The 71,089-nt window shown below is 38.2% G+C and overlaps 6 protein-coding genes across 8 annotated transcripts in view; 4 read left to right on the top strand and 2 right to left on the bottom strand.

The window, feature by feature from the left end:
- Positions 1-1,483, top strand: part of LOC107609675 (uncharacterized) — a 3,330-nt gene extending 1,847 nt beyond the window's left edge. Inside the window, exons 5-7 of the mRNA XM_016311689.3 lie at positions 272-493; positions 597-689; positions 1,031-1,483. Of these exons, the coding sequence (XP_016167175.3) occupies positions 272-493; positions 597-689; positions 1,031-1,192 (477 nt within the window). The 3' untranslated portion in view covers positions 1,193-1,483. The remainder of the gene's footprint in view (positions 1-271; positions 494-596; positions 690-1,030) is intronic.
- Positions 1,484-26,617: 25,134 nt separating this feature from the next.
- LOC107609671 (Pentatricopeptide repeat (PPR-like) superfamily protein) lies at positions 26,618-29,967 on the top strand. Of its 2 annotated transcripts, none has more exons than XM_016311685.3 (5): positions 26,618-28,470; positions 28,818-28,970; positions 29,068-29,139; positions 29,409-29,583; positions 29,698-29,967. In XM_016311685.3, the coding sequence occupies exons 1-4, from the start codon at positions 26,743-26,745 to the stop codon at positions 29,517-29,519; spliced, it is 2,064 nt and encodes a 687-aa protein (XP_016167171.1). In that variant the 5' UTR covers positions 26,618-26,742; the 3' UTR covers positions 29,520-29,583; positions 29,698-29,967. The 2 variants fall into 2 exon arrangements, with proteins under 2 accessions (XP_016167171.1, XP_016167170.1); XM_016311684.3 differs by having other exon boundaries at positions 26,619-28,470; positions 29,688-29,967.
- Positions 29,968-29,993: 26 nt separating this feature from the next.
- LOC107609672 (Zn-dependent exopeptidases superfamily protein) lies at positions 29,994-33,674 on the bottom strand. Of its 2 annotated transcripts, none has more exons than XM_016311686.3 (11): positions 33,180-33,674; positions 32,756-32,813; positions 32,545-32,655; positions 32,240-32,377; positions 31,996-32,065; positions 31,851-31,906; positions 31,557-31,682; positions 31,245-31,384; positions 30,796-30,868; positions 30,642-30,716; positions 29,994-30,545 (listed from the first exon to the last, which is right to left on the bottom strand). In XM_016311686.3, exons 1-11 carry the CDS (start codon positions 33,320-33,322, stop codon positions 30,234-30,236), a joined length of 1,302 nt encoding a protein of 433 aa, XP_016167172.1. In that variant the 5' UTR covers positions 33,323-33,674; the 3' UTR covers positions 29,994-30,233. The 2 variants fall into 2 exon arrangements, with proteins under 2 accessions (XP_016167172.1, XP_088349225.1); XM_088493099.1 differs by lacking the exon at positions 33,180-33,674 and adding an exon at positions 32,897-33,052.
- Positions 33,675-37,001: 3,327 nt separating this feature from the next.
- On the top strand, positions 37,002-38,714 carry LOC107607477 (uncharacterized). Its single transcript, XM_016309426.1, has one exon. The coding sequence runs from the start codon at positions 37,002-37,004 to the stop codon at positions 38,712-38,714; it is 1,713 nt and encodes a 570-aa protein (XP_016164912.1).
- Positions 38,715-60,768: 22,054 nt separating this feature from the next.
- On the top strand, positions 60,769-61,837 carry LOC107609669 (uncharacterized). The gene is made up of 2 exons (XM_016311682.3): positions 60,769-60,977; positions 61,072-61,837. Exons 1-2 carry the CDS (start codon positions 60,851-60,853, stop codon positions 61,614-61,616), a joined length of 672 nt encoding a protein of 223 aa, XP_016167168.1. The 5' UTR covers positions 60,769-60,850; the 3' UTR covers positions 61,617-61,837.
- LOC107609668 (1,4-alpha-glucan-branching enzyme 1, chloroplastic/amyloplastic) lies at positions 61,817-67,261 on the bottom strand. Its single transcript, XM_016311681.3, has 14 exons — positions 66,908-67,261; positions 66,707-66,826; positions 66,403-66,613; positions 66,257-66,326; positions 65,896-66,165; positions 64,905-65,811; positions 64,627-64,743; positions 64,414-64,476; positions 64,179-64,286; positions 63,527-63,628; positions 63,313-63,380; positions 63,113-63,194; positions 62,514-62,630; positions 61,817-62,287 (listed from the first exon to the last, which is right to left on the bottom strand). The coding sequence occupies exons 1-14, from the start codon at positions 66,956-66,958 to the stop codon at positions 62,042-62,044; spliced, it is 2,532 nt and encodes an 843-aa protein (XP_016167167.1). The 5' UTR covers positions 66,959-67,261; the 3' UTR covers positions 61,817-62,041.
- Positions 67,262-71,089: the final 3,828 nt, after the last annotated feature.

The raw sequence follows: 71,089 nt of genomic DNA, 5'->3' as shown, positions 1-71,089 counted from the left end.
CCGTTGTATTGTGTTCTATGCTACCCTTCCCTGCTTATATGATTCCAGTCGGAGTTGCTTAGAAGGAAAGAAAAAATTACGGGGGACTTTAATGTTTGGTTGGCTTTGAGCACAAGAACGAAGAGGATTAAGTCTTGGGAATCTGATGTTTAAGAAATTTCTATGATGCCTTCTACTTTAGTTTTCCTTTAATGACTATATCATTATGGTATAAACTCAGATTAAGCATGCTTATGTACATGCTTTGGATTATACTCTTGAAATGTTGCAGGATGTGCCAGACTATGCACCTGGTACACAGAAGAAGCATGTTTCAGGTGAAGTCATTCGTTGGAACAATGTATCTGGGGCTGAGAGAATAGATGCTAAAAAGTATATTGAGTTACTTGAAGCAGAGATAGAGGAGCTGAATCGTCAAGTTGGGCGGCAATCTAACAATGCACAAAATGAGTTGTTGGAATATCTAAAATCTCTCGAGCCTCGCAATCTGAAGGTTAATTAATTCTACATCTGTTGTCGATCCCTAATATAGCTTTTATTGTAAAGTTTTTTATTGTCAATAATATGCCATAATAGCCATTCATTTTAATGTGTAGGATTTGACTAGTAGTGCTGGGGAGGATGTTGTGTTTGCGATGAATACTTTTATAAAGCGCCTACTGGCTGTTTCAGATCCTAGCCAGATGAAGGTTTGTCTCTGCAGTTATCACAATCTCCTTTTCTTCTTAACCCATTTGATGTATACATCAGATCATTGAATATTATACCCAAACCTGGTCATCTATCGAAGTTGTCTCGGTATAATTGTGAATTTTTTTCTTCCCACTTTTAAGGTTGTACGTGTCTCAAAGATACTAAGGTGGAACTCATTTTTGGCAAAATAAGTTCATACTCTTTTTTTAATTTGACTGGGATGCTGCTCATGTGAATCCTACTTCTATTTGGTCATGTGATGCTAGGTAACTTGGGAATGATTCTATTTGTATCATTTGAGCCTTGTGTGTAACCTACTTCAATTATCATTTTACAGACTAGTGTGACTGAGACGAGTGCACCAGAACTCGCCAAACTTCTTTATTGGTTGATGGTGGTTGGGTACAGCATTCGCAATATTGAAGTTCGTTATGACATGGAAAGAGTACTTGGCACTCCTCCAAAGCTTGCCGAGTTGCCTCCAGGTGAAAATGTTTAAGCAGTCTTGATAATGTCCCAAGTTGCAGCTCAATAGATTTTCCACTTCTTATCTGATTTGCTGATGTTCCAGTCATGAACTAAAGGTAAAGGAGGCTACATTTTTCAGAGCCCCTAAGTACGCTAGGAAGATATATCTTTATTTATTGTAATAGTTGACATATCCGGTTAAACTTTCTATCGATAGTTATACTGAAGAGATAAGATGTCAAGGTTGATTGATATTCATTCCTGAAGTTGTTCTATGAATCCTTGATTTTCATTCATAATATTTGGCAGTCTCTACTCTCAACTGTGAACAAATATTTCAAATGCAGCTATTTCATTTTGTTATATAATATAGCCCGTTCATATGATACTACCACTTATACCCATGTCCAAAATAGATTCCATTGCAAAAAAGTTGATACGCAATGAATATAACGTGACGACTATGATCCTCCATGTATTATAGATTTATCGTACACAAAATTTGAAACGTATGGGACAAAGTGGCAACTATTTGAAGATGAAGACATTAAATATTTGAAGAATTTCTGAGAGATTAATATCTAATAAATTCCCGCGGAAATAAGTAAAAAAGCTCTACTGGCCATTAAAACAGATAAGAAAGAATAGAGAAAAGTACATACGAATTTTTTATATGGTAGATAGATGTACATTTTAATTTTTTAATGAGTCATTTATACGTATTAATATCAAATTCTGTTATCATTTCTACCTTTTTGTCGCCTAAGTAATTTTCTTGGCGGTAATAGCTGCCAAGTGGTTGTGTGCATTGTCTGACGTGTCCCTTTTGATGACACAATGAAAAATAAGGATTGTATTATTGAATTTGTTAAATTTAAATTAAAAAAATTAACAAGTGACCACTGTTTATTCTCTTACTTCTTCAAAATTACTTTGAACACAACTCTAACAGAGGATGAAAAAAAAAAAAGTCTTCCTTCGTTTTCTTCATTCTCTTCCTTTTTAGTCTTCATTCTATAAGATTAAAAAGAAATCTCTTCCGTATATCTTCTTCGCATCTCTCGTAATAGGGATTTGTAAATCCTAAGGTATCAAAATGTCACAATCTCAACGAAGGAAGAACATACCTCATACTTGTGTGAGTGGTTGTGGTGGCTCGTCTTCTGCGCCAAAGAATAAGAAGAATAAGTTCGACTACAACAACGACAAGTATCTGCAAGGGAAGTATGTGAATTCTCATTTTGTTTATGATAATAAATATTATGAATCTTATGTAAAAAGGCTAAAATTGTCCTCGGATTCATGATGCAGAAGGTTGAATTGAGGTATGATTATTTCATTTAGGCTGATGAAGTTATTGATGCTGAAAAAGATTGTGGGATTCAAAAGCAGAGTGAAGAAAGCAAATGAAAGTCTCTAGAAGAAAGCAACTGACAATTGATGAGATTAATCAAGAATTGAAGAATATTAGAAAATGGGTACAATATGTATGCTTAGGAATAATTATATATATTCTGTGGTTGTTTATTAACACATTTCATCAATAATTGTAATTCTCTGTAAGTAGAAGGGAAAACATGTGATAAAGGTTGTTTTGTAGCTTTCATTTCTATCAATATTTGAATACAAATGTTTGTTTGAATTTTATTTCTAATACAAATCCATTTTAATAAACAACTAAAGAGCTAATTCATAATAATCAACACTTGATCAACATGAGGATGAACAATAAGTAAGCATAACTAGAAACTGTCATTAAAAACAAACTAAAAGACAAGTCATGAAGCCAGAGGCCTAAACACCAAACTACAATTCACATTACAAAATAACAAACAACAAGTCTATGCCTATAGACATCAAAACAGAGGTCTAAATCAAAACAACTATTGCCAAAATCTAAACCACAAAGGTGCAGGTCTAAATTACAATACCAAAATCGTAAGCCTAAATGAAAAGAACAATTGCCTAAATCCAAACCACAAAGTTGCAGGTCTAAATCAAAACAATACAGCAATTCGTCTAAATCATAACACTAACGCAACAATTATCCTTTACCAACACAAAGAGTAACACCAAAGCAACTATTTCTGAGTTGCAGCCCTTGATCCACTTCCACTTTTTGATTTTATCCCACCTACTATTTTTATACTTGATCCACTTTTTGCATTTGTTCCACCTTTCGCAGTTGAGCCACCCTTAACCACTAGAATAGTTTTTACAACTGAACCAGCTTTATCACCAGAAGTTTTTTTTTTTTTTTTTTTTTGGGTTTGCAGTTGGACAACCTTTTGCACTTGGACCACCTGCAACTAGGCCACTCATACTAGGGGCTAATTGTGAGGGTCTTGGGCCACTGATGGGTTGATGGATCAGGCCTGGGGTGGGCATAAATTTAGGAACCTTTCTCTCATTGAAGGATTTGCAGCATTTATTGTCTCAAGACTAACAACTGGCTGAATCCTAACACTTGAACCAGAATTGTTAGATGGAGGTGGGGTTTCGTTGACCTGTGGTGCTGCCTTTCCAGTGTTCTGAAAAAAAAAATAGCATACTCAAGTGGTGAGATAACATGTGATTTAGTGCATTTTCATATGAACATCCTATACCATGTCACCTGGAGTTGTTGGTTTTGTGGATTTGCTGTAGCAGTTGCTGCTATAACTACTTCCTTATCCAGGATATCATCCTTCTTTTGTTGACATGCCCTACTATTATGACCAGACTATAAAAACAAGTTCAAGTGAGTAGAACTAGTTTTAAACATACTATTTAAGCAATATAAGCTTTTCAATAATAATTTTGGCTAATAGTCATACCTCTCCAAATCTGCCAGAATCTGCAAGTGCACTTCTAGTTCCCCAAATCAATAGTAACTTTAGTTGGATGCTTTTCAACCTCATATATATTTTTGACATTGTCTCCTGTAAACCCCGTAAAATTAGCGAATAATTAACCAATAAATTAAATTTTAATAAAAAAAAATTAGAAATATAAATTTATAGTAAAATAAGATAGAGCTAATTTAAACAAGAATTTTGACACTAATTTTAAAGAATTTGGCCCAAGATTAGGCCAAACGGGCTGAACCAGTTGAACTGGATCCAAAATGGGCCCAAGGGCCCAACCAAACCCATGAATAAAATGAGCTTCAGCTTATTTCCCTTCTTCATCATCATTTCCATGCTGGAAAAACTCAAGGAAAGAGGGAGGAACACTCTTCGAAAATACAAACCCTTGATTAAATTCAAATCTAAATAACTTTTGATCTGGAGCTCCGATCGCAACACTGTTTGCGGCCATGCGACCAGCGCGATGAGCTCTGCAAAGCCCATTCAATAATTAGGTAAAGAAACCACTTCTGTGTTCCAATTTTTTCCTTCCCAATTTCGAAAATTATGAACAATTATGTTAAAAATTGTTAAATTTTGGTGTTTAGGTTCAAATTAGCTTGAGAAAAATGCTTAATCTTGCTTCATTGGTGCTTGAGTAAGGTGAGAATCCTAGAACCCTAGTTAACTCATTGATTTTGTATTTTGGGTATTAGGTTTTGGGTAGACATATGTAAAAATGTGTATTAGGTGCATGTATATATGTGATATGAAGCAATTGGGTATGAAGGAAGCTTAATTGGAAGCTTGGAATTGGGATGGTTGCTGAAATTTGGTGTTGAGGGCTTGCTTCTTGTCTAAGTGGGTTGCCTTTGGGTTATACGAGAAAATTGGCCAAAGTATGATTTTGGTTTCTCGTATTTAATATATAATGTCTTGTGAAAACTTAGGTTAGATGACAATAGGATAGGTTGGAATGATAGAATATATAAATGCTTAGTATTTTTTATGATAATTATAGATATAGATTGAGTATTTGTCGGTGATTATTATTTATGATGGAAGTAGAATGCTAATTGATTATTGAATGATGATGGATTGTTGATGATCTTGTTGGTTAATTGAGAAATTTAGGTGTAAAATTGTGCAATATTGAGGTATGAATATTTGTGGTGGGTTGAGAACGTTTATGTATTGATGGTGATTTGTAATAACATTGAGTGTTGATGATTGTAATAAGTATGAATGCAAAATGTTGTGAATGAACCTATTCAAAATGAAATGTGATTGGATATGGAAGAGTGTGGGGCTGTGTGGTTGTGATATAGTTTGTGGTAGTGCAGGACATGGCTGTGTGAATATGAATAATGAGTTATATTTTGTGAAATGGAAGATTTTGTGAAAATCTAATTTTTTGTCCGAACTTCGGCGAGCCATAACTTGCCTTCCGAACCCAAATTATTTCAAACTTATTTCAAATGAAAATTAGGTCCGTGAAGTTCACACTGTTCAAAGAACGGATGAAAAATGTTTTAAAACAAAAAAGTTATGCCCGTCGGAAGTTTAGAGGGCAAAATTGAAAATTCTGCAGCATTCAGCATCTTAACTGTTCTGCATAGCTTGTGTACGCGACCACTGCACGCGACGCGACCAACCCTTACGGGTTTGGCATCTTGTGTACGAAAGCATTGGTTTTGAAGGGTTGCGTACGCGACCACCTGCACGCGACGCGACCAACCCTTTCGGGTTGGCCGTCTCGCGTACGCGAGCAGAGTGCTAGCATACGCGAGCATGATAAAATGAGCCCTTGCGTGCACGAGCAAGGTGCTTGCGTACGCGATGACCCTGTTTCCAGCAAATGAACTTTCGTGTTTTAAAACTTAATTTCATATTTCAAAACCTAATTTTGAACTTCTAAACCTCTATTTTTACTCTTTTAACCCCTATATCTTAGTGGTATGTCTAGTAATAAGATGAAGCTAGGAAAATGTGGTAATTTGGGGGTGAAGTAAGATTTGAAATGATGGATTATGTATGAAAATGCAATGATTATGAACAAATGTAAAGAGGTAATAATGACGAATTTGAGAATGAATGAACATGATGATGGTATAGATGTGTTGGATGTGGGAAGGCGGTAGGGCGCTAATCCCTCGATTCATTTTTCCCGCATTCCTTATGATTGTGTTTTGTGGGATATGAGGAAGGTGGTAGGGCACTAATCCCTCGACGTATTCCCTCACATTCTTTCTCTCTCTGTCTGCAAGGTGGTAGGGCACTAATCCCCCGACCAGTATGGCACGGCCTCACTAGGGGAAGGTGGTAGGGCATTAATCCCCCAATTTATTTTCCCCTAGTGAATGCCTCAAGGAGAAGGTGGTAAGGCACTATTCTCCCAATTTTATGCCTTCTGGAGATGCACAGTCGAGAGACGGCATCCGGTTAGCTACCGGGTGTGTCGGGTTTTGGCAATTAATCGATGCGTGAGCTCACGGCCAGTAGGAAAGGCATGCATCGTGTGCATTTGTATATTTTTGTTTGAGTGTGCATTGTTTTGGCTTGCTTAATTGTTTATTCATGTTAATTGCTAATTGCCTACTTGTTATATATGCTTTCTGTATGTGCCTGACTTGTCTGTTTTGCTTGTCTGTGCCCCGTAGTTGGAGGATTGGAGGAAAGGCGGAGGATTTGAGAGTTTTAGTTCGGATTTTGTTAAGTTATAGCCTTGGAGAACCACCCGTTTATGGTTTTTGTTTTAGCTCTCTAAGTTTTATAATTTGAGTGTCGGCATTTTAGGATTGCTTCTGGCATTTCGAGGACCTTATATCTTATATACGTGACACCTTTACCATGCTGAGAATCCCCGGTTCTCATCCCATACAATGTTGTTGTTTTTCAGATGCAGGTCGAGGAGCACCTCGCTAGGCGTCTGGAGTTTCTACAGCGAAGTGGACATTTTGGGACTTTACTTTGATCTTTTGTTATATATGTATAGACTCTCCTCATGTATGTATATGTTTTACTGTTGCACCTCTTAGAGGTTTACGGAGAATTAGGGTTTCATACTTATATTTTGGGCTATGGGTTATATATTTATGTATGTAAATATTCTCTGGCCAGTCTTGGATTCGCAGGTTGAGTTAGGAGCTTGTTATTTTGTACTCTTGACCCTCTGTTCTTACCTTCTTTATATTTATGTTTACGAACTCTATCTTTCTTCGTACGCGAGTTATGTTGTTTCTGAGCGTTGCGCTTTTAATTTTGCGATTTTGTTTTGCCCATTCTTCAAGGCTCCTAGTATACGATGTTCTTTCAATTATTATTATTATTATTATTATTATTATTATTATTATTATTATTATTATTATTATTATTATTATTATTATTATTATTATTATTATTATTATTATTATTATTATTATTATTATTATTATTATTATTATTATTATTATTATTATTATTATTATTATTATTATTATTATTATTATTATTATTATTATTATTATTATTATTATTATTATTATTATTATTATTATTATTATTATTATTATTATTATTATTATTATTATTATTATTATTATTATTATTATTATTATTATTATTATTATTATTATTATTATTATTATTATTATTATTATTATCATTATTATTATTTTAGAGGTCATAGCACCTCGCCACTTCTGTTTTACATCCTAGGTGTAAAGCTCTGTGTGGTAGGGTGTTACATTATGGTATTAGAGTAGTTCGTTCTTATAGAGCCTGAGGGACGGATTGACTATGCTTCTGGGCATACTCTGAGTGTCTATACATGCTAAATTAGGTTATTTGATTGATATATGTGGCATGAATGTCCATGAGCATGCATTTGGGACTTTGAAGCGCTAGACTTGCAATATTGAGACTGATCACTTTGATATCACTTGTTTGGTGTGAACAAGAACCAGACGTTGACTCACGGACGCGGTCGCGGTCTAGGGAGAGGTAGGAATCGAAATGAGGAACCTAAGATGAATGTGAACAACCTCATAAACTTCATAGCTACATTGGGCAACATGGCTGCGGCTATGCAGGCTACAGTTGTGGCCCTAGGGAATCAAGGTAACAATGGGAATGGCGAAAATGGGGACGACGGACCGATGACACTTCCTACTTTTTCTAAAGGTGCATCCTCCGACCTTCAGAGGAGCCACGAACCCCACTGAGGCCGACAAGGGTTAGGATCATATGAGGGTGTTTGGTAGTAGGGGGCTTGTGAGTATGGTGGTTCAAGGCTATATTGAGGATGGGGTTCATAGGCATATGGTGGGGCTTGTTGATAACTACAAGGGGTCCTCCATATCCATTGTCTTGGTACGTACCTTGGAATGGCTCTTGCTCATAGTAAATTGGTGGAGGTTGGTTGTCACGAAAAGGTCCACCATAACCATAGTCTTGAGATGCATCATAGAATGGTTGTTGCTCATGGCACATTGGAGGATGTTGTTGCCGAAAGGGTTGATCAAATCCTTGTGGCTCCTCTCATCTTTGATTGTTCCAACCTTGATGCATGTTCTCATTATAGATTCCATTCCCTACAACATAATTGTGACCAAACTCATAGCCAAAGGGGTGAGAATTCATAGTAACAAAAGAAAGTAAAAACCAAAACTAATAAGAGAATAATGAGAATAAACTCCTAAAAATAGAAACAACTAACAAAGAAATGAAAAAGCAAAATTATTCACAATATTCACAATAACCAATAATAAGGCACACATTTGCAATTCCCCGGCAACGGCGCCAAAAATTGATAGAAAAAAATCATCGGTAAAGAATTTCACAAAACTAATTGCGTTGTAAGTATAGATCTAAACCGACAATTAAACCTCAATCAAATTTAATTTGTTTGTCACTAAAGCAAACCCAATAAAAATAACCGAAGTATTAAACCTCGGGTCGTCTCTCAAGGAATTACAGGAAAGTGCACTTATAATTGGTTATGGGACTATATCTTTTTGGATTTTTAAATGTTGAACAAGGAATTTAAATGACACAGAAATAAACTAACAATTAAGAAAAGTCCTAGCAAGGATTGATAATTGGAATTCCTATCCTCATTATCAATGTCAATTGTGATGGTAATTGTAAATTGTACTCACTTAGTTAACCTCTAACAAATGAAGGAAAGTCAAGTGAGAAAATCAACTTGAATTCACAAGTCCTAATCAAAGGCTAGAGTTAGTGAAGTTCAAGCCAACTAGCTAGTTTCAATTACCAACCAACAAGAGACTTTGATGATTCAAGAGTCTCCAATTAATCAATTCAAGCTAAGAATATAAAAATCTAACTTAAAACCCTCCCAAGCATTTTATCAAACACTTGGAAGGCAAAACATAAAAACATAGAAAACTAGCAAGGAATATTAAATATAAATAACCAATTGCAAACATCAATAATAACAAACAAAGAAAGGAACAATAAATATGAAATACCTCAAATTGCATTAAAAGGGAAATCAAATCTAACATAAGAATTCATAAACTAAAATAGCAACATAAAGTAATCAACAAGGGAAATAAATAAACTAGAAAGCTAGAACAATTAAAAGTAGAAGAGAAACTAAATTAAACTAAGATAGAATTCAGAAATTGGAAAGGAATAAAACTAAGAATCCTAAAATCTAGAGAGAGGAGAGATCTTCTCTCCCTAGAAAACTACATCTAAAACCTAAAATTTGTGAATGAAAGTTGAATTAATGATTCCTCCACTCTGCAGCCTCTATTTTGTATTTTCGGGCTTGGAACTAGGCCAAAAAGGAGCCCAGAAATTGCCCCCGACGCTTTCTGCAGATTGTATCACGTGACACTTTGTCACGCATACGCGTCGTCCACGCGTATGCGTCGCTTAGAAAAAATCCTTGTCACCCGTACACGTCAGTCACGCGTACGCGTCGCTCACCTTCTGCGCCAGTCACGCGTACGTGTGGCCCACGCATGCGCATCGCTACCAGCTTTCCAAAACACCATTTTCTTGCGTTCCTTCCACTTTTGCATGCTTCCTTACCATCCTCTAAGCCATTCCTGCCCTATAAACCCTGAAAACACTCAGCAAACATATCACAACATTGAATGGTAATAAGAGGGGATTAAAATTAGCAAATTAAAGGTCAAAGAAGCATGTTTTCAACCATAGTACAGAATTAGGAAGGGAAATGTAAAACATGCAATTCATATGCATAAGTGTGAGAATAATGGATAAAATCTGCTTAATTCAATACAAAATAAATCGTAAAATAGCGGTTTATCAACCACTCACTAGAATGAGCCTTTGTCCACTATTTCGAATCAAGCTTGTTCAGATACTCCCACGCACTAGAATTGATCCTTTGCAGCCTCAACATCGAAATGTCAAACTCTTGAGTTGTGGTGGCTCTGCAACACTCCCACACTGCCTCTTTGAGTTGTTTGTCCTTCCATCTCTTTGTGAAATTATTCCAAATGTGCATATCACAAAAGCAATAATGAACTCTAGGCATAACTTGTTGCATTGTCGGAATAAGGCCCTATTCAAATAACATGTGAGTGATTAATATAATTGAAATTCATTTGAATTTAACAAAGATTAACTGCATACCTTATGTTGGTTACTAATAAAGTTCCAACCATGCACTTTGTAGTTGCCCAAGTCGTTGTGTAAATGCTCCAGGAACTATTTTCAGTTATCTCTGGTTTTTGAATCCACCACGGCGTAGGCAACTGGAAAAATCTTATTCTTCGCTTCTTGACCTATTTTAGTGAGTAGCTGTCCTCTATAGAAGCTCTTCAAGAATACGCCATGAAGGCTAATGAATGGTCTATACCCTAGGACAAAACCCTTCTTACATGCCTCAAGAGAAAGGCAAATTCTCTTGAACAAGGGCAGAGAGTCAGCCATTGGAGTGGTATCCAAATGCATAGTTGATCCTGGATTTGTAAGCAGTATTTGGTTAAGGTAATCCCTAAATTCAGCATGTTGTTCTCTCTCTGATCCTTCAATATTTTTCCCTGTCTTTTTCATGGCCTTCTAGATCTTCTTATAATTAATAGCCACATTGAACTCCTTCTTAAACCAAGTTTCAGCCTCAACACAAGTGATTTTTCATTGGTCTCTAATCTTTTCTTCTAGCATCTCAGTAACCTACACCCTATTTGCAGACTTGTTACTATGTTTTCTAACACAGATGTGCTGATCCATAAAAGTCTTCACTTGATAGCTCCTCGGCTCATTTGACCTAGAACAATATATGTTCCAGGGACAATTCTCGTCCCAACAAATTACCTTGCATCTTGTAGGCTCTACTCTACTGAACTTGATGCTTCTTTTTATTTGAATATTATACTTTCTCACAAACCTCATAAATTCATCCATGGTAGCAAAATGATAAACCATTATTTTATGATTTATATTGTGTTTAATTGAGTGATTTTATCAAGTCTTTCACCCACTTATTCATATGATTTGCATGTATTCACAATTCCTTCCTAAAATTGTTCTATGATTAAAAACTTGCTTCCTAAAGATATTTTAATTGAATATTTTTATTCTCCTTTATACCATTCGATGCCGTGATCTGTGTGTTAAGTGTTTCAGGCTTCATAGGGCAGGAATGGCTTAGAGAATGGAGAGGAAGCTTGCAAAGATGGAAGGAACACAAGAAATTGAGGAGATGACCAGCGAGAAGTGACGCGGGCGCATGGCTCACGCGACCGCGCGAAATGGAGGAAATTGCAGTGACACGTTCTAACCCTGTTTTCGGCCCAGAAATGTAGATTAGAGCCAGGGAACATGCAGAGACAAAACAACTCTCATTTCAGATAATTTTTAGTTTGGAGATCTAGAGGGAGAGTTCCACCTCTTTCTCTAGGTTTTTCTTTATACTCATAATTTAGGATTTGAAGATTTTGGCTTTGGTGATTGAGAAGAGTCTACCTCCGGAACTGGTCATTCTAGTTTGCTTACCTACTTTTTACTTATTCTTTCATATCCTTAATTTGTCCAGAGTACAATTGGATTATTTTTAGAGTTATTTAATACAAAGACTATTTTTATTTATTTTTATTAATCTTTTTTATTATTGTTTATCATGTCTCTTCTTATTTCTCCTCTTTATTTTGTGAAGTCTACATTTATGATAATAGAGTAGTTTCTCAACTTGATTGGGAGTTGATTAAAAGGAGAACCTTGAGTTGGAATACTCAAGAGTTTAATTGTAATTGGTTCGTTGTTGGTTGGCTTGTTAGTCACTAACTCTAATCCTTCCCAAGGGAAAGGATTAGGACTTGTGAATAGAAGTTGCCTTTTAACTTGACTTTCCTTCATTCGTTGAGGGTTAACTAAGTAGGAATAACTACTAATTATTAATTGATCTTGAGAAAATTCCAACAAGGATAGAACTTCCGATTAATCTTCTCCCGGTCAAGATTTTTATTTAAATTACATAAATTCTCTGATTTAATTTCCTGTTTATCAAACTCAAAACCATTTTGGAAAACCTCTGATTAATAAAATAGCACATCTTTTCGCAACTCGTTGGATACTCCCAGTATTCTAATTCTAATTTTGTGACAACTCTTTTCTAAATTGACAAGCGGATTTTTGCTGGTTAAGAGCTGTACTTGCAATGCCATTTTTCTTAATAATTCTTAATCTGCCAATTTTTGCCATATCAATTTTTGGCGTCGTTGCCGGGGAGTTATAATAGAGTGCTAAGTTATTGATTGGAATTTATTTATTTGCATTTTATTTTATCTTGCTACTATGAGCTGCATGTTTCTTTCATTGAATGACACGTTCACTTCCTGATCCAAGCTTGCCAGTATTTGATCCTAAGATTGAAAGAACTATTTCACGTATAAGGCAAGCTCAGCGTCGATTAGTCCTCTTCGAGGACGAATCTAAAACGTCACTTAAGGAAGAAACAAGCTCCCTTTCTACTGATTCGGTTGATTTACATGCAGGTGACATGGCAGCACCTAGGAGAGTTACTATCCAGGAAGCTGGAGCCCCTGATTTTACACTGCAACTGTATCAAGCGCATCACCCAGTGGTGCCTGTGGATTTTGAAATAAAGACTGCACTACTCAACTTGATGCCCAAGTTTCATGGCTTACCTGCTCAAGAGCCTATCAAGCACCTTAGGAATTTCCAGGCAGCCTGTTCTACTATCAGGCGTGACGGTGTAGATGAAACTTCTATTTTGTTAAAAGCCTTCACATTCTCTCTTGAGGGAAAGGCAAGAGAGTGGTATTACACTCAACCTGGAGCAACTATTTCTAACTGGGATACGCTTAAAAGAGAATTTTTGGAAAAATTCTTTCCAGCTGAAGTTACTGATAAACTGAGGAAAGACATTTTCACGATTGTTCAGGACGAATCTGAGACTCTCTACGAATACTGGAGCGCTTCAACGATCTTCTGGAAGCATGTCCCCACCATATGATTGACAAGATAGTGTTACTCGGCTACGTCACACAGGGCATGAAGCCTCAAGATAAGACCACATTGGAAAGTGCTAGCAATGGGTCTATGAAAAAGTACAAGACCACTGATGAGGCATGGCAATTGATTAGCGACTTAGCTGAATCTACTCGAAATCACAGGCAGAAACAAAGCCGGTCAAAAGCTGTTGCAGAGGTATCTTCTAGCAAAGAGACTACTGCTCTAACTTAGAGTATATATGAAATGACCAACTTACTGAAGCAGATGCAGTTGAGTCAACAGCAAGCTCAGCCCTCTCCACCACAGCAAAGCCAACAGTTGGTTCCACAAAGAATATGTGGAATCTGTGCCGATTATAGTCATTATACTGATGAATGTCCGCAGCTCCAGCAGGAAGACAATACTGTGGCAGCCACTCATAACTTCTATGACCGCCCTAATCAAGGATACAATCAAGGTGGCAGCTACAACCATGGATGGCAGGACATTCCAACCAAGGTGGGAGAGATAATTCTAACCAGGGTTGGAGGGACAATCATAACAGAGGAGGCAGAGATAACAATGGAAACCAGAGGTGGAATAACAATAACAACATCAGACAGCAGAATCAGAATCAGGCCTACAGAGCACCTCATCTAAGGCAGCCTCAAGCATTTCAGCAGACCCCTCAGATCACTTATCCCTCTTCATCTTCTAATGATGAGTTACCACAATCTATTGATCGGAGACAGCAGGCCATGGAAAACAACCTTACTTCTACTCTAAATGGTCTGAACTCTACCTTGCAAGCTCTTGTCTCACAGATTGGATCACTAAATAACTCCAACAACCAGCCTTTGAGCTCTAGTGGAATCCCCTCTCAACCATTACCCAACCCCAAGGGTGGCATCAACGCCATTACCTTGAGGTCTGGAACCACACTACAAGGGAGGAATCCTGAGGAGCCAAGCCCGCTTGAACACGCCCCAGCTGAGGACATGGTTGAGGTAGAGGATGTTAAAGAAGAAGATGAAACACAAGGCATGGCTGAAGCTGTAAGAGACACCACTCCTATCCCATTTCCACAACTTGCTAGGAAAGCCAGAAAGCAGATGAAACTTGATCCCAAAATGGTAGAAATCTTCAAAAAGGTTGAGGTAACTGTTCCCTTTTTTTATGTTATTCAGCAAGTACCTAAATACGCAAAGTTTCTAAAAGAATTGTGCATACATAAAGATAAAATTAATGAATTAGAAACTATTCCTTTAGGTAGTTCAATATCTGCTTTAATGGGAAATATACCTGAAAAATATAGTGATTCAGGCCCATGTATGGTTAATTGTACCATTGGAGGTGTGATATTTTCTGATTGTATGTGTGATCTAGGAGCGTGCGTGAGTATTATGCCCTTGTCTATATATGATGCTTTAAGGCTCCCTCCCTTAAAAAGGTCGGCAGCTCGTTTTGTGTTAGCAGATAAAAGCATTATTACAGTGGTTGGGATTGCTGAAGATGTGTTAGTGAGCATTAAGGGGCTCACGTTTCCCATTGACTTCTATATCTTGGAGATGCCCCAAAATGACTCAGAAAAGCCTTCATCAATCCTGCTTGGAAGACTATTTTTGAAAACTTCGAAGTTCAAGCTGGATGCCTTTTCGAGAACCTATTCTTTTGAGGTAGATGGCAGAACAGTGAGCTTCAACCTGGATGAAGCTATGAAGCATCCTCCGGAAGATCACTCCATATTCCAATGCGATATCATTAATGATATTATAGCTGCAACTCACCAGGAAGAAATGGAAGAGAGTCACCTGGAGCAAGATCCAAGTATGGGGACACCCTCTGAACATACTAAAGATTCATTACCATTTTCACCAGCCCCAGATAATCCAGAGCCAAGCCAGAAGCAAAAAATAGAATTAAAGCCCCTTCCTCCACACCTCAAGTATGCTTACCTTGAGGACAAGCAGAAGTTCCCAGTTATCATTGCGAGGGAGCTCACTTCCCAACAAGAAGAACAACTGCTTAGTGTATTGAGAACGCATAAGAAAGCAATTGGATGGAGCTTGGCGGATATAGTAGGCATCAGCCCTCAAGTTTGTGAACACAGAATATTCTTAGAAGAAGGAGCAAAGCCTGTCCGACAACCTCAGCGAAGATTGAATCCAACCATCTTAGAAGTTGTCAAGAAGGAAGCAACCAGACTACTTGAAGCAGATATCATTTACCCCATTTCAGATAGCAAATGGGTCAGCCCAGTGCAAGTGGTGCCCAAGAAGTCTGGAGTAACAACAATAAGGAATGAGCAGGGAGAACTTCTGACAACCAGAATACAGAACTCATGGAGAGTTTGCATTGACTACAGGCGTCTCAACCAAGCCACTCGCAAGGATCATTACCCCTTGCCATTCATTGATAAGATGCTTGATCGCCTATCAGGTAAATCTCATTACTGTTTTTTAGACGGTTATACAGGTTACTTTCAAATTCATATAGCTCCTGAAGATCAGAAAAAGACTACTTTTACATGTCCTTTTGGGACTTATGCTTATAAGAGAATGCCCTTTGGCTTATGCAATGCACCAGCCACTTTTCAAAGGTGCATGATGAGTCTTTTCTCTGATCTCATTAAGACCTGTATGGAAGTTTTTATGGATGACTTTAGCGTATATGGTGATTAGTTTAGCCTCTGCTTGGATAGTTTATCTAGAGTATTGGACAAGTGTGTTAGTTCAAACCTTGTTTTAAATTTTGAAAAGTGTCATTTTATAGTGAAACAAAGAATTGTTCTAAGACATGTTATTTCTGATACTGGTATCTCTGTAGACCCAGCAAAGGTGGATGTTATTTCTAGTTTACCTTACCCCTCCTCTGTGAGGGAAGTCTGTTCGTTCCTTGGCCATGTAGGTTTTTACAGGAGATTCATTAAGGACTTCAGTAAGGTAGCACTACCCTTATCCAAACTACTGCAAAAAGACATTGAGTTCAAGTTCAGTGAGGATTGCAAACAGGCATTTGATAAGCTGAAGACCGCCTTGACTCAAGCTCCGATTGTGAGGGGACCAGACTGGAGTCAACCATTTGAAATCATGTGTGATGCCTCCAATCATGCAGTAGGAGCAGCGTTGACTCAGCATGAAGGTAACGATCCTTTTGTAATTGCTTATGCATCTAAGACTTTAGATGCTGCTCAATCTAATTACACTACTACTGAAAAAGAGCTTCTAGCTATTGTTTTTGCTCTGGATAAATTCTGAGCCTATTTACTTGGTACTAAGGTAGTAGTGTACTCAGACCATGCAGCTCTAAAGTATTTATTGGCTAAAAAGGAGTCTAAACCAAGGCTAATATGTTGGATGCTACTACTGCAAGAATTTGATTTGAAAATTAAAGATAGGAGTGGTAACCAAAATTTAGTGGCAGACCACTTGAGTCGCCTTGAGCACATTACAGATGACTCCATTCCTATCAATGATACTTTCCCATTTGATAGCTTACAGGCAGTATCTGATGTAGTTCCTTGGTATGCACCTATAGCTAATTATCTCGTTAGCCACACTTTTCCTCCAAACTTTACTAAACATCAGAGAGACAAGCTGAAAAGCGAATCCAAAATATATGGGATGATCCATATCTATGGAGGTGTGGTGTTGACCAGGTAATTAGACGGTGTGTACCACAATCAAAATTCCAGTCCATTTTAGAGGCCTGCCACTCATCTGAGAGTGGAGGACATTTTGGCCCTCAATGATCAGCTAGAAAAGTTTTAGACTGTGGATTCTGGTGGCCTACTCTTTTTAAAGATGCTGCTGACCTTTGTAAATCTTGTTCTCCTTGCCAGAGATTTGGTAATATATCCAAGAGGGATGAAATGCCTCAACAAATTATGCTTTTCTGTGAACTTTTTTATATTTGGGGCATTGACTTCATGGGTCCATTCCCAAATTCTAATGGTCACCTTTATATATTATTAGCTGTAGATTATATTTCTAAATGGGTGGAAGCAATTTCAACCCGTACTGATGATGCTAAAACTATTGTTTCCTTTGTTAGAAACCATATTATTTGTCGCTTTGGATCACCACGAGCAATCGTGAGCGATCAAGGCACTCACTTTTGTAACAAGAGACTAACAGGATTACTGAAGAGGCATGGGATAATTCATAAAGTATCAACAGCCTATCACCCCCAGACTAATGGGCAAGCAGAGGTGTCTAACAGAGAGATAAAGCGCATACTGCAAAAGATAGTCAAGCCTCATAGAAAGAACTGGAGCACCAGGCTCCAAGATGCGCTTTGGGCATATCGGACAGCATACAAGACACCAATCGGGATGAGTCCTTTCCACTTAGTTTATGGAAAGGCCTGTCATCTCCTAGTTGAGTTAGAACACAAAGCTTTCTGGGCGGTAAAGGAATGCAACATGGACTATGAGAAAGCCGGAGCTAAACGGAAGTTGCAATTGCAAGAATTAGAGAACCTTCACCTAGACGCTTATGAAAACTCCAGGCTGTATAAAGAGAAGGTGAAAGTTGTGCATGATAAGAACATCAAGAGAAGAGAGTTCCAACCTGGGGACTTAGTCCTCCTTTACAACTCCAGAATACGGCTCATGCCAGGCAAGCTGAGATCCAGATGGGACGGTCCCTATCGAGTAAAGAGGGCGGAGCCATACGGAGTCTTTCACTTGAGCCATCTTTCAAGCCCTGAACTTATAAAGGTCAATGGACATTGCTTGAAGTTATTTCATGGCGAAAAGATGGTGAAAAACTAGGAGCTAGAGATCTTCCTCTTGGAGGATCCACCCACAGCAGAAGACTGAGCTAATGGAGCGTCCAACTTAAGGACGTTAAAGCAAAGTTTTAGGTGGGAGACAACCCACCATGGTATGATCGTTCCTCCCCTCTCCTTTATTTCCTATTTCAATAACTCTTCTCAGTACTAGTGCCTATAGTTGCATCTGCATTTGCATATCGCATATTAAAAAAAAAAAAAATTGGCATGCGATGCGACAGTGTCACCGACGCGTCCGCATCATATGTGCCTCAAGGAAGAAAAGAGATTTTACAGAGAGTCATGCGAGAGCGTGACTGGAGGCGTGCCTGTGGCACAATTTGACCCACGCGACCGCGTCGCTGACGCGTCCGCGTCATGTGGGAAAAATGCATCACACGCGTCCACGTCATGCACGCGACGCGTCCGCGTCATGTGGGAAAAATGCATCACACGCGTCCGCGTCATGCACGCGAACGCGTGCCCTGAAAATCAACGTAAGAAAGGGTATATGGCAGAATGTTATGCTGGACCAGGACTAGAATGGTGCTAGACGCATAAGCCCTACCACGCGAACGCGTTCCCCATGCGTCCGTGTCATTTTCCAATCTTGACTATTCACGCGATCGCGTCCACCACGCGAACGCGTCACCCTGACATTTGGCAACAATGAGTTTCGAACAGAGAGTTGTGCGAGCGCAAGGCTGCTCTCGCGCCACTAGCACAGATCATGTCACGCGTCCGCGTGACCGACGCGTCTGCGTCGGCTCATCTAAGCGCCATTCGCGCGAACGCGTACCCCACGCGTCCACGTCGCTTGCGCCGCACAACTTATCCAAATCTGCCAAAATATCTTATCTTTTTCTTCCTCAAATCCTACTTTTTCTTTTCCCTTCTTCTTTATTTCCCCCCTTTCTTCCTTCTTCCTTCTTTCTCACTTTCTACTTTCTCTCTTTTACCACCATTATCAAGGTTTTTCTTTTCTTCTTCCCTCCTTACTTTTCTATTCTTCTTCTTATTTTTATGTTTTCTTCTTCTTTTTTCTTTTTCTTTTAATTGGTGTTAGAAATTTATTTGGGTCATTGTTTCTTATGATTTGCTTGTGGATTGTTAAGGATTTGTTTGACAATTATATATTAATTTTATAGGGTTGCTTGCATGTTCAATTTAATACTTTCAATAGCTTATCTACCATGCATGCTATGTGTTTGTGAAAATGCCCGTATGGCATTGCGCACTATTTTTAGATTTCTTTTAATCTACTACTCTAAATGATTACTTTTCACAAAAGCCTTTTTATATTTTATTAATTAAATATAATTGTTATTACAAAGATATTGTTAGTTTGACAGACTTGGTAATCTAACTTGGACCTTGAATGCTTGATCTATGCTACTCATGCCTTTGCTGGCATGCTAATAAACACCTTGCATTTAACTATCTTCATATGCACTTGCTATATTTCCATTAATGATTTTTCACATGTAGTCATGACCATGTGTTAACATCATTCATTTTAATGTGCATTGATTACCACCTTTCCCGTTCTCTTCCTTGCTCTAACCCTTGAGTTCTTAACATCCTTATTCTTTCCCTTTCAGGATGGCCACCAAGAAAGGAAAAGAGAAAGCTACTCCCAAACCACCAGCAAGGAGAGGAACAAAAAGAGCATTAGTGGCAGAGTCATCTTCAACTGCAGTTAAGCCCTCAACAAAATGAATTAAGAGGATTATAAAGGTCGATGAAAAAGAGAAAGCCTTCCCAGCAAAGGACACTGCGTGATTTTCCAACCGCTACTGTGAGCAGATGTTTTCCATCCTGGCAGTAAGGAATTACAACAACGAATACCTGCTTATCCTCCCGACCCGTATTGCTGAATTTGTTGAGCCGCAAATCGAACAAAGACACTGGGGATTCCTACAAAGACAGCCACGACAGGTTAATCTCTCATGGGTAGTCGAGTTCTACTCTAATTTCCACTTGCCAACCCTGCAGTCTATCTATGTCCGTCAGAAGCAAATCCCCATTTAGAAGAGGCCATTCAACGAGCTTTGGATCTCCCCCCTGCTCCAGAAGGACTGGACGCCTTTCAAAAGGCCGCACTCAAGTGCCAGACGTACCAATTTGACTGGGACGCTGTTCTCAGAGTTATCGCACAACCTGGCAACAGATGGATTTATGGATACCATCGTTCCCGACCTAAGGGAATATCGGCTTCCGCACTTACCTTGGAGGCTCGCGTATGGGCACAGATTATGTCCCACTACGTCTTTCCGAGCACTCATGAGTCCTCCTTCACTGCAGACATGGCCGTTCTACTATGGTGCATCCTCACAGACCAGCCTCTAAACCTACCAAGACACATCCGGAATGCCATGGGACACGTACAAATTGCGGGCAACCTACCTTTTCCCGCCTTGGTCTCAGATCTTGTCGCAGCAGCCGGAGTCTCCTACAGAGCTGGGGACACCAAAGCCATGCTTCCACGGGATGATCAGTACGTCCCTAACGGGAAATATCTCAGGCCACCAACAGCCACTACCAGCCAATCCGCAGAATAAGCTGCAGACATTCCCCCTTCCACACCACAAGCACCTTCAACAAGTCAGCTGCTCCATCAAATACTGGAGAGGTTGGACCGGCAAGAACAGAAGCGAAGCTACGAGAGCGCCGCAACCAGCGCCGATTCAAATACCTCAAGGAGCTACTCACAGGCAACCACAGACCTGACAAGGACCCAAACACCCCGGACTCCACTTCATTTACCAGCACAGGAAGCGATGACGGTCCCGACTGTGGAGATACTGCTACCAGCCCCCCTTTGTTCTTGACAGATGGCACCGAGGACGGTGCAAAGCCTTAAGTGTGGGGAGGTCGGTCAGTGCCTGACTTCCAGAGGTAATTTCTCTTCCTTAACACCAATAAAATAGTTAGTTTTTCAATTTTTTTTAGAATAGGATAGATTGCATAGTAATAGGTTAGTTGCATGCATGTTCTACTTAATTGAAAAGATAATAAGTTCCTTTTAAGACCCTATTTTTGAAAAATTTTACTAATTTAAATCAAAACCTTTATGTTAAATTTGTTTGAAGTTGTAATTGGAACATGGTTTTTGAGCTAAAGAACACACAACCTGTGAGACTTTGAGCCTAAATACATGGTTACATTATTTAACCATAATTATTTTATTCTTGTGTGCTTATTTCTCTATGATTGTAATTTGAATTTTGTTTTATCCTATATGTCCAATGTTAATATGTTATATGCATGCATATGATTGAGGCTATTGTTTGTCTAGCTCACTTATCCCAAATAAGCCTACCCTTTAAATTACCTTCGTTAGCCACTTTGGGTCGTTTTAATCCCACTTGTTCTACATTTTACCACATTACTAGCCTTAAGCAGCAAAATAATTAAATATCCCAATTGAATCTTTGGTTAACTTAAGATAAAAATTGTGTGTTAATTGAGTATAGGAAGATTGTGGGAACAAAGGTTAATAAAGGAATGTGTCATGATAAGATAATGAGAATTTGGGTACCTGCTCATGTGAAACTATAAAAGAAAATTGAAAATCTATGTGCATTGATAAGCTATGTTTATTTTTATGTTCAAAAAAAATTTAGTAAATAAGGGGACAAAATTACCCCAATAATAAGTTAAAGTTCAACAATCGATGCACATGTGATAAAATTAAAATAAAGGTTGATACATGAGTGTGGAATGCGAAAAGGAAATTCTGGGTAGCTAGGTATGAAATTTGAGGCTATATAGAAAATACATATATGATTAGGTGAAAGCTTGGGTTAATTAAAGATTCAATTTATAAGCTCACTTAGCCATATATACCTTTACCCTTACCTTAACCCCATTACAACCTTGAAAAGACCTCATGATGTTTGCATTGGTACATTAAATGTTGTTGATTGGTTAGGTGAAGAACAAAAATTAGAAAGCATGATTAGAGAAGGATAGAGTGATTACCATATACACTAGAGAGATTAGAGTGCACACACACCATCAGTGAGGGTTCAATACTTGATTCTATGTTCCCTGCTTTCACGAGCTGTCTCCTTACAAATTTACTTGCTTTTACTGTATGATTTGAACTAGTGGAATCTGCTCCATGGTTGGTCTTAGAGAACTTATTTATTTTTAATCAGATAGACAAAATCATATAGTTGCATTCATGTATATAGGTTGCATTGCATTGCATGAGTCTTACATGCCCACATTCATTCATATTTATCTCCTTCAACTAAGCATGAGAACATGCTAATGTTTAAGTGTGGGGAGGTTGATAAACCATTATTTTATGATTTATATTGTGTTTAATTGAGTGGTTTTATCAAGTCTTTCACCCACTTATTCATATGATTTGCATGTATTCACAATTCCTTCCTAAAATTATTCTATGATTAAAAACTTGCTTCCTAAAGATCTTTTAATTGAATATTTTTATTCTCCTTTATACCATTTGATGCCGTGATCTGTGTGTTAAGTGTTTTAGGCTTCATAGGGCAGGAATGGCTTAGAGAATAGAGAGGAAGCTTGCAAAGATGGAAGGAACACAAGAAATTGAGGAGATGACCAGTGAGAAGTGACGCGGGCGCATGGCTCACGCGACCGCGCGAAATTGAGGAAATTGTAGTGACGCGCTCGTGTGCCTGACGCGAACGCGTGGATTGGAAACTACACGAGTGACACGAATGCATGGACGACACGCACGCATGGCACGGAAAATGCTGAGTGACGCGAACGCATGGACGACGCGGTCGCATGACGTGCGCGATCTGCAGAATTTACAGAAGTCACTGGCGTGAATTCTGGGCCGCGTTCTAACCCAGTTTTCGGCCCAGAAACGCAGATTAGAGCCAGAGAACATGCAGAGACAAAACAACTCTCATTCCAGATAATTTTTAGTTTTTAGTTTGGAGATCTAGAGGGAGAATTCCACCTCTTTCTCTAGGTTTTTCTTTATACTCATAATTTAAGATTTGAAGATTTTGGCTTTGGTGATTGAGAATAGTCTACCTCCGGAACTGGTCATTCTAGTTTGCTTACCTACTTTTTACTTATTCTTTCATATCATTAATTTGTCCAGAGTACAATTGGATTATTTTTAGAGTTATTTAATACAAAAACTATTTTTATTTATTTTTATTAATCTTTTTTATTATTGTTTATCATGTCTCTTCTTATTTCCCCTCTTTATTTTGTGAAGTCTACATTTATGATAATGGAGTAGTTCCTCAACTTGATTGGGAGTTGATTAAAAGGAGAACCTTGAGTTAGAATACTCAAGAGTTCAATTGTAATTAGTTCGTTGTTGGTTGGCTTGTTAGTCACTAACTCTAATCCTTCCCAAGGGAGAGGATTAGGACTTGTGAATAGAAGTTGACTTTTAACTTGACTTTCCTTCATTCGTTGAGGGTTAACTAAGTAGGAATAACTACTAATTATTAATTGATCTTGAGAAAATTCCAACAAGGATAGAACTTCCGATTAATCTTCTCCCGGTCAAGATTTTTATTTAAATTACATAAATTCTTTGATTTAATTTTCTGTTTATCAAACTCAAAACCATTTTGGAAAACCTCTGATTAATAAAATAGCACATCTTTCTGCAACTCGTTGGGAGATGACCTGGGACTCATACTCCCAGTATTCTAATTCTAATTTTGTGACAACTCTTTTCTAAATTGACAAGCGAATTTTTGCTGGTTAAGAGCTGTACTTGCAACGCCATTTTTCTTAATAATTCTTAATCTGTCAATTTTCGCCACGTCACAAACTCCATCCCAAACTCTAGATGAACTTGGCCAAAAGGTGCTGTTAGATTTTCTTGAGGCGACACATTGTGATCACTATCATAATCATCCTCACAATTAAATGACATTAGATTGTGTAAATCTTCAGATTCGTACTGATAGTAGTCATGGTCAAAATCACTGTTATCATCTGAATGAGAGGAATCAGGCTTCACACGAGGAACAAAGATCTTTGGTGCCTCATTCCTTCCTCCTTGCACAAACATTTGACTAATGGGTGTTGGCCTTTTATACGGTGCTCTTCTGTTCTTCTGATTACTTTTATATCGTTAGGTGGGCACTTCATTCTAACCTGTTTGTGAAGTTAGACCCATTGCATCATTAACTCCACATTCAGGTTGTGTTTGGGCTTCAATGTGGCATTTGGTGGGCTTTTGGGATACATTAGGATGTTGGACTTAGGCTTCACTTTGCTGCTAGGTGGTGTTTTGGTTGACGTTTGGAAATTGGAATTGTGGCATTAGTTGGTTTGTAGATACAGGCTTGGGAGATGCTGTTTTTTTGCTTTGATTGCAACTTTGGTTAGTTCTATTTTTTCTATTTTCATTCTTACTATCTATCTTTTTTTTTTTGGAGTTGAATTTCTATGGATTGCCATCTTACTTCTTTTTTTGGAGTTTCTTGTGGTATAGGTTGTTCAACAGAATCAAGAATTGGGTTTGGCTCATCATCTACAACATTTATCACTTCAACTTCAATTTCTCAGGTAAATCAACAATATGATCCCAATAAACATGGCATATTCTCTTATTTTCAATAACAAATTTATACATTTAAACTACATCATTGTCAAGGCTAATTAAATGCAAACAATTGGATATTTCATTCTCAGTCTAATAAAAATCCTTGAAAGAAATATACCCCAAATCCTTAAATAACCCCACCATGAAATATGTATTAAGAGTTTCGACATTCACTCTTGGAATCACAACAACCACCACTCTAAAATATTTTAGAACTCTATTGATGTTTCTCTCAAATCGTCCTTTATGATGATACACAAAAGTTATATGATTTGCTATTTATTTATTGAAAAATCCTCAATCAAAGTATAAAACAACCAAAACCTAATTAACATCAACCAATAATGAACAACATTTTTTCAGTAAACCATAAACCAAAGTCAACATTTAACAAGGGGGAAGCATTACCTTTGATCACGCCTACTGCTAAACTTTTCTCGTTCGCCTACTACCCTATGTATGGACTTCTACGCTTCTCACCCTATCATGTCTGCTTTTAAAATAGAATGAAAGCCACAAATTGCAACAAATTCGAATGGGAAGACTTCAAAAATTCACTCTTTAATTTTGTTTAATTAGAGAATTTAAAGAAAAAAAAATCTCTTTGAGTACTTCAAGTACTCAATAATATTTAGTACTTGTTTGTACATAGAATAAGTAAAGAATTATTTTGTTTGAGAGAGTAAATAATTTATTACTGTCATAGTTGACATTTATAAGTTTTTTTTATGTAGAATTCATCTGAAATAAATAACACATATTCTTTAATCTTAATTATTAGCGACAATTTTATAATGAAAAATTGTATATACTTATAGACTACAAAATCAGATAGAATGTTCTGATATACAATGTGCAGAGAAGTGGTGGTTGAAACAAAATATTTAAATTTGATAATTCATCTCTTACTATTTTAGAAATTTCTGAGAAAGAAATGTTGAAATGTCATGCTGACAAATGTAAATAATTAGTGAAATAAATTTTTATGTCTTGAATAAAAAATGATTCATATGATAATGTTATTTATTGATGCAAGTATTTTGTGTATAAATCGATGGATTTTCATATCAAAACACAGGTATATGTGAACACTACTTAAGATAGATAATAAAAAATGATTTGGCGACCTATTTTCTACATTTGATTTTTGATTCAACAGTAGAGTTTGGTAAATTTAATTCAATGCAACAAACACATTCAAGTGGAATAATATTTGTTATGAACAATATTTTTTAGTAAACCATAAAAGATAAAACAAAATCAACAATTAACAAGAGAAGGAAGCATTATCTTTAATCGCGTCTGATGCTAAGCTCTCCTCGTTCGCCTACGCCTGCGTGTGGATTTCGATGCTTCTCGTCCTTTCATGTTTGTCTTCAGAATAAAATGAAAGCGACGAACTACAACAAACTTAATTGCGAAGTGTTCAAAAATTCACTCTTATTATTTATTCTCTGTTAAGACATGTTTTTATTCAACGTAATTTATGAGAATGAAGAGAATGAAGAGATATACCTCGTAAAAAACTTTTTTCTAATTTAATAAATTTAATCATGTAATTTTTATTTTTTATTATGTCATCAAAAAACTCAAATCATACAATAAAGTGTCACCTAGTACTAGTAGTTATTACTGTTGTAAAAATTATTCAGACAATGAAAGAATAAAAATGACAACAAAATTAATATTAATGTGTACAAATAACTTATTAAAATATTATAATATACATCTATTCACGGTATAAAAATTTACTTTTGTCCATTCTTCCAAAGGAGAAAAACCCTCTATCATGCGCACAACACACTACTGGGACTATGCAAAACTGCAAAGATTCCACGCCTTTGTTTCGTTAACGAAGTAACGAACTTAACCCCCTTCAAACCAACAGTAACAACCAAATAATAATAATAATAAAAGTTGAAGGTTCTTGGTTTGTGCATCGAGTGAATTAGTGTGGGTCTTATCTTTAACATGTTCCTTTTGCCACCACATCTTACCACTCCATTCCCTTCTACCCGCTCCACCAACTACTTCCCCACCACCCGCCACCACCAACCACCACCTCCTTCCGCCGCCAACCCTTTGATCTCCTCCTCCGTCGCAACCGCTACCCCACTCATCGCCGATGAGGGCCCCAACGACATTCTCCCCCTCCAGAACCGCCGGTATGACTTCACTCCACTCCTCAACTTCCTCTCCTCCGATTCCAATTCTGAACCAGAAAACAACTCGTCTTCCCCAACTCAACTCGACCCAACTGAGTTCCAACTCGCCGAGTCATACCGAGCCGTGCCAGCACCACTCTGGCACGGTCTCTTGAAATCCCTCTGCTCCTCTTCTTCCTCCATAGGACTCGCATACGCCGTCGTTTCGTGGCTCCAAAAGCATAACCTCTGCTTCTCCTACGAGCTCCTCTACTCCATCCTCATCCACGCGCTCGGTCGCAACGAGAAGCTCTATGAGGCATTCTTGCTCTCCCAGCGTCAGGTCCTCACTCCCTTAACCTACAACGCGCTAATTGGCGCGTGTGCCAGAAACGGCGACCTCGAGAAAGCCCTTAACTTGATGTCTCGAATGCGCCGCGATGGGTTCCAACCTGATTTCGTGAACTACAGTTCCATCATTCAGTCGCTCTCGCGCTCTAACAGAATCGATTCTCCGATTCTGCAGAAGCTTTATAGGGAGATTGAGAGTGATAAGATTGAGGCCGATGCGCACCTTCTTAATGACATCATTTTAGGGTTTTCGAAAGCCGGTGATGCTACTCGCGCTTTGAAGTTTCTTGCTATGGCTCAGGGGAATGGGTTGAGTCCAAAGTCGGGGACTTTGGTTGCGGTTATTTTGGCTTTGGGGAATTCCGGTAGGACTGTTGAAGCCGAAGCACTTTTTGAGGAGATTAAGGATAATGGGTTGGAACCTAGGACCAAGGCTTATAATGCTTTGCTTGCAGGTTATGTAAAAATGGGGTCTTTGAAGGATGCGGAGTTCATTGTTTCTGAGATGGAGAGAAGTGGTGTTTTACCCGATGAGCAAACTTATAGTCTCTTGGTTGATGCTTATGCTCATGCTGGTAGGTGGGAGAGTGCTAGGATTGTGTTGAAGGAGATGGAGGCTTGCAATTTGCTGCCGAATTCTCATATTTACAGTAGGATCTTGGCGAGTTATCGCGACAAGGGCGAGTGGCAGAAATCATTTCAAGTGCTAAAGGAGATGAGGAACAGTGGGGTTCAGCCTGATAGGCAGTTTTATAATGTGATGATTGATACTTTTGGGAAGCATAACATTCTTGATCACGCGATGGCAACGTTTGAACGAATGCTGTCGGAGGGGATTATGCCAGATACTGTTACATGGAACACGCTGATCGATTGTCACTGTAAGTCGGGGCGCCATGATAGGGCAGAGGAGTTGTTCGACGAAATGCAGCAGAAAGGATACTCGCCTTGTGTCATGACATATAACATTATGATTAATTCTATGGGGGAACAGGAGAGATGGGATGAAGTTACTAAGTTGTTAACCAGGATGCAGAGCCAGGGAGTGCTGCCCAATGCAGTTACATACACTACCCTGGTTGATATTTACGGAAGATCAGGAAGATTTGGCGATGCAATAGAGTGCTTGGAGGTTTTGAAATCGACGGGGTTCAAGCCAACTCCAACCATGTATAATGCCTTGATCAATGCCTATGCACAAAGGGTATGTAAATATTGTCGACACCTTTTGTTATGCTGATTGTATTGTTTTTATTTATCAACTGATATAATAGTAACTAACATGTTGATAGGAAAATTTTCCAGTAAATAATTACTCGAAAGAGTACATTTCAGTTCAACCATGAAGTCTCAGAAACTTACTCGATATCGATTTGTTCTTCATTGGGATCAAGTACTATCAATCAGTATTTGCACAAACTTGTAGTTTTGTGACAGCATTCTTTGTTCTTCTTCGTTGAAAACTATAAAGCATAGGCTAGGTAAAAAATGCACCATATTGTGAACGAAATGTTAGCTTGAACTCGTATTTGATGAGTATAAATTCTGCAGGGTTTGTCTGAACAAGCAGTAAATGCGTTCAGGATGATGACGACTGAGGGTTTGACACCCAGTCTTCTAGCTCTAAATTCACTAGTTAATGCATTTGGTGAAGATAGAAGGGAAACTGAAGCCTTTGCTGTGCTGCAGTACATGAAAGAGAATGTATGACTTTTAGTTTCTCTCCTTTTCTCAAGAGAATGCTCTTTAAGCTGTCTTCCGTGATGCAATAATTAGTGTCCTTTGTTCATATCATCTGCAGGGCTTGGAACCTGACGTCGTTACTTATACTACACTTATGAAAGCCTTAATTCGTGTTGAAAAGTTTGACAAGGTAAATAACATTGTCATATTCCGCTTGTCTTTTATGTTATAATATTCAGTCTTGAGCGAAAATCATCATCGTTTTTTCCTGTACGTTTCCAAGGGTTGCATTTTTCTGCCACTTCTGTTTATTTCAAATCAAAGTTAAGGTGCCTCAAAATAAACAGATTAGTGAGAAATAACTAAGTTTCATCTTTGAATAAACTATGATCCTATTTCAGTGATAAGTTGTACACACTACACTTAGTACACTATGCTTATATTGTGTTTTGGTTTCAGGTTCCGGCTGTGTATGAAGAAATGGTTATGTCCGGGTGCACCCCAGATCGAAAAGCTAGAGCTATGCTGCGGTCTGCCCTTAGATACATGAAGCAAAGACTGAATTCATAATTAATTAATCAAGCACATTAAATTGCCAAAACAGTGTCAAATTTGCTCCCATGCTCTTTTGGAGGTTAGTTGCAACTTTCTGCTATATGCTTACAACTGTAACTAGTGCTGAACTGTTAGTTTTGATTCTTTGGTGGTTGTAACAATGTATCATGACTTACATTGTAGGCTAGTGTAGGTAATGGTTCGCAGATCAGTGTGCGTGGGATGTGATCATTAGCATATAATTCTTTCTTCTTCTACATTGCATGAATGAGAAATGAGATTGCACAAATTGGGACATGGTACTCTCCCCCCAAAGGAACTTCATTCAGAGGAATTCATGGAAAATAGTTGGTTTCCCATGACGCTGTATTTTATATGTATCAATTTTTGGGATGAATGTATTGTATATGTTCAATGTAAGTAAACCTTGTATGTTAATGGGAGTTTGTGTACATTAGCAAAATTAAAGAGAGTCCAAGTGTATAAGCATTTCATATAAGCCTTCGATGTTATTTCTGTACTCAGCTATTTCTTCATTGAAAATTTGATGAATAAATAGCTATCACAGACGACAAAGCCACACATCGTTTGTTGAGTACAATAAAGAATCAGATTATACCACCTGGGAAAAGTGGTGTGTTACGTAGTAATAGTACAGAGACAACAATATAAATTACAAGCTTTTCCCTCCCTCAAAATTGGATATACAATTTCACCCAGGGCCTAATTTTAGAGCGGCATAGCAGGAACTGGTCTACTGGACTTACTTTTTGAAATTCTAGAACAGAACATGAACATTAGCAACACTGAAGACAATAAGAAGAGCCTAAAATATGTTCTTATTTCTTGCATTCCAAGGTCAAGCACCTCCATCTTTTTCCCATACCTATTTCTTCTTTCCATTAAATAACCATCTAAATATTCATCTATTGATACGAATTTATCCAACTTGGCAGGCGCTTTTGAATTGATGTCACCAAGTCGGAGTGGCCCCAGTTTAAAAATTGTAAAGAATGTTGTAGACCATTCATCAAGAACTCTCTGAAATTGACCACGTAGAAACGTTAGAAAATTTTACTGAACGGGGAAAAGGGTTTCAAATAAAACTAATAATTTGGAAGTTTTTAAGTAACATACAACATAGCTAGTTTTGTCAGTAGGATTAAACATTTTAAAACAGTCTCTTGATGAAGCTGTTACATCTCCATATATCTGCCAGTAAAAACCCAAAGTGAGAACACTGCCAAATCAAGTTTTGTAATACAAGATGGAAGGATGGAAGCCTACAAACCTCAAAGGTGAATGACATCGGAACCCTCACGACATCATACATGAAATCGGTTGCTGTCCCATGTGCAAAATACCTGGAAAGCTAAATATGAGGACTCAAGCAGATCATGTATCTTGCTTGTAGTTTAAAATTTGAGAGTTTAAAACTGCTGGTTTCTAAAAAGTGATGGTGAGCTACCACTTACACCTTCACCTATCAAATACGTTAGAATATTTGAGGCCTTAAAATGTCATTTTATATATCAATTAAGATCCATTTGAGTACTCTAGTTAGACAAAAATTTAATGTCATTATAAATTAACTGTGTTAGGAGCAAGGGGATCCGTTCTTATGTGGCAATGAAGAACCGAAGATAAAAGAAGAAAAATGATATATTAATTAAACACAACATTTTGGCCCTAGTAAAACTTTTGCCAATTCTCATCAGATTCAAATGAAAATCAACTAACCCCACAGAACCGCCTCCCGACCCAACCACGCAACGCTTTTGAAAATGAAGATTGTTTACTTCTTCAAGCAATGAATTCATCCGCTTCAACAGCAATCCATCAAGTGTTGTATTTTTATGATCATAAGGCATAAAAAGAGCCTGCAGGGGGAAGGAAAATGGTTAATAAAAATTGTAGGAAGTGATATATGAAAGGCTGCATAGCATGTCTACCGAACTGCAAAAGTATTCCAACTTGCTATGAATGCAGAAACTATGGAGGAGAACATTCAATTTTCTTTCAAGGAATGGGTAAAAAATTAACTAAACTTGCCTCCATTCCAGAGTGCACATTGATCCACACATGTGGTTCGAACGAGATGGCAAGTTTCCGCATAATTTGAGCTTCAGGCTCACTAAATGGAGCAGTTCCAGGATTCTCCTCATAAGGATCATAGTCCTGTTGATTTGAACAGTAATACAAATAAAAATGAAGCAATTTGACATTCAATAAATACATAAATAAATAGAAGGCAAGAACTATTGTATAGATTGACAAGCAGAAAAGAAGAAAAAAGAAATCCACTTGGTGAAAGTTGATAATGAACAAGATCGGTGCATAACGAACCTTCTCCTTTTTCCCCCAATCTACACTCCAATTCCGGTTGAGATCAACTCCTCTGCCTGCAAAACATAATATAAACTCAGGTTTTTGATATATAATGGTAGCCAAATTCAACATCTGAAATATTGTAAAGGAGAGATTCAAGAACCATTTCTTCTCTCACAGAGATCTCCAGCTTCTACAAGTTTTCGGCCATTCAAGTTCTCCATCGGAATCACCTGATAAACAATTAGAGAGTAGCATTTTGATGATTTCTCCAGTTAAATCTGTTATATATAACATATAATTCAATAAAACTGATTATGACACTTCACTGAAATCCTGATTAGCAGAGCCTAGTTCCATATTAGATTCATTATTAAGACATAATTACAGCGACAATATGAACTTGCCTTTATCACAAGCTTGTCAAGTGTAGTGTTCAAAGAAGCTTGATCCATGTTAGGTAGTGACTGTTCTCCACTTAGAATAGACAAAATCCTTAAAGCAAGTTCAGTTGTAATAAGCTCCCTTCCATGCTGCCCAAAACTCTGGAAGACAAGGAATCATCTGTCAAAAACACAGAATAACCAATTTGAGATAGCTAAACACTACATCTCAAGTTATAGCTTTCTTTTCAAACAATGCCAAATCATAAATCAGATCAGCCCAATTTCTTCTTCTCCCCTTTGGGAGACCAATGATGGAGAAAACTTACAAGAAGTATGCGGAACTTTGATCTCTCGTCTGTCTCTCTCTTTCGCTCCGAATAAGTAACCACGGTAATCTCAGCACCATAGCCTTTGTTCCCGGCTTTAATGGTCTCCATCTATTTAGAACCATCATATATTGGAATAAGTTATAGCTTTATAAGTATCCTCGGATTAACTAACACACAACAGATATATAAACAATCTAGACAGACTCACAGCGAGCATATCCGAGTGACGATGAACCAAAGCCTTGATCTCTTCCAAAAACTTGCCACTGCAGAATCCCACAAAGAAGAGTTTCACTTTCATCTCACCAACAAATCAACAAATTTATGAAGAAAACAACTAAATACTCACACCACAACACACCAAAAGAACAGGCTTAAAAAACACTGCTTCATCTAGTCCAGTGCTTCAACAACAATAAACAAATAAATAAATCATACTGTAAGTCGCAAACAGTGAATCGCAGATGCAGAAGCAGCACGCACAATTAACGCATAATTAATTAATTAATTCCGACATAAGACTGTAAGATTTGGTCAACAAAATCCTAACCTCGATTTACAATCGCGATCTAGACAGTTACAGAAGAAAGTAGAAAAAGGAAATAATGATTGGAATGTAAGGAAGAAGAAACCTGGAATGGTAGAGATCATAGTTAATTGGGGTAACAGTGAGATTTTGTTCCTTGGCATCAACGAAGATCAGATCTCGCGAACAAGAGAGGAAGCAGATGCTGATGGAGAGTGCCAAAGGAACAACAACATCGCCCAAACCCATCTCGTAACTAACTAACTAAACTAACTTAACTGATACTACAGATTCTATCTATGTTTCTTCATCTTCTTCTTCTCTTGTTTCATCTCATTTTTTGTCTATTTTTCTTTAACTTTTTATTTGAGATGCTTGTTTGTTATTTTAATTTGATTTGATTGACTCCTGCTGCATCTACTAAGAGTTTCTCACCCAATGATATAAAATTGATGAAGTGATATGGTAGTGGGTCGTTGAAAAATAATAGAAGCATTTTCGAAGAAGCGGTGGACAACAAACATGTTGTCGCCTTTTTTCACGTTCAACGGTCTCGATCCAACCTTGTTAACTTGTCGTAACATGTCAATTCATATATACCATTACTATCTGCAATTAAGCCATACTTTATATGAATTTAAACGCTTATGTAACCATTATTATCTTTTTATGGTGGTAAAACCAAAAAATATCTTCGTAACATAATGTTTATTAGCGTCAAGTCACCAAAAAAAAATATTTATTAGCGTCAGCTGGTGGAATGTGGATATTTTTATTTTAAAGGAATTTGCTGCTTCATTTTTAAGTGAACTCATTTTTATTTTAAAGGAATTTTTCAGAGTAAAATATCTTATATTTTTTTACTGATTTCACATGATAATTTTCTTGTTTCAGAATTTATATTGTTTATAAACGTGTAGATACAATGATATGCTAAATTTTTCTCATGCTTTTTTATTACATACTTGATATGCAATATTTTTTTCTCACACACAAATATTTTCCCTTGTTTGGCACCACCTTATTATTTGGTTTTTCGTTTGTAACAATCTCGGGGACAAGACGACAAATGAGGAGTTAAAACTCAAAGTGATTTCTTAGATTTTTGGATTGCATTAATTTAGTCTCTGATTTATCGATTTTACGGTTTGTATTTTCGAATTTATAAAAAAATGCATCTAATTGGTCCCTCACTTTATTTTCAGCCAATTAATCTGTCGCTGACCAATGACATAGCAAATGAATGTCACGTTGTACACCATAAAATGATATTCAATGATTTTTTGCGCTAAGACACATTGGAACGATGTCGTTTGACAAATTTAGAGAATTAAACCCCAACATTGCTGATCACTTCATCTCCTTCTTCTGAACTCAAATATTCAGCGCCATGAAATCCTCACGCCTGCAACTGGTGCCTAGGGTTTGAACGGTGAAACTATCTAGCTTTGTGGAGTCCACTCACACTCTGAACTTTGTTCGAAATTGTAGTCGTTGAGCTCAGAAAGAAAAGGGTTCTTCGCGAAACATAGAGGCAAGTTTGTACTGGATAAAAAAAAAGTTATAGCCTTTTGATTTAGGTATGCGTCATTGTGTTTGTTTGGTCAGAATTTTTGTGTAGGTTGATGAAAATTTTTTGCTGCTCATTATCTGCTAGGGTTTATGTGTATTTTGTGGGTAGCGAAAGAATTTTTTCTATGCTTTGTTTTTATAGAAGGAAGATGGGTATTTTCTTCAATACAATTTTATTTGGATTGTGTTCACACCCTGGGTCGAGCTATCCGACCTGGGATGTTCAGTAACAAAGCGACCGATCTCTTCAGGTCAGGCTATCCGACCTCTTCTCAAAGAGCTCGGCCAAATCGACAGGAAAGCCCAGTAAAGGGCCCAAATAGAGGAACACGACCCAAATCCAAAGGCAGTCCAAGCCTATAGAGATAAAGACGGTTCCCTTGAAGATAAGCTGACCTCACCCAAAGATAAGATAAGATAAGATAAGATAACTAACTTATCTTATCTAAGAAGGTCACTCTACACTATTATAAATACACTGGAGCACCCAAGTATAACTCATACTCTGATTCTACTAAAAACCTGTTTAATACCCATGCTAACTTAAGCATCGGAGTCTCTTGCAGGTACCACCACTCTCCGGTGACAAAGGATCAGCAGTGCAGCCAGTCCAACAAGTCGGACACGACAGCTCCGGCCGCCCCCACCAGCCGGACATGTCATCTCCGACCAGTATAGAAGATCTCGTCCGAGATCGACCTACAGTTTCAGGTAACCCTCAGAACAGATTGGTTGATGGCTATTTATAAAATTTATGTTTGTGTGTGAGTGTGATGGTATGTTGTTGTATGTGTGAGTGTCGTGGCTATTTGGAGTTCTCATTGTTGATCGCATAGGGCTTCCATGATCTTGATTCGCACATCCAATCATGATTCTGCTTTCAATTTTAAACAAAAACAGAAGAAGAAGAAGATGATGACAAAGAGGAAGAACGTTGGTAAAGAAAAAGAAGAAGACCGATAGAGGATTATTACTGAAATTAGGGTTAAAAGTAGGTGGAGGGATCATATTGGATCAGCTAGTTTCAATTGCCAGCTCAACTAGCTATTATGTACTCCAGCATGGCGTGTCAGTGTTATGTCATTGGCCAGCGACAGACTAATTGGCCGGAAATAGGGTGAGAGACCAACTAGGTGCATTTTTTACAAACTTGGGAAAACAAATAGTGCAATCGGTAAGTCAAAGACCAAATTGGTGCAATCCGTGAATCTCAGGGACCATTTTAGAATTTACCCAAGAAATTATATATTTTTTATTTTGATGTTCATTTTAATATATTAACAAAGGTTCAATTAATATGTGTTCATACCCTGCCTCAAAAAATAGCCAGGCCCAAAATGAATAAGGTCCAAACCTCATAAGGACTCCTTTTCTGTCTACCTGACCTCATAGAGGTCGAATTGAACAACGCCAATCATGACCCTACTTACTCGAATAAATGAACTAACTCCTATAATCTCTTCCATATTTTCAAAAGAGAGATCTCAACAATCCCCCAACAAAGGGGATGGTTATCCACCATTAAAGGTGAAACTACTCCAAGGAGTGGTTAGAGACTCTACAATTATAAACATCTGAACTCTCTCAGATATACTCAAAATCCAATCTACTAAAAAACCTACTTAAACCCTTACTAACTTAAGTATCAGAGTCCCTTGCAAGTACCACCCCCCACCTCCTCAAGAGGAACTCAAATGGCGGCACCTCGATACCAGCAGAAGTCGGACGCTGACACAAAAGGAGTCTGGACCTCACGTTCAGGCCCAAAAGCAACCCAATTTCAGGTAACCCTCGGAACATTGGCACCGCTGCTGTGGACCTGGAAGTCTACACCCAACCATGGCGGACGATCAGTTTGAAGACAAACGTACAACATGCAGAACCTCACAACAATGATCGTGCAATAGTAATACTCCCACAACAAGATAGAGCGGGTGGTACTAGTGGGGAGAGAATATCAGAAAACCCTCACCCCAGAAGAATCAATTTAGAGATACATCCACCAGAGAATGAGGAGCGTTCGCATCCGACAGAACTCATGGGATTGGTGCACGGACACCAAGGACGACTAGAATAGCTCGAACAAGAAATAGAGTGGCAAAGAAAAGTTGAGAGAGATCTAAGAATAGAACTACGACGACGAAGAGATCTAGAGAAAAAGCTTTTGAAGTTAGAAGCCGAACTGCAAGGTCAGAATAATCGAGCAAATTGGGAAGAAACCCCTTTTGGAGGGGAGGATCCATTCATTGAGGAGATCACGCGGGCCAAAGTTCCTAGAAATTTCAAAAGTCCCGACATGAACCTCTACGATGGAACGACCGACCCGAGACACCACCTGAGTAATTTCAAAATCTGAATGTACTTGGCTAATGCTTCAGATGCAACTCGTTGCAAAGCTTTCTCGACAACACTGACCAAGACAGTGATAAAATGGTTTGATAGTCTGCCACCCAAATCTGTGACCTACTTCAATGACCTCACAAGAAAGTTTCTCACTCGGTTCTCCATCCAAAAAGATAAAGTAAAGCACACCCCTAGCCTCCTGGGAGTCAAGCAAGAGGTCGGAGAAACTCTCCGAGCTTATATGAAAAAATTCAACAAAGCCTGCTTGGAAGTCCAGAACCTACCCACAGAAGCAATAATAATAGGGCTAGTCAATAGCCTCAGAGAAGGACCTTTCTCCCAGTTCATATCAAAGAGGCACCCGACCTCTCTGAACGAGGTACAAGAGCGAGAAGAAAAGTACATCAATATAGAGGAAAATGCCCAACTAAGAGAACTTGCTCTCAGACAAAATCATCCTTATCAAGTTTGGGACAAAGAGAAAGAAGCAAAGAAAAAGGATGAGTACAGCTCGGACAAGCCTCGAAGGTACCATAACTACACCCCCTTGCGAGTTTCTCTTGTCGACATCTACAGGGAGATCTACCATACTGAAAAACTTTTACCTCCTCGCCCCATCAAAAACAAGAAAGGCAGAAGCCGGACAGGATATTACGAATATCATAAGATATATTGGCATTCCACCAATGACTGTTACGACTTGAAAAATGTAATAGAAAAATTGGTCAAAGAAGGTCAGTTAGAAAGGTACCTGGTAGAAAGATTTGACAATCAGGGAAAAAGAAAAAGAAAAAGAGAAGAGGAAGACAGAAGTCGACGAGATCGGCCAACACGAACTCCTGGCAAACACATCTACATGATAGTTGGAGGATTTGCGGGAGGTGGAGTAACCAAGTCTTTCCACAAAAGGTATTTGAAAAAAGTCTATCAAGTTGGAGAAGAGGATGAAGTCCCCGACTTGCCTACTATTTTCTTCACAAAGGAAGATGCACAAGGGATGACACTGGGGCATGATCCCATTGTAATCACAATAATACTTGCCAATACAAATCTCCACGGGACTTTGGTAGACCAAGAAAGCTCGGCCAACATCTTGTTTAAGCTTGCCTTTGACAAGTTGGGATTGGAAGAAAAAGAGTTAAGAGCATACCCTGACACTCTTTTCGAGATAGGAGACACACCCATACGACCTTTTGGTTTCACTCTGTCACACACCACTTTTAGTAAAGGAATAAAATCTCAAACTTTGAGTATAGACTATATTGTAGTTGACGTAGTCTTAGCTTACAATGCCTTGATAGGTCAGACGACGTTGAACCAACTTTTCGCATTCGTCTCTACTCCTCATCTCTGCATAAAGTTTTCGACTTCAGAGGGAATAGCCACTATAAGAGGAGATCAAAAAATGGCAAGGAGGTGTCATAATGAAAGTTTGAACATGCGCAGATGTACAAAAGGAAAAGAAGTCAATACTATTGAACTCGTAGGTGTCCGAACACAAGAAGAGTTGAGACCACAACCCGATGGAAAAATAAAAGAAGTGCAAATCGAAAACCAAGATGGAAAAACTACAAACATAGGAGCCAACTTGGACGATGAATTGAAGGCAGATCTTGTCAAGCTCCTACAAAAGAACTCCGATCTCTTTGCATGGAAGGCTTCTGATATCCCCAGGATACATTCCGACCTCATGAATCATAAGCTCGCTGTCTATCCAGGCTCATGATCTGTATAACAAAAATGTCAAAAGCTCAGCCTCAAAAGAGCACAAGTCATTGAAGAACAGATCCAAGCTTTGTTAGATGTCGGGTTCATAAGGGAAATAAAATACCCTTATAGTTGGCAAATATAGTACTTGTGAGAAACAGAATGGAAAATAGAGAATGTTTGTCGACTATAATGACCTTAATAAGGCTTGTCCTAAAGGTCCATACGCTCTTCCTAGCACCGATGCTTTGGTGGACTCAACTTCAGGATACATATATTTGTCCTTTATGGATGTTAATTCGGGATACAACCAAATCCCGATGTATAAGCTGGACCAAGAGAAAACCTCTTTCATCACTCCAAGAGCTAATTATTCTTATGTGGTGATGAGTCCATATTTTACGATATATTTTGGCTTGATTTGAATGAATTTCATCACATAAACCCACATTTATTCATCAAAATAGCATGCTTTTGAGATTTCTTCCTAAATTGTGCTTGAAAGTGAAAACATGCTCTTTTGTGCTTAATTTAGTCAATTTTAATTCACTTTAATCCCATTTGGTGCCTTGATGTATTTGTTAAGTGATTTCAGGTTTCCAAGGCAAGTATGGGTTGAAGAAGTGAAGGAAAGAGCATGCAAAAGGGAAGAAACCATGAAGAAATGGAGTTTGGAAGTTTAAGCACCCGTGCGTACGCACAAGTATGCGTGCGTACGCACAAGCAAGATTTGCGAGCCACGCGTACACGTGACCCACGCGTACGCGTGGATGGATTTTTGGCTTAGTCTTTACTTAGTTTTTCTTAACTCTTGGCTTGAAATTGTTGACTTTGGTGATCCTTGAGTCATTGATGTCCATTCTTATTTGATATATTAGAGTAGTTAGTTGATTTGGTCTCCCTTGACTCCATGTGACCCCTTAATGTTGACATAGGACTTAGGGATTGAAATTAACTATACCTATTTGACTTATCTTCGATGTAAGATTGACTAAGTAGGATTAACTCTTCATAATCATCATATGTTTGTGGTCAATGGCTAGGATAGGTAGCCTTAGTCCTCAATTACTTGCTAAGAGGTTTCTTGTATTTGAAGTTTTATTGCTTTGAATTTTACTTGCTTTCATTTAATTTCTTGCATGTTAAGTTACTTTCTTGCCATTTCCTTTTCTTGCATTTAATTGCTTTGATGTTTAATTTCTAGCATGTTTAGTATTCACACTATTGGTTGAGAAATCGGGTGTTTGGGTGGAATTGAGTTGTGGATGTCCATTCCGCATTATGTGAGAATAGTTAATTGGTTTGGTTTCCATTGACGCTAGTCTTTCACTAAGTAATTAGTGAGTTGACTAGGACTTATGGATTGAGATCAATTATGCCTTTTGACTAATTCTCAAGGAGGATTGACTAGTTTGGATTGATTCCACACAATTGACATGTTTGTGGTCCATAACTAGGATAGGAAACCTAGATTACCTATTTCTTGCCAAGAGTCCTTTAATTGCTTTCCTTTTAAATCGTTGCATGCTCATTTACTTTCTTGCTATTTACATTTCTTGCTTGCTCTCTTGCTTTCGTCCCCAATTCCCCATGCTCTCTCTCATAGCCAATAATTATACACTTAATTGCAACTCCTAGGGAAGAACGATCTGGGAGCTAAATACTCTCCGTTATAATTTGTTTTGTATTGTGATAACATTTGATTAATGGCCAATTTTTTGGGTTAGGACTATACTTACAACGGACAAATTCTATTTTTAGTGTGAAAATCCAAACCCATGCAAATTGGTCATCGTCAAATTTGGCGCCGTTGCCGGAGAGTTGCAATGGTGTAAAGTTAGTGGCTATTGTATATATGTGAATATTATAAATAGCTTGCTTTTTGGTTGTCAATAGTTAGGATTGGGACCCCGGAGGACATTGGAGATTCAAGAATTTGGTGAAAAAGTCAAGCACAAGCCACCATAGCAAGGGCTCTCCCAATTGTCTAACTTAAAGACATTAAATAAAAGTACTTGGTAACATTGTTCTAACTCTTCTCTTTTTGTATATATTTTGGCTTAGTTACTTTTTGTCATGCTTGGTTAGCTTAGAATTAGTTTAATTTTGAGCTAGTTATGTTAATTTTGGTTTGGATCATGAATTTATGGGTTCTTGCATGTTTTGGTGTTGAGTTTTGATTGAACTAAGGCTTGGTACCTTAGAATTTTGAAGAAATTTTTTTGCAAAACAGGGCATCTGTGCGTACGCACGTACTTGTGCGTGCGCACAAAACAGCTATTTTCTGCTTCCTGTGCGTGCGCACCGACCTATGCGCACGCACACGCATAATTTTGCCCTCTGTTCGCAGCACTAGCACGCCTTGTGCGCGCGCACTCCCCTGCTTTCTGCGACCTGTGCATGCGCACCCACTCGTGCATACGCACACATACCCTTTTTCGTGCTGTATGTGCGGCTGCACAGGCTTATGCGTTCGCATGCCAACTTGCAACCACTCTGGTGGGAGCGTTGACACAGCCTGTGCGTGTGAACCCCTGCCCTTACGCTCTTGTGCACGTGCACGGACCTGTATGCGCGCGCACACGTGATCCTTTCCATAAAAAAAAATTGCCTCTCTGTGCGTGGGCACAACCCTGTTCCCATGCACACCTCAAAACATGGCCTCTAGTCGTGGCGTTAGCACACATAGTGCGAACGCACGACCATTTAATTTTTTCCATCGACACGTACGCGTCACCTTTCATTTTTCGCCATCTCACGCGCACGCGTCCATGACGTGTACGCGTCGAATCCCATTTTGTTCCGCACCATGCGCACGCGTCCATGACGCATACGCGTGATCCTCTGTGCGTGCACACATCCCTTTGTGCGTACGCACACACCCACTTTACTTCTTTTCTTCTCTTCTTTCTACTTCTTCTCTTCTTCTTCCCTCCACCCTTCTCTTCTCTTGCTTTTCCCTTGCTTCTCTACTTGTTTTACTTAGTTTCCATTGCATCTCTTTCTCATTTCAGTAATTATATTAGTTTTAGTTTAGTTGTTTGTTAATTAAATAAATTGCATGTATTTGTTAATGATTGTTGGGTTGCTTTTTGCTTAAGTTTTGGTCTAATTTTGATAAGTATGTGCACTGAGCATCAAGTCTTTGTCTGATTACCTAATTGAATTGTGACTTTGATTCATATGTTGTCGCGACCATATGCGTTAAATTTGATCCTTGTGTGGCATTTTGAATTGTGCACTTTTACTTTAGTGAATAAAGTTGAGCTACTTAGTCATCATGGTTCTTAAGTGAAAATAATCACATAACAAGGTATTTGTTCCTTGTTAATGCTTTGCATTTTTTTGAGTTGACTTGACTTGATTCTTATCAAGACTTGTCACTTTTTGTAACAAGCACCTTATACATGTGATTATTTCATTATTCCTAAGAATGAATAAGTAGTCTCTTTTCATCATTGAATTGGTTATTGTCGATTGTGTCATTTTTTATTCACTTTGCACTTTCACTTGCACGACTTCAATAACTAATGTCTTATATACTCAATTCACTTTAGTTGTAGTTACCTAGGGTTGCTTGTGCCTTAAATTTTGCTTATTTATTACTTGCAACCTAGGACTACTTGATTGAGGAGCATGCTATTTCTTTTGATTGTGTGATTTCTGTTTCTAATTGACCAATGTGTTGTGTTCTAAATTGTGCGCGCATTTAGAATACACACATTGCCTTTTATCATACCACACACGTCTTACTTTTCCTCAATTGTTGTTTACCGGAGCCCCCGGAACCCACCAGCTAAAGGTGGAGCCTCATAGTCCTTCATCCCCCGGATCGTGTGCATGCTCGGAGGACCGTGCATTATTCAAGTGTGGGGGAGGATCGCTAACTTCAACGGGGGTAAAATTTCTTAGACACTCTGCAACATTCTTTTTGTTCTTTTTCTTCAATTTTTGTTCTTGTTTGCATTTTTGTTTGGTTTGGTTTATTTGTATATATCTCTTTAATGCTTATAGTTATATGATAGTAAATACTTGTATGTTGCATGCTAGATTGAATAAGTTTGGTAAAACAACAAAGAATTTTCAAGAAATCTCTTTTAGGGCGTTCCATTGATTAGATTTGAAAAATTATTTTTGAACTTTCTTGAAGTACTCTTGTTATGGAACATAGAAAAGAGTTTGAACAAATTACCTAGTGAGATTTGAGCTTTAATTGTGTGGTTGCACATTTTCAACCACAAATTTTGTTCTTGTGTGATAAACTCCTTTTATGATTGTAATCTTGGATTTGCTTGAATCTTTATGTCCTTTATTTGTTGTTTTGAATTCATTTAGTATGATTGAGGCTATTTTTGAATTTAAGCTCACTAACCCATATGGCCAACCCTTGCATCTATCTTTGTAAACCACTTTTTGAGCCTTTAATTCCACTTTGTTCTCATTATAAGCACATCATTCACCCTAAGTGAAAAACCATTATGTCCATGGATTATATCTTTGATTAGCTTGGGTTTGAGTGTGTGTGTTAATCAAGTGTGGGGGTGATAAACCCCGATTTCGTGGTTTATTTCGTGCTTGTTTTGGGAGATTTATTCACCTTTTCCCACATTTATTCAACGAAATAGCATGGTTTTGTAATTCTCCCTTAAATTTTGTTTAAGTGTAAAAACATGCTTTTTAGGCCCTAATTTGGTGATTTTTATTTCACTTTAATTCCATTCGATGCCTTGATGTGTTTGTTAAGTAATTCCAGGTTCATAAGGCAAGTATTGGATGGAAGAAATGAGGAGAAAAGCATGCAAAGTGGAGAATACATGAAGAAACAAAGATTTGGAATGCACCAATGGACGCGCAAGTGTACAAGGCGCGCACGCGCAAAAGTGGTTTCTCACAAGGACACGCACGCGTACATGCCGCTTCCGCGCAGGTTGGGAATTTGCCAGCGACGCGCACGCGCACATGGCGCGCGCGCGCCGATATTCTTATATGGCCCACTTAATGGCAAAACACTGGGAGTGATTTCTGAGCTGCCCAGGCCCAAATCCAACTTGTTTCTGAGTGTATTTCATGCAGAATTGAAGTCCAAGCAAAGGGGGAGCAATTAGTTTTAACCAACATGAGCCTTTAGTTAGTTTCTAGAGAGAGAAGCTCCCTCTTCTCTCTAGAATTAGGTTAGGTTGATTTCCATCTTAGATCTAGGGTTAATTACATGTTTTCATCTTGTTTCCTTTATAATTTCTTACTTCTACTCTCTCATTCTCATGTTCTGTAATGTTAATTTCTCTTTTATGTTCATAGATGCTCTTGTTGGATTAGATTTCCCTTCAATGCAATTTATGATTCATGTTCTTTTATTATTGACTTGCTTTATTGTTGTTTAATTCCTTGAAATTGAATAGTGTAGATTTACATTCCTTGCAATTTGCTATGTTTCCCTTTTATGCCTTCTAAGTGTTTGACAAAATGCTTGGAAGGATGTTAGAGTAGATTTTGAGCATTCTTGGCTTGGAAAGAGTAATTGGGCAATCTTAAGTCATGTAAAACCCAACTCATGTTGGTGATCTAGAGTTGTTAGCTAATATTGTTTCCATTGACGCTAATCTTTTGCTAATTCAATTAGTAAGTTGATTAGGACTTTTGGATTGAGATTAGCTAGTCTCATTAGACTTTCTCCCTATTTGTTGGAGTTGACGTAATGAGATAAATTCTTGTTTATATTTGTGACATGATTAATTAATTTTGTTTGACATTCTCCCGATGTGTGAGTTAACTAAATAAGATGAATTAGTCATGCATGACTAGGATAGAAAGCCTATGATCTCAATCCATTGCCATGAATGTCTCTCTTTATTACTTGCTTTCTTTAATTATTTGCTCAATTTACTTTTCTTGTCTTTTTATTTTATTGCCCCTCTAATCAAACTAAACCCCTCTCTTTTTACCCCATCATAGCCAATACGCAAGCACTCCATTGTATCCTAGGGAGACGACCCAGAGTCTAAATACTTCGGTTATAAATTCATTGGGGTTTGTTACTTGTGACAACCAATATTTTTGATTGAGAGGATTATTGATTGGTTTGGAAATTATACTTTACAACGAGACTCCATTAGATAAATTCTAAACCGTCAAGAGTTAGCTCATCAAAATGGCGTTGTTGCCGGGGAGCCAATGGTGCTATGTTATTGGCTATTGTAAATATTGTGAATAGCTTTATCTTTGGTTTGTTTGTTGATTTTTGCTAGTTTTAGGATTTAGTCTCCTTCATTTCTTATTGCTCTTTGTTTTTATTTTCTACTTCACTATGAATTCTCACTTTGGCTATGAGTGTAGCTCAAACTATGTTGTATGAAATGAAAGCCTCAATGAGGATGTGCATCAAGGAATTGGAGATCAAAGGTGGGAGGAGCCTCAGACATTTGATCAACCTCCATGGCAACAACCTCCGCCAATGCACTATGAAGAAGGGCCATTCTATGATGCATGTCAATCCACTGGCTATGGTGAACTCCCTTGTGACTTTCAAGAATCAACACCATATGCCTATGAGCCATATCCTCAATATAGCCACACGTCATACTCACAAGCCCCATACCACCATTTACCTCCACTTGACCATAACTCATATACACCATATCAACCACCGTTAGAATCACATGTAGAACAACCACCATCCCAATACCAATACTCTCAAGAACCACAAATTCCACATACACCACCTCAAGAACTCCACCAATTTAAACCACCTTCCGATTACGAAAATCTCTCCCTAACTGATGAATTCTCTCTTCCAACACCATCTCCTGACGAAGCCTTCATGTTAGAACTGAGAGACCTTGAATCTCGTATTTTAAGGCGACAAGAGGAGGATGAAACTAAGTTTAAGGAGTTAAGAGTAAGGGGCCGGCATAGTAGAAGCCGTGGGTCACCTAACATCTCACCTAAGCTCATGCGCCATAAGTACGCCCATTGTTGAATGTGGAGAGACAACCAAGGAGCCCCGTGAGGATGTGAACTTGAAGCTCCATGGTGAAGAGGGAGAATTGAGGCTAGAAGGACAACAAGAGGAGAAGATAGAGATAAGTGCACATGAGGAAGTAGTAGATAGATGTTTAGGATACGTTGAGCACATAAAGGAATCTCAGATCGAAGAACTCTCTTCCAAGAAGCTTAGAGGGGATGTTGCAGAAAAGAGTAATGTTGCGGAAGTAAACAAAAAGTTGGAGGAAATTGATCAAGAAGTGGATTCCATCACTAGTGATTTTTTGCCCACCTTGATCAATCCCCTTGACGATCCTGTTGAACCTTCCCCCAGTAGATTGGAAAGCAAGGTTGAGGAGGACGTACAACCTCTAAGGCCTAATGCGAGTGAAGAACTGGGAGAAGTATTCCAAGCAACAAACGCTCATATTTATGACGATTCCGAATCAACATATGATCCTTTCGAGTTTGAAGAATCCTTCCCCGAATTGTCTGGATTCGATGATGAGGTAGATTTTACTTTGCCTCCTATCTATGATGAGAGTGATGGGGAAGAAATAGAAGAAATTGATGAAGAGGAATGTGAACTTGAGGAAGCTTGGCATGAGGAGGAATTTGAAGAAGCTCGCCAAGTGGTGGAAACCTCTAGAAGAGGATGGACGGGAGTAGAGCATGCTTTATCAAGATCTTTGGGAACTCCTCCACCTAGTTCGTCATCCAATCCTCCGCTTGAGTGGGTAAAACTTCTAACTCTCAGCTTTATAATCCCACTTGAGTATGGTTTGCTTGAAATGGATGGCCAACTTAGGGCGCTTTGTGGAATTAAGCGAAAGAGGATGATGTTTAGTGGTTGGCATTCTAAATCTAGGCTCATTATGGTGGGAAGCTCGAAATTAGAGAGCATGGATTGGTGCAATGCTAAATTAAATGGATCTAGGAGAGTAGTTTGGTGCTTCCGTGAGAATTCTGTTTTATCGTCACCCGGACAAAGTCAAGGCAATCAACTAGAAGATGGGTGTGAGGACAAGATATGAGATCATGGATTATCCTATGACAGTTGTTTTCGGGAGCTCAAGTCTTGGAGAGAACCTCACCAAAGCTTCATGAAGAAGGTTGGAAATTCTGACAACCGATTGAAGGACAAGCACTTTTGGAGGTTCAAGAATTGATACAAGCATAAGCCACCTTGATAAGAAGCCTCCCAATGTCCAACTTAAGGACTTAAACTAAAAGTGCTTGGTGGGAGACACCCCACCATGGTAAACTCTTTCTATTCTCTTGTAGATATAATGAATGAATGAATTGGGTTCCATTGTATATAGTTTCTTTACTTCTTGGTATATTTCTCTTTGTTTACTAAGGTGTTTATGCATTTTGTGCTTTAATGAGGGATGAATCTTTGAATTGGGTTTTTGCTTAAATTGCAAGTTTTCTCAAGTTGTTTGAAAATTGTTCCTATGTCTCAAAATGTGCTTAATCTTGCACCTTAGCTTGTTCTAGAGTTTTAAAGAAGGATGAGAAGTTATGAGATCTTTTGATGCTCATTAAAAAATAAATAAATAAAAACAACAACAAGCCGTGCGCAAGCGCAAGGCACGCGCGCGCGTCGGCTACGCATTTAAGTTTTCTGGGCTAAGGACCAGAGAGTTGCGCCACTTTTGGGCCAACTCTGTGCCTCAACTCACGCGAACGCACGCTATACGCGTCCGCGCCACTCCATGTTTCTCTGTCAACGCGTTGGCGTATTTCATGCCTCCACGCCTATCTAATAAGCTCAAGCCATCCACGCGAACGCGCACATTGCGCCCGCGCGTCAATGCGTCTTAACATCATCCAGGCCAAAGGACCCGAGAGTTGTGCCAACTCTGGGCCTCTTTTGTGCCTTCGACCCAGTACATCCACGCCGACGCACACCGTATGCGTCCGCGCCCATTCTAACCCATCCATCTACGCGCAAGCGCTCATGGCGCTCCCGCGCCGTTCGTCCATTTCTCCCACCCACGCAAACGCGCAAGGTGCGCGCACGCGTGGATTCGAATTTTTACTTACCCCAGGGACGCGAAGCCCAAGCGCATTCGCGCATCAACTCCCTTCTTTTCCCCAACGTTTCATTCTTTTCTCTCTCACCATCTTTCACCTTCATCCTCCGGCGAGCAACCCGCATCCATCGTCGTCGCCGCCGCCATTACCACCCAACCCTCTTCTCTCACTCTTTCCCTCTCTCTCACTTCTTCGCCCCTTCTCTTTGTCTCTGCTCGCCCTCAGTGCCGCCCCAGCGCCACTGCGACCACCATTGTCGCCGGCACGAGCTCTGCTGTGCCACCAGACCGCCGTGCTGCTCTGGCTGATTCTCTCTCTCTTCATCTCACTTCACCTTCATCTCCTTTTTCTCGTTCAATCTCTACACCTAGGTTCTCACCCCCCTGTTCTGCTTCTTCTTTTGATTTTTTTTTACTGTAATTGCATCAGTGAAGTTAGAATTAGCTAGTTAGATGAGATTAGCTAGTCTCATTAGACTTTCTCCCTATTTGTTGGAGTTGACGTAATGAGATAAATTCTTGTTTATATTTGTGACATGATTAATTAATTTTGTTTGACATTCTCCCGATGTGTGAGTTAACTAAATAAGATGAATTAGTCATGCATGACTAGGATAGAAAGTCTATGATCTCAATCCATTGCCATGAATGTCTCTCTTTATTACTTGCTTTCTTTAATTATTTGCTCAATTTACTTTTCTTGTCTTTTTATTTTATTGCCCCTCTAATCAAACTAAACCCCTCTCTTTTTACCCCATCATAGCCAATACGCAAGCACTCCATTGTATCCTAGGGAGACGACCCGGAGTCTAAATACTTCGGTTATAAATTCATTGGGGTTTGTTACTTGTGACAACCAATATTTTTGATTGAGAGGATTATTGATTGGTTTGGAAACTATACTTTACAACGAGACTCCATTAGATAAATTCTAAACTGTCAAGAGTTAGCTCATCAGGGGGGAATCTGTGGGAAACATTGGTAGAAAGTTACTTTAGGTTTTCATTGAGAAAAACTTTGGAAATGGGTAAACACTCATGCATCTATTAAGTAAGACATATACATCTCTCTTTGTTGATTGGTGTATATACCTTTTAAAAAAAATGAAAGAAAGAAAAGAAATGACAATAAGAATGTAAATAAAGGATGCATATGTGTGTGAATTAGAAAGAAGGATGCGTGAGTGAGTGTGAAAAAGAGGTGAATGGGTGGTTAGGTCGTTTTGTTATGTATATAGGATGATATAGGATTAGGTGGGATACTTGAGCTAATCAAAGATCCAATTTAATAACCACTTAACCATATTAATCCTGCCCTTACCCTAGCGCCATTACAACCCTCAAAAGTTCTCATGATATTTGCATTCATTCATCAAATATTAGTTTATTGTTAGATGACTTGCAAATCTTTGAGAAACATGATTAAAGGAGGATTGAATGATTAAGCCCTATACACTGAGCGATTAGAGTGTAAACACATCCGATGAGGGTTTCAATTGCTCAATTCTATGTTCCCATTGCTTATATTGTGTCTTCTTGCAAGTTGTTGAAACGAATTTGAAAATCTCAAATCAAATCTTTGGATGTGAGTGATATTGCTGTATTTGCTTTGTCTTAGCCCTAAGCTTTATTTTGGATTGATTGAGATTCTTTTGTTTGTTTTTGCCAAACTCAATAGGAATCATAGTATAGATATAAATAGCTAGCATTTAGTATAGTTTCATACATGTAAGTAGTTGCATTGAATAAATCATTCACCCTTTCATTCATCCCCTTTGGTTGTATTTAGCATGAAGACATGCTATTGTTTAAGTGTGGGGGAATTGATGAGTCCATATTTTACGATATATTTTGATTTGATTTGAATGGATTTCATCACATAAACCCACATTTATTCATCTAAATAGCATGATTTTGAGATTTCTTCCTAAATTGTGCTTGAAAGTGAAAACATGCTCTTTTGTGCTTAATTTAGTCAATTTTAATTCACTTTAATCCCATTTGGTGCCTTGATGTATTTGTTAAGTGATTTCAGGTTTCCAAGTCAAGTATGAATTGAAGAAGTGAAGGAAAGAGCATGCAAAAGGGAAGAAACCATGAAGAAATGGAGTTTGGAAGTTTCAACACCTGTGCGTACGCACAAGCAAGATTTGCGAGCCACGCGTAGTGTGACCCACGCGTACGCGTGGATGGATTTTTGGCCAGGCGACGCGTACGCGTGACCCACGCGTACGCGTGACCGAATTATGTCAACTCATTAATGCAAATCGCTGGGGGCGATTTTTGGGCCTCCAAAACCCAGTCCAACTCATTTCTGAAGCTATATGAGGCCAAAGTGAAGCTGAATGAAGGGGGGCAATTAAGGTTAACTTTTATGATGTTTTCTCTTAGTTTCTAGAGAGAGAAGCTCCCCCCTCTCTCTAAAATTAGGTTAGGTTTAGTTTAATTTCTTTTAATTTCTGCTTTTAATTATTGCTTTAATGTAGTTTCATTTATGTTTCTTTACTTTATTGTCTTACTTCTCTTAGTTCTTCTTCTTAATTTCTCTTTTATGTCATTTTCCATTTTATGAACACTCTTGTATTTCTTTAATTTCAATTAATACAATTTATGTTTTCATGTCATTTATTGCTTCCTTTAATTGTTATTGTCATTTTCTTGCTTTGGTAGCTTTAGAATTTATTTTAATGCATTTTAATATTATTTTATTTTCATGCACACCAAGTGTTTGATAAAATACTTGGCTTAGTCTTTACTTAGTTTTTCTTAACTCTTGGCTTGAAATTGTTGACTTTGGTGATCCTTGAGTCATTGATGTCCATTCTTGTTTGATATATTAGAGTAGTTAGTTGATTTGGTCTCCCTTGACTCTATGTGACCCCTTAGTGTTGACATAGGACTTAGGGATTGAAATTAACTATGCCTATTTGACTTATCTTCGATGTAAGGTTGACTAAGTAGGATTAACTCTTCATAATCATCATATGTTTGTGATCAATGGCTAGGATAGGTAGCCTTAGTCCTCAATTACTTGCCAAGAGGTTTCTTGCATTTGAAGTTTTATTGCTTTGACTTTTACTTGCTTTCATTTAATTTTTTGCATGTTAAGTTACTTTCTTGCCATTTTCTTTCCTTGCATTTAATTGCTTTGACTTTAATTGCTTTGATGTTTAATTTCTAGCATATTTAGTTTTCACACTCTTGGTTGAAAAATTGGGTGTTTGGGTGGAATTGAGTTGTGGATGTCCATTCCGCATTATGTGAGAATAGTTAATTGGTTTGGTTTCTATTGATGCTAGTCTTTCACTAAGTAATTAGCAAGGTTCAGAAAACCGGAGCGGTCATCAAACCGCTCTAGCTACTGGTTCACTGGTTTATTGGTCCAACCGGTTCAATCGGTGGTTCAACCGGAAAAACCATTTCAGAATAAAATAATAAATAAATTATATATAAACATCATAAAATATAATTATAGTCTAATATAAATCTTAAATATCTTCCAAATTTAAAACATATGAAATCTCAACCAAATCCATATGATCTTATCAAAATACAAAGTTAAATAGTGAAAAGAGCAATGGTGCAAACAGCAACAATACAACTAGAAATAATCATTAATCACTCCTAAATTAATTCAAAACAATAGCATAACAAATAATCACCCCTAAATTAATTCAAAACAGCAGCATAATAAAATCACTAATCACAAATCACATATCACATATCACTTATCACAATTCAAAATTCAAAACACTCAGTGCCATAATTCCATAACAAAACAGCAGTATAAGTGCATAACAAGTTAACAATAGCAGCTTAACAAGTCACTAATCAATAATCACAAATTCCAAACTCAAATCAGCAGCATTACAAAAGACCCAAGAAATCACAAATCACAAATTCAACCTCAAATCCCTGAAAGAGTAACACAGACTCAACTTTCCACTATCCCCAAATCAGTAAATCAGTAATCAGTAAATCAGTAAATCAGCATTGAAGGTAGCTAGAGAAAAGGTGGTTCTGAAACCTTACAACAACAAAATCCCTGCATATTATAAATACAGCTTTGTTGTTCTGCATAATATATATTTCTGATAGACTAACACAATCAAAACCCCATCACCAATCTTTGGATGCCTATCACCAGAAGCTTTACCAGTTCCACCCAAAGTCACACTATGCAAAATTGACACATTGTTACCAATCACTGCAGTTTTATCAACAATTTGCTACAGCATTTCAGCCAGTCAACAATTACAAAATAGCAAAAATGCAAAACACTAAAACACCAGTAGCCCTCTTCATAGTCTTCATGTTACTATATCAGAGGGTGAATTTCGAATACAATAAAAAAACTTACTAACCAACAAACAGAAATTACAATTGGAATACAATAAAATAGAAGACCAGAATTAATTTAATTTTCAGATTATTTATTTCTTATACTAACCAACAAATAGAGGAAGATGAGCAGAGGAAGTTCACAGAAATTGAACAGAAATCAAAGTTCACAGAGGAAGTTCACAAAAAAAAGAACAGAAATCTAAGTTCACAGAGGATGAAGTTCATGTTTCTTTATGTTTCTTATACTAAAGAAGATGAGCAGAGGCGAAGAACAAAGAAGATGAGCAGAGGACGAGTCACTCACCTGGGGTCGATGGAGGGCTACTGGTGTTGAGGACCACGTGACGATGAAGACGATGAGAGGGCTACTGGTGTTGAGAAGATGAAGACGATGGAGATGGAGGGCTACTGGGCAGGGAACCAGGCGACGATGGAGGGCTACTGGGGTGGCAGGACCAGGCGACGGTGGTGGTGCTGACAACCCGCGACCGCGGCGACGATGGAGGGTGACTGAGCGGCTAGGGTTCAGACTTCTACTGGGCTAGGATTCACTGATTCACTCACTGTGAGACTGAGAGAGTGAGATGAATGGGATCGGGGGAAGAAGGGGGTGGGGTGCTCCACGAGTGGGTCGGGTCGGGTGCCTTTTTATTTTATTTTTTTTAAACAATAAAAACAGAACAGGCCGGTCACCGGTCTGGCCCAACCGGCCGGTTTTTGGCCAGTTTACCGGTTTTCCAACGGTTCTTTCTACTGCGGTTTTTAGGGGAGGACCGGACCGTTTGCATCGCCAGTTCGCGATTAAACCAGTCGAACCGGCCGGTCCGGTCCAGTTTTCAGAACCTTGGTAATTAGTGAGTTGACTAGGACTTTTGGATTGAGATCAATTACGCCTTTTGACTAATTCTCAAGGAGGATTGACTAGTTTGGATTGATTCCACACAATTGACATGTTTGTGGTCCATAACTAGGATAGGAAACCTAGATTACCCACTTCTTGCCAAGAGTCCTTTAATTGCTTTCCTTTTAACTCCTTGCATGCTCATTTACTTTCTTGCTATTTACATTTCTTGCTTGCTCTCTTGCTTTTGTCCCCAATTCCCCATGCTCTCTCTCATAGCCAATAATTGTACACTTAATTACAACTCCTGGGGAAGAACGACCCGGGAGCTGAATACTCTCAGTTATAATTTGTTTTGTATTGTGATAACATTTGATTGATGGCCAATTTGTTGGGTTAGCACTATACTTACAACGGAAAAATTCTATTTTTAGTGTGAAAATTCAAACCCATGCAAATTGGTCATCGTCATGTGGTAATGTCATTCGGATTAAAAAATACTAGAGCCACTTACCAGAGGTCAATGAACAAAGTATTCTCTTCTCACCTTGAAAAACTGATGGAAGTCTACGTCGACGATATACTTGTAAAAACCAAGGAAAAAAATAGCCTGTTGTCTGACCTTTCAGAAATATTCAACACGATCAGGCAGCACGGGATGAGATTAAATCCCACAAAGTACACCTTTGCAGTAGAAGCCGACAAGTTCCTGGATTCATGCTCACTCAGAGAGGCATCAAAGCCAACCCAAAAAAAATGCAAAGCCATCATGGAGATGAAGAGGCCGACTTGCTTAAAAGAAGTTCAATAATTAAATGGTAGGCTGGCATCTTTGTCTAGATTTCTAGCTGGGTCAGCTTTGAAATCCCTACTTTTGATTACCATCCTCAAGAAAGGACACCAGTTTCAGTGGATCCAAGAATGTGAGCAAGCCTTCCAAGACTTTAAAAAATTCTTGAGTCAACCACCAATTCTGACCCAACCTGAAGTAAGAAAGGAGCTTGTGTTGTAATTAGCTATTGCAGGCAAAGCCATAGCGGCGACCTTTGTTCAAGAAGATAAAGAAGGACAACGACCCTGTTTACTTCATGAGCAAAGCACTACAGAGGATAGAACTAAACTACCAAAGAATAGAAAAATTTGCCTACTCCCTCCGCTTGGCTTCTAGAAGGCTCCGACCTTACTTCCAAGCACACACTATTAAAATTCGAACTAATCAGCCTATGAGACATATCCTCCAAAAGACGGACATTGCAAGACGGATGCTGCAATGGGCTGTGGAGCTATCCGAGTTCGACCTTAAATATGAAATCCAGACATAGCCATCAAATTTCAATATTTGGCTAACTTTCTGGCCGAATACACAGGTGAGCACCAAGGAAGCCCAACAATACAGGTGAGCACCAAGGAAGCCCAACAAGTTGGAGCTTATATGTGGACGGATCATCCAACAAAACTCGCTCAGACCATTTCCTCAGGCAACTGGGCAAGTAAAATATCTAATAGTTATGATTGATTATTTTACTAAGTGGGTTGAGACAAAACCTCTGGCAACTATCACAACTCAAAGAAGTCAGAAAGTTTTCTACAAGAACATCGTCACCTAATTTGGGGTTCCATATTCCATCACTATGGACAATAGCACTCAGTTCACTGACTCGAATTTTAAAAGCTTGGTGGCAAGCCTCAAGGTTAAACACTAATTCACATTGGTAGAACACCCTCAAGCCAATGGACTAGCAGAAGTTGTGAATAAAGTCATATTAGTAGGGCTCAAGAAAAGATTACAAAAGGGAAAAGGAGCATGGGTCAAAGAGCTCCCCCAAGTTCTTTGGGCATATCGAACAACTCTTCATTCAATAATGGGGGAATCCCATTCCAATTTGGTTATGGCATAGAAGCCATGATTCCCATAGAAGTCAATGAAGAAAGTCCAAGGGTGAGATTCTACAATGAAGTGAGAAACATCCGAGATTAAATGGAAGAACTCGATCTCCTTCCAAAAGTCCGAGAACAAGCTCAGATAAGGGAGAAAGCATTGAAGCAAAGAATGGACATAAGATACAATAAGAAAGTCATTAAAAGAAACTTCACCACAGGTGACCTTGTTTTGATAAGAAACGACATCGGGGTACAGAAGTTGAGTGAAGAAAAATTGGCTGCAAATTGGAAAGGACCTTTCAAGATTATAGAAGTCTTGGAAAAAGGTTACTATAAAGTGTCTGACCTACAAGGGAACAAACTCCCTAGGTCGTGGCATGCATGTAATATAAAGAGACACTACAGCTAGAAAGCGAACCTTGTTCCTTGATGTACTCTTTTTTCCGACTTCATGGTTTTTCTCAAAAAGGGTTTTCCTGAGAGGGGTTATAACAAGGCATCACAATAAGTACTAAGAGTTAGATGTCCAAAACTCTTAGTAGAACTTGTAAATTATTTCATTCTCATTTAATGATAATTCATTTTTATTCCATTATCTATTCTACGACACACACTAATTTAAGCTAAAAAAAGTGCAAAAATCATTGTCCGACCTAGATGGTTGGCAAAATGAAACGACGAGGTCCAAGTTAGTGTAAAGAAGTTATATACACAGATCGTGGCCACAACTCGGAAAACCACTCATCATAAGTCGGTAAAAGGGGTGGCCCAAAACGAATCGTGAAAATAACTTAACAAAATGATCAACCTGAAAAGGTCAGTAGTAAATCCTTAGAATGGAAAAAGAATTACCAGAAGAGAAACTCGTAAAGTTCTTTGATCTTCTAAAAATTAACATGAATTAAAGGTTAAAAAACTTAGCAGAAGTCACTATGATTCAAATAAGGAAAGTCCACAAGGGGGCAAAATCCATCAAAATAAGTGTTCAAAAAACTAAACTATTACAAAACATAAATTGTTTACAAGACCCACAAGCCGGGCCATCAAATATTACAAAGTAAAATTACGGGTTATGTACGATTTTGGTCCCTAACGTAGAGGCCAAAAATTTATTTCGTCCCCGGCCTTTTTTTTGTTACAAAACGGTCATGAAGGTTTAACTTAGTTTTAAAATCATCCTTGGGATGAAAATACCCCTCCCCTCTTCTTTTCCAAAATTAACCAGAAGCAGAAGCGCAGAGGTACAGAAAACACAGAAATAGAAGCAGGGAGAAGCAGAACGCAAAAGCAGAATAACAACAATCAAACAACAATAACCAGCAGAACAACAACAACAATAACAATGTATAATGAAATCAGAGCAACAACAAAAGTAAAACCAAAAACAGAAGCAAAAACAGAAGCAAGCAGAAGCAGAAGCAACTAAAGCATCAACAATAACAATGGAATAAAAGGAAAAAGAAAAATTCTTGCTGAGAGTTTGAGACTAGCTAGAGACATTAATTTTTATTTTTTTCATCATCTCCTTTGTTCAAGTTGGGAAAAAATAATAATAAAAAAGTAACATGCCTCAGCAACCGAAACCTTGAAGAACGGCAGCGCGTGGCATCGACATCCAGCGTGGAGATTCTAAGAGTCACCACTCTCGGAGGCTTCAGGAGCGACAGCATTCAAATCAAAGGCCTCATTGATGAATGTGAATTCCTTCTTGTCGTTATTGTTATCATCGGTGGCGGCGTAGAGCGGCGTTAGGGCGGCGGTGTTCTCGAGCGCCTCCTCCCACTGGCGTCGACCCTTACCTTTGTCATCGAAGTACTTGCTGTTATAGTGAGTGTGTGCTGAGGAAGAAAGGAGCAGCAGCGAGGAAGCAGCGGTGGCGGCGAGGAACAGCGGTGGCGGCATGGAGCAGCGACCTTCCCTCTTCCCATTTCCCCCTCTTCCCTGGAAATAACACCCCCCCCCAAAAGCGCGACCTTCTCTGGATCCTTTCCCCCTTTCCCTTTTTCTTTTTTTTATTTTATATTTTTTTGTTAGGGGTAATTTGGTAATAAAAATAAAAAAAATTAGTTAAAAAAACGATTTTAAAACTAAGTTAAACATTCAGGACCATTTTGTAGCAAAAAAAAGGCAGAGGACGAAATAAATTTTCGGCCTCTACGTTAGTGACCAAAATCGTACTTAACCCTAAAATTAAAGAGGAGGATCATGTTCGCCAGAAGCCATATTGGAAGCTTATTCAGGTTGAGCCGAGGAGGTTAGGAGGCTCTTTTCAGCCGGGTTGGAGAGGAGAGATCTTCATCCATCCGATTTGGGAAGCTTTCGGAAGTTCCCTCGACACGAACATTTGAGGTCTTGAGATTTTCCACTGGAATGTCTTCCTTGTCATTGGGAGGGGGAACGATCTTCCCATCAATCACGATCATGTCAGGATCAATAAGGGAAAGGTCCACCCCAAGAGCAATAACTCAGAATTGAGCTTTTAAATTCTCGGTCATTTCGTCCATCCCCTGGGCAACAGACTCCTCCGGATTTGCATATTTTTCCCTTGACCTGGCCACCTCATCTACCAACTTCAGCTTCTTCCTGAAAATTTGGGTGTAACTTTCCTCAGTTTTCTTCTTAAATCCTCCGCCATGGCACAGGTGGTTTCAGATTGCTTCACCCTCTTCCGAGCTTTAGCAAGGTCGAAAATAAAACACCTCCTTCTCCTTCTCCCACTCCTGCTTAAACTCTTGTAAAGATGCCACCTCAGCCTGCAGGTCAGTCAAAGTTTACTGTGTGGCACCAAGAAGGGTCTTCTCCAACTCCCTCAGCAGAGCAAAACACACTCCGGCTGTCCGAATTCCACCTCGGGCCAATACTTGAAGATGATTTTTTATAGAAACATCATCCATACTAATAAAATTGTATGGCAAGATGTATTTCTCACAAAAGTCTACACCATCAAAGCCCGGTTATATACACTTCCAGATTCAGACATTTTACGTTTGTTAGGTTTCGGTTCAAAAAAAGGAGGCACATGGGGGAATAGTTTGAGGGCCAGAGTTGAAAGGAGGGGTAAGAGGAGGAGGATTGGGAAGGATCTTAACTGTTGAAGAAGGGCCTAAGTCCGACTTGGAAGAGGAAGAGAGGTCGTCCGACTTCCCGGCCTCCTTCAACTGGATAACTCGGGCAGTAGCAGCATTTTTCTTGGCTTGGTGGAGAGTTTTTAGAGCGTCCAACCCACCAGTTATCACTTCTGCAAAATCAAATTAATCAATGTTAAGTAACAAAGGCATAAACACCAACAACGGCATCTACAAGATATATAAAGAAACACTAGCTAGCTTGGTCCGAACATAGCTCGGCTTTCCTATCAGAAATTTCTTGGTATCAAGGTTAGGAGCTTAGTCCTAACACTTTTGGAACACGCCAACCACACATTCCTCTACTTCGTCTAGGTTGTCAAGATTGTATTTTATAATAGTGGGGCGTTCTTCCCAGTACAAGCTAAAGAGGGGTTCATCTCTTTCATTTAGAAAAAAAGATCGGACATCCTCAACAGATTGGATTTTAAAAAAATAAATTTTAAAATCATGAAAAAAATCATCAAAAATAGAGAAGACCTTCCTTCCCTGAATAGTTCGGAAGGAGATCCAACCCTGATTTTTGAAACTAAAGAGTTTGATGAATTGGAAGAGGTAGAAGAAGACCTTGGAAGACAAAGGCAAGTCGAGTTCTTGACATATCAGTTGGTAAATTTTTAGAAAATTCTAGGAATTAGGATGGAGTTGAGAAGTAGCAACTTTACAAAGACCCGAAATTTTTAGATTCAAAATCGGTAAAAGGGAGGCTTACTCCTAACCTAGTGAAAAAGCACTCGTGCAGATTCTCTTCAGCAACTATAATCTCATACTTATTCTCATCCTCTCGATCTCTACATATCTTATGTTGTCTACGAAAAGTCTCGGCATACTCATTATCGATCACAGAGATAGCAAAAAATACAGTAATATCTAACCAATCTAAGTCAGACGGGACTTTAGACGACATGATGAGAACTACTGATCGAGACATAAAGCTATACCTATAATACAGTAAAAGAAAAATCGTCATTACAAGTCGGCAGGGTTGGCAAAATAACATAAACAATCAAGACAATGTTGCAAGAGGTCGATTCATCTTCAACCACGCAGAAGAACTTTACAGTTTTCTCAACCTCTTGCATGCACAAAAAAAAAATACATTACATTATCAAAGGTGAAAATGGCGCCATCCTCAATAAATAAAATGACACCATTTAGAGGCATCACAAAGCAAAACCCAATATTCAAATTTACAACAAAAGAATAGAATTCTCAAAACAAAAGAAGAGAATATAAAATCATCAGACAGACGACAAAGAGCATAAAGAGCATTAAAATATCATTTTTCAACAAAAAATACCAAAGAAGCAGTACCAGAAACACATTAAAACAAATGTAGAAAAAAAATGGGAACCAACCTTGATTGAGGGCGAAGTTAAAAACCGCAAAAAGACGAACGTTCCCTCAAGAAAGTGCAAGCAAAGCCTCCAAAATCTCAAGATAGAGGAATCTTGAAAGTGGAAAGGGACACAACAAAAAAGATGAAAAACTTTTTTGAGAGAAAAATGAAGAAAATGTTCTGAAGAAGAAGCAAAAAGGAGAAAGAGAAAGAGGGATTGAGTATTTATAAGGCTCTAGGGGTGGAATGGTAAATTCATTCCCTCATTTTATGATGTGCATGGTTTGCACGGTTACTAAAGTAATCGTAAGAAACGTGCCAAATAATTGCGAAAAAATGCTACAGTTGAGATTTAGAAATCACGTCGAGTATCCGACCTAACCCCCCTCCCCCTCCCCCCCCCCCCCCGCGGAGAAAGGCGGTTTGCCCGACATGATAAATCGACATTTAAGGACTTGTCCAACCTTTAATTACTTGAGGCCGACCTGTCCAAAATTCGGCCTCAAGTAGGGGCACTGTTCATACCCTGGCCTAAAAAATAGCCAGGCCCAAAATGAATAGGGCCCAAACCTCATAAAAACTCCTTTTCTGACTACCTGACCTCATAGAGGTCAAATTGAACGACGTCAATCCTAGCCCTACTTACTCGAATCAATGAACTAAGTCCTACAATCTCTTCCATACTTCTAGATGGGAGATCTTAGCAACTCCCAACAAAGGGGACGGTTATCCACCTTTAAAGGGTGGTTAGAGATTCTACAATTATAAATACCCGAACTCTCTTAGGTATACTCAGAATCCAATCTACTAAAAAATCTGCTTAAATCCTTGCTAACTTAAGCATCGAAGTCCCTTGCAGGTACCACCCCCACCTCCTCAAGAGAAACTCGAACGGGCACATGGGTACCAGTAGAAGTTGGACACTGTTCCAAAACTAGATCTCACGTTCAGGCCCAAAAACAACCCAGTTTCAGGTAACCCTTGGAACAATATGTATTGCTAGTGTAAATTGTATTAGGTGCATATTAAAATTAGTCATTAAAATTAATTATTAATATAAAATATATATTAAAAATAAATTAAAATAACATAATACAAATATATTATAATTAATTTTAATAATTAATTTTAATATATAAATAATATTTTTTATTTTATATTACTAAATATAAGTACTCACATTTAAAATTCAAATGACCGTTCAAAATTCAAATAATGATCATAATTAATGACTAATATTTAGGAGAAATTCTTTACATAATTCAATATAAATATGAAAATATGGTACATAATTCAATGATAAAGTATCAGTAAAATTATTAAATTATTCTTTTTTAATTTAATTTAATTTAATTTAATGAGTGTCTTAGGTGTGCCGTCAAAGTCTAAAAATATGGAACGAAAAGGGCATTAACATCCAGCATTTGAGATGGAGTCCTTTCAGCCGTTGGATGTAGAATATGACCGTTGCAAGCGCTCCTTCTTTTCTCTATCTTGTATTATGCATTTATGCTTTGGTTCTCTCCAATTTCAAATAAAAGACCGAGAGACCCACAGTAAAAGCCACACAAATAAAAGTCGTCATTACAAAAAAAAAAAAATAACGATGTATTCATTCTCAAACATGAAATCTGAACGGAAGCCTCCGCTCCCTAAATCGCCCATACGCCTCCGATCTCGCCGTCCTCTCCAACAATCATCTAATTCTACACTCTCTCTTCAGACTCCATCAGGTCTCTACTTTTCTTATTCTTATTTTTATGGTTTTATTTAATCTTTTATTTGTTTGTTTATTTATTTATACTTTTCTGGAGTTAATTGAAATAGGTTCTTTGAACAAATTTCAAAAATCAACTCGTCCTCTGGCCATTGAAGAATCTGCGCTGCGACCTGAATACCAGACCATATCATGCGAGATAAGTGCTTTGTCAAAGATGGTGAAGGAAGAGCTTGGGAATGCAGAGAAAGAAAACTTTGATAGTTTTGCTGCTGGGGCTGCTTCTTGCGGTTCGAGACCGGGTGTTTTGTTTGAGAGAGGGAGGTTCTATGATGAATACTCTGCCAGAAGGAACGAGAGGCTGAGGAGGAAGCAGGGAGTGGTGCCAGTTGCAGAGGAATCGAAGCTGCCGGCATACTCTGTGGGACTGGGTGTTACCATGGAATCTGCAAAGAAATACAGTTCAAGAAAACTTGGAAGCATCAGAAAATCCGTTACTGCTGCATATTCTATGGAGATGAGTGAGGCACAAACGCCAAGGTACATGCTCAGAAGCATGACCAAGGAAAAGGAAACCAAGAAACCTACTCTTGCTGCTGTCCCCAAACCTCCATCTGCAGGAAGGAAGATTGGAACAAGAACAACTAGAATTTGAAATCTGTCTTCAGTATGAAATATGACCTTTTTTGTTTCTTTTGATTGGTTGGAGAAGAATTTGATTTAACTGATATTTGGATTAAATCTTGCTCTCTTCTCTGTTTAAAAAAATTTAAAATTTGTTAGTTTTTACTTAGTCAACCTTAACATTGAAATGAGATGAGATTGTTATGATATGATGAATTTCTACACCATATATCCAAGTTTACATTCATAAAATTCATTGCAATTGTCTAGTTCTCCCTCAAGCTACTGGCTTATTTGAAAGAAAATAAAAGGGATGTTTACATGAGAAGAACTGTTCTTTCTCTTAGATAGTTGACATAAGATGTAGTCTATATGTCTCTCGTACATATATATACACACACCACCCGCTGGTATCTACAAAATTTACAAAATAAATCCCTCCCTCGAGAAAATTTCTCAGTTGTCTGCATCTTCGTTATTGTCCAGAACTTCACTTTCTAAGGAGGTAGGTTTCTCAAGAGTTTCTGCAAGAAGAACTGGAGTTGATGTCTCCTCTACCACACCCAAATTGGGATCTTTATCTTCTATGGATGCAGATTCACCAGTAACTTTGCCAACATCTTCTGCAGCCAGTCTCTCTTTTGCTGCAACCACTTTGCCATTGCTGTTTTCTTTGTTGTTTTCGTCCACTCTATAATATACCTGCAGAAGTTTTCAAGTCAAGTTAGCAACCCACAATTTGCAGGGAAGAGCAAAAGAAAGGCTTGCACATTTTTTGTAAAGTACATAATGTTAACATGTGCACTGAACTCGGTTTGAACTTGTTCCCAAGTGATAGGATCAAAAGACAAACTAGTATACAGGATCAAATAGCATTTACAATTGAAGAACCAAAAGGTGGTTTCTAGAGGGCAACAGATAAGCATACCACACAAGAGCGAGCGGGGGAGAGGACCTTGAAGGAATTGGGCCGATTATTAAAATTAGTTTCAGGAACTCCTGGAATTCCTTCTGGGGAGGTGAAATGGTCTATATCATGACCTACCTGGAAAATGGAAACGAAAAACGGTCAACCTTGTCAACGAAGCAGGGGAAACAAAATGTGAACACATACTTTCAGAATATGCAACTGAGAGTCACACTTAAAAATTACAGACCCCTCCCACTGTTTTTCTTTATGCTCACCTTTTCAGTTACTTTTGTCATTCACTACTCTTACGGAGTAAAACCCAAAGTGTTTAAATTATTTCATATTCGCGTTACTTCTACATTTTCCCTCAAGCTGTTCTCCTACCTCACCCCTGCTCCTAAGTGCCAATTGGTGCGTGAGCAAGCATTATACTTGGATAGAATATAAGGCTTGGCAGATTTTTTTTTTTTGGTTTGGAAAAAAAGAAGTAAAAAACAGAAGCTTTTGCAATTTGAAAACAGTTTGTGTGCGCTAGGGGCGAAGAGAAAGCAAGAGAGATGGGTTAATGTTTCCTGCTTATACTAATGCATACTGCCAGAGAGATTAGGGCTCCTTACTCTTCCATGTCCTCCGAATTCCCAAGCATCACTATCCAATGCAACTCTATATTTCCCAGGCAAGTCACACCCAACTTTATACCTGCATAAGTTTAAACCAAACCATCTGTGGTAATCTGTTGCTATTACAAGTAATAAAAATACAAACTGGAACAAATACAATTCCCCACGAATAAAAGAAAATTAAACACATTGCATACCCTTCATACGTATTTTCTGGGTGAAAATTGAACACAAACACAAGATCTCCACGCTCGAAAACTATAACCTACAAAAGAAAAAACCGGTAGGCATTTAATTATAGCATGGCACTGAATAACACTTAGATCAACTCAGTAGCCAATAGCATGTGAATTGTTTTTTTTTTTTTTTCTAATAACTCATGTTTCAAAAATACAGAACACCTATAGTCACCTTGTCTTCTTCGTCAGTGCTGCTTACAATCTGTTTTGTTGATCTGAGGAATGAAAATTTATCATCAAGCAAGTTCATTGCCCTGTCAAATGCATTCATGAACTGCACAAATCCAAAAGACAAAAATATAACACGCACATGAGAACCAACAAACTAAAGAACAAAGAGAATAAACAGCTTTCTGCAAAACAGGCTGAGACAAAAGATCTGAAAATGATCACATCTCATGGTCTAGTATATCTTAAGAGTCATGCAGTTAAATACAGAAACTATATGTATGAAATTTCATGAGTTAACAAAAAATTCAAATGTATATCACATGTATATGTGATACAATTTTTCTCATTGACTATGTGAAAATTTGTTTAAAAAATAAGATTTTCCTGTTACACCTACAGATTTATGTTTGCTTGATTTGAGTTATCCCAACTTAAAAAGGATTCAGATTTTTGTAACTGTGATTGTTAATAACAATTAGATCCAAATAGATCAACCTAGACAAGATAAAGCTTGACTCATACTGGAAATATAATGCTAACTTAGGAATCAATCATAATTAAACTTGGTTTGGGCCCTTGCTGAAAAGCTGAGGCATGAAGCCATTTAATGAGATGTCAATATTCTGTGAGCAAGTGATTCAACATGTTATTACCTTGTATCGCAAATGATCTGTATCCACCAGATTCCACTGACGCCTGCACTTCTCATAACTCCATCCATTGCCTTCTCTTGGGAAATCAATCCACTCCGGATGGCCAAACTAAGTATTTCTCATTAAATATAATTGAACAATAAAGAATTTCTTTTGTCAATTTGAGAAAGGTAAATGGCAGGTGCAACCATGACCACCAGTTTTTCAGGCAGAATAGTGAAGTAATACAACATACCTCATTGCCCATGAAATTAAGGTAGCCCTCCCCACCTAATGCCATGGTTATGAAGTGTATCATCTGTACAAGATTAGAATATCAATGACTACAATATCTATAAGTGCACGGAAATTATAAAGCAACAAAAATAATTTATTTATTAGCTGCGTTTGTAATTCATTTTTGATGAGATTGATGTGGTCCAGAAGTCTTTATGGTTGGATAATCAACCTTGTGAAGTGCAATCCCTCGTTCAATAGCAGGGGAAGCATCAGTCAAACAAGACATGCCAGAATACATTTCTTCATCCATTAGAAAAAATGCAATAGTCTTGTCCCCAACAATGGCCTGCCCAAGGCAAAAGAAAGAGAAGAAAACCTTAGAAAGCCAATGAAATGAAATAAAATTCCCAATTATCTGTCCCTGGTTGGTTCCTTCATTTTCTATTCACAAATTTATCATTGCCCGTCATAAAGGTAAAACCCGATGCAAATTGGCAAAGCTCATACCTGATCATGACTTTCAGCATAAGAGACACATTTCTCGGTGTATCTCCTGTTGGTCAGACTTGAAGAGATTTCCTCCATTGACCACTCATGGTCTTTCTTGTTCTTCAAGTAGTCAATCCACTTGTCAGGGATGGCCATGGCCAGACGATAATCAAAGCCGATTCCCCCTTCAGATACTGGCCGACCAAGTCCAGGCATGCCAGAAACATCTTCAGCAATGACAGTTGCATCTGGGAAAATATTACGGATCAGAGTATCAGCCAGCATCAGATAAACAACAGCATCTACATCTGTGGCTTCACTAAAATATTCATTATAATTCCCTGTAAATGTAGTGTTAATCCCATGATGATGATACAGCATTGATGTTACTCCATCAAATCGAAATCCATCAAATTTGAATTCCTCAAGCCACCACCTTAAATTCGATAGAAGGAAACGAAGAACTTCCCAATTTGCATAGTTAAAGAGCCTACTATCCCATAATTTATGGTAGCCTCTATCTCCAGTATGGAAGTAAGAATCTTGTGAACCTTGACCAACATCATATCCATTGAGTCCATCGGTAACATTATTACTAGCATGACTGTGGACGACATCCATTAAGACATGTAAACCTAAGCTATGTGCCTTGTCTATTAGATATTTAAGATCTTCAGGGGTTCCAGATCTACTGCTCACGGCAAAGAAGTTTGTAACATGATACCCGAATGACGCATAATAGGAATGTTCCATCACAGCCATTAACTGGACAGTGTTATAGTTGTTTTCTCGAATGCGGGGCAAAATATCATCTGCAAATTCCGTGTAGGAGTTTATGCGGGGTTCAGAGCTACTCATTCCCACATGAGCTTCATATATCTTTGGGGCCTTGGGCTTTGGGGGACGTGGATACTTAAACTGATACCTGTAGAACAAACTAAAGGGTGAACTAGCAGCTAATACAATTCTTCATTGAAGATAACAATCTAATAGATATGGAATACGGAACCTCTCCGAAAGTGGTGGATCCCAGTAGACACCATCATACGGTGCAGCAAATCTGGTTGGATCGACAGTTGCATATTTAATCCAAGCAGGGATTCGATCAACCCAAACTCCATCACTGTGTTTGAATCTAAACTTCACTTTTGAATTGTGAGGTATAGCTGGATTTCCCTCAACATCTGGAATCTTAATACTCCAGACGCCAAACTGGCTTTTTTCCATTCGGTGGTTAGAACCATCCCATCCATTAAAATCTCCAATAACTTGTGCTTCCCTGCATTGAAAGAAGCATATCATCTGATGAAAAACTAAACAAAATGATGAGAAACAAAGTCAACTAATGTTTATCCTCGGAGATAACTTACTGAGCAGCAGGTGCCCATTCACGGTACACAATGCCACCTTCTTCTCTGTTAAATCCAAATTTCAAATAACCTAAAATATATAATCCAGCAAAATTAGTGAAGCTTAACACAACAAAAGTGAAACATTGCTTAGCAATTAGAATCACCTTTTGCAAATTCCTCAAGGCCTCCTTCGTATTCCTCAATAAGCTTCTTCTGATCTGCATATCTCTTTAATCGATAATTGAAGTGATCTTTATACGGCTTTAGGGCAGGATCAACATTAAAGATGGCAATATTTTCCAAGTCTTCCTCAGTGGAAGACATTGTTGACTTGTCATCAGTCATAACAGCTATGCCTTTGAAACCAGACCTCACCTAGACGAAGGAAAAAAGCACACTGAACTAATCTAGCATACGTAGAATTCACGGATCTCTAAACAGTTTCGCATAATCGTATCGTATGCATACCGTATGGTGTATTGGTTTTGTTGATGGAAAGATGAAGCCATTGAATGCATGCAGTCTGCGAAAGGGAATAGTGAGTGGAATGGAAGTTTGCGTTGGAAGACGGTGCTTATTTCTGGAGACCTGCAAGAAAGGATGGAAAATGATTAAATGAGAAAACCAAAAGATATAATTAAACATAAAAAAATGAAATCAAGAGAAAACCTGGGAGGTGGGTGAGAAAGAGGGAGGAAGCAGAGGATTAAGAGCAACCATGTTGAGAGAGGAGGTTGTTAAAGTTGCATAGAGGAACACCGTAAGGCGCGATAAATAAGTGAGTGAGTAGCGCCAAGCAGAAACACATGGGACCCATGGACATGGTTGATATATTATTGTGATTAGTAGCTACAGTAACTATACAGGACAGGAAGGAAAGGACAGCATATGTGCTTTCACCCCGTGAAGAAGCAAACAACGGCCTACGATCAACCATATGTGTATGTTTCATTTGCTCTTTTCTCTTCCCAAAGCTGCCACTCTCCCATTCGCTCGTGCTTTCGTAAGTTTCGTTATAGTTCCACCGTTCATAAATTTTTTTCCCCCAACTAAAATCACGTATTAAAATTAATTATTATATATTATATAAATTAAAAATATTATTGGTTTTAACTTTTAAATATTTTATAAGGTGAGTTTTTTGGTGGTATAGTTTTGAATGGCTAAGAATAATTATGTGGGGCTTGCTACACATACAAGCAAAAAAGTCCTACAAGCGTTACAAGTTGCCCAACCCAGACTTCATTCCACGCGCAGTCATTCCCTTTGAATGGAGCGTAAATTACATGCGCGTCACTCAACGGTTGCGCTTCGCAAAAAGCGCTTCTTATAGCGCACTCTTCCACTTCTCCTTCTTCGAAGAAAACACAAACCGTCTATTTTCGAGCAACATTCGAAACTGAAGAGATAGAACTCGTCGCGAAGATTAGCAGAAACCATCAACACAAGATAGAACTCTCCATCAACAATCTCCAGAAAAAATGAAGATATATTACTCAAGGTACGTTACTATTTTACTCATCTTGTAGATTTTCCACATTTCGAAATCGAAGAACTAGGTTTTACTGTTCTTCTACATTCTTCTACGTTTTACTGTTCTTCTTGTTCTAGCTCTCATTTTACTGTTTTTAATGTTCTTCTTGTTCTAGGTTTTACTATTCTTCTTAGTTGTTCTAGGTTTTACTGTTTTTCTTGTTCTAGTTCTTCTCGTAACTGATTTTTGGGAGTATATTGCATAATTTCGTGGGTGTATATGGAGTAATTTGTTGGGTGTATATGGCATAATTTGTTGGGTGTATATTTCTGAACTGATATAATGTAATATAATCAACTGTTGCAAGTGTTCTAAATATTGCTTGTCCTTCGGTGTATATTGCTTGACCTTGTAATGTTGCTTGACCTTGTATATTATGCATGTTTGAGTGAATTGAAACATCATTTTGAACTGATCTAATTAAATACTTAAGAGAAATCGTATAGGTATGTAACTGATATATAGGTGTATCTAACTGATATCTATGGGTGTATTTTTCATTTCAGAAAAAATGGCAGGCAGAAACCAAGATGGAAAAAATGTAAGAATAAATATATGTCTTAGATCAAATCAGTTTTTCAAAATAGAAATATATCTGACTCTAATTTTGCTTTGTTTATAGCAAACCAAAGACCTTAAGTATGGAACCCATTTGTTGAGTGACAAACTCAGAAATATGAGCGAGGATAAGAAAGTAATTGTTAGGGATTTGAGATTTGGTGGCCTGATGCACATCCCACTGCTAAGGGTGCATCACTAAATATTAAAGGAGTTGACTAACTCCTTTAAATTAGGGAAAAACATACTCGAAACCGGCTACGGTTCCTTTAAAGTAAGACCAAAAACAATAGGGGCTGCGCTTGGCATCAACGCGTCAGGTAACTCGCTACAAACATAGGTGTATTTCAAGTGATGCTTGGGTGTATTTCAAGTGATTTTCATACTATGTTGTTTTCCTTTTTGTAGGAGATCTATTTCCTCAGAAAGTCAATTATAAGGATCTTTCTGAAGACGAGAAACAAATTTTTAGAAGATTCCAGGGGAAGACCCTCAAAAATCTGACAGATGAGATGATGGCTATTGGTGTTGATAATGAACAGGATCGCCTCATGTTCAAGAGGATTTTCATCCTCTATATACAGATGGCGTTCCTGTTACCAACAACAATAAATAAAATCTCCCCTGTGCACCTGGCACCAACTTTCAAGATGGACACAATAACAGAGCGGAACTGGGGAGCACATGTTTTGAATTTTATCATCAAGGGCATAACAGATTACAATCTGCAAAAGAAAAAGGCAATTGACGGCTGCCTGTTTGCCCTGATGATAGTTTACTTTCATCTATCAAAAAATAAAGACAAGAAGAGGGCAGAAAGACCTCCAGAACCCTGGATTGCCAACTGGACTAGAGAGCAGTTGGTTGAAAGAATGAGGACAGAAATAGAGGAACATATGGTAAGTGAATAAAATATCTTGGGAGTATTTTACTTACCTGAATGCTGCTAATTAAAATTTCTAATGTTTCAGGAAATTGTAAAGATGGCCGAAACAAAGGAGAAAATGAAAGAAATAAAGAAAAAAGAAAAAAAAAAGAAGAAACCAAAAAAACAAAAAAAAAAGGAAGGCAAGTTCATCATCATCATCTGAGACTGAAACAACTGAAAGTGAGGTTCATTCTACCTCTGAGTCTGAGAGTGAAGAAGACTCAGAGGATTCAACAAGGAAACAACCCACCCAAAAAGCCAAAAAGTAAGTAACATACTTGGATGTATTTTGTTTATCTAGTTGGGTGTATTTTGTTTATCCAGTTGGGTGTTTATCCAGTTGAGTGTATTTTGTTTATTCAGTTGGGTGTATTTTATTCAATCATTTAGGTGTATTTTGTCCCTTTTGGTATGTTTATAAATAATGATTATTTGCCTTCCAGAATGGAGTCCAAAAAAAGAAAGAAGATTCAGGAGGATTCTGATTCAGAATCTGAATCAAATGATGAGTAATGTTCTGAAATTATTACTGCTTTCCTTTGGGTTTATTATCAAGATTTCATGTATTAACATAGCGTCTCTTATTAACTTTTAGAAGCGAAGAATCATCACCAGTAGAGAAGCAAAAAACAAAAAAAAAAACTCAGAGAACACCACAAAAGTAAGCACTTCTTTGGTTAGTATTTTGTGATCAAATTAATTTTGTATTTCTGATTCATACTTGTTTTTCCCCCCAGAACATAATCCAAAAAGAAAAAGGTCATTGTTGAGGATTCATCTCCTGAGCAAGCTCAATCCTATCATGGGTACAATACTTTGTAAGTTATATTACCGTCTATCATCAAAATTATATTTGTTAACATGTTCTTTTATGCATGTACTGTCAGATCTGAAATTGGAACTGAAGAATTAGATGAATTCTTAAGGGAAAACAATGAAAAATCTGCTGCACAGGGGTAAGTCTTGTTGGGGCGTATATTTTAGATTTTAAGTTGTTTTCATTGCTAATAATTGTTTGTTGTTTGCCAGGGAGAAGGAAGTTGACCTGCGATCGACGGAAGGTCACTATATCTTATCTGAAACGTAAGAAGCTTTATTTGATAAAATCTTCTTATCCTGATTTAATAGTATGGTATTTTTTATGAATAATATGTACTCTATTATGTTTAGAATACCAGACATAAACTTAGGAAGTGATGATCCTTCATCTCAAGGACACACAGACCAAAGTAGCGTAAATAAACCGGCAGAGAGCATGTAATTTCTCTTTCAAATAACCGTTACTTTTATTCTTTTATTACCTTCTACTTCTAATTCTGTATATATTTTTTTTAGAAAAAAAGCACTTTAATGTTTTATTCGAGAAAAAAAAGGCAGGAAAAAAAAGCAAAAACTGCAAGTATGTAAATTCTCAAAAAATAAAGCCTGTCTTTCTTTTGAATACTTCGGGTGTATTTTTACTTTTCTTAGGGTGTATTTTAGGTTGAGTCTGGTTGTAGAGTCAGCCAGTGAGCCAGCTGAAGAGAACATGATGGTTGTGAAGCAAGAGACACAGTCCAAAGCGCTTGCAATGTGAGTTTTTCAAGAAAATTTCAACCTTATAACCTTTTTATTTTCAGACGCTTTGTTAACCTTTTATTTTTCTTCTTGTTTAGAGTTTCGATTCAAGTTTATCTACCACTGTCCCAAACAACCACTGTGCCAGAAATTAAACAAACACCTGTGACAGAAAATGAACCAACCCCTGTGCTACAAATTGAAGGAACTATAAAAAGGTAAGAAATAGTCTTAGGTGTGTATTTGGTTACAGTTTGGTGTATATTGCCTCTAT

This window comes from Arachis ipaensis, chromosome B7 (assembly GCF_059453495.1).
Source record: "Arachis ipaensis isolate K30076 ecotype BB chromosome B7, ASM5945349v1, whole genome shotgun sequence".
NCBI classification, from domain to species: domain Eukaryota; kingdom Viridiplantae; phylum Streptophyta; class Magnoliopsida; order Fabales; family Fabaceae; genus Arachis; species Arachis ipaensis.
Note: the sequence above shows the minus strand (reverse complement) of the source record. Positions and strands in the feature narration are given on the sequence as shown.

What these genes read in the sequence shown, in the direction of transcription:
- LOC107609669 (XM_016311682.3), top strand. Translation starts at nt 60,851, where the DNA reads ATGTATTCATTCTCAAACATGAAATCTGAACGGAAGCCTCCGCTCCCT. An exon ending in CTCTCTTCAGACTCCATCAG is followed by an intron (nt 60,978 to 61,071) that starts GTCTCTACTTTT and finishes TAATTGAAATAG; the next exon opens with GTTCTTTGAACAAATTTCAA.
- LOC107609668 (XM_016311681.3), bottom strand. Translation starts at nt 66,958, where the DNA reads ATGGTTGCTCTTAATCCTCTGCTTCCTCCCTCTTTCTCACCCACCTCC. An exon ending in ATGCTGAAAGTCATGATCAG is followed by an intron (nt 64,744 to 64,904) that starts GTATGAGCTTTG and finishes TGCCTTGGGCAG; the next exon opens with GCCATTGTTGGGGACAAGAC. An exon ending in TTAATTTCATGGGCAATGAG is followed by an intron (nt 64,287 to 64,413) that starts GTATGTTGTATT and finishes AGAAATACTTAG; the next exon opens with TTTGGCCATCCGGAGTGGAT.
- LOC107609671 (XM_016311685.3), top strand. Translation starts at nt 26,743, where the DNA reads ATGTTCCTTTTGCCACCACATCTTACCACTCCATTCCCTTCTACCCGC. An exon ending in TCAATGCCTATGCACAAAGG is followed by an intron (nt 28,471 to 28,817) that starts GTATGTAAATAT and finishes TAAATTCTGCAG; the next exon opens with GGTTTGTCTGAACAAGCAGT. An exon ending in GTGTTGAAAAGTTTGACAAG is followed by an intron (nt 29,140 to 29,408) that starts GTAAATAACATT and finishes TTTTGGTTTCAG; the next exon opens with GTTCCGGCTGTGTATGAAGA.
- LOC107607477 (XM_016309426.1), top strand. Translation starts at nt 37,002, where the DNA reads ATGTACTTGGCTAATGCTTCAGATGCAACTCGTTGCAAAGCTTTCTCG.
- LOC107609672 (XM_016311686.3), bottom strand. Translation starts at nt 33,322, where the DNA reads ATGGGTTTGGGCGATGTTGTTGTTCCTTTGGCACTCTCCATCAGCATC. An exon ending in CAAAGTTCCGCATACTTCTT is followed by an intron (nt 32,378 to 32,544) that starts GTAAGTTTTCTC and finishes CTTGTCTTCCAG; the next exon opens with AGTTTTGGGCAGCATGGAAG. An exon ending in ATTGGGGGAAAAAGGAGAAG is followed by an intron (nt 31,683 to 31,850) that starts GTTCGTTATGCA and finishes TCAAATCAACAG; the next exon opens with GACTATGATCCTTATGAGGA.